Genomic DNA, 72,089 nt, shown 5'->3' on the forward strand with positions numbered 1-72,089 from the left:
TTTGTAGTAGCTGATAGGGGGCGCTAGCTGCAACCATATCCGTTCCTTCAAGAGACTCTAACTTTTTTTTACGGAACTGAAACGACCATATGCTCTCAAAACATGATTCTAAGATGTTTTCTATGTAAAAAAGGTATACTTGTTGTAAGTCTTAAAAGTTGACTGTTTTCGAGTTATTTAATGTTTTATTATTGCATGCATTGTCGTATGTTAATACGATATGTGCTGTATACCCTTAAGTTACACACATAACAGTTTCTGTATGTAAATTTGACCGTTTAAAAAATGTTTGTAAACTTTAAAATAAAGCTAGTTGTTATGAACGCCCTTTTTGTTTTTGTATCAAATCCTACTTAGAATTAAAAAAAAATAGTAATTAAAATCTGCTGTACATGTAAATGCATGCAATAATAAAAGATTAAATAAGTCGAAAACGGTCGACTTTTAAGACTTACAACAAGTATACCTTTTTTACGTAGAAAACATCTTAGAATCATATTTTGAAGTCATATGGCCGTTTCAGTTCCGTAAAAAAAAAAGTTTGAACCTCTTGAAGGGACGGAGATGGTTACCGCTAGCGCCCCCTATCAGCTACTACAAAACAAATGAAAGCATCGTATTTTACGCCTGCCAAAACCCCTTTATACCAACTTTCAATAATTTATATCAAAAGACCGTGAAGATATGACAAAAAAGCTAAAATAAAATAAATCTTAATATTAACTTTCGGTATAGGACAATTCAGCTAAATCGTATTATTTTGATGTCAGGAATATGCTGTAGCTCTATGTCCCATTACTTATGGTCCACCCTGTATAAGAGTAAAAGTTGACCCAAATATCTATAACTGTTGCTACAACTAGTTTTTTTACTAATTAAAATACGGAAGTTAAGGGGGTGTTTAAAATTCAATCAATCAAGGACTCTGCTGCGAAAACATTTGAATATCGATACAGACATTTTACAACAATTAGGCCTAGAATTTGACGTAGAATTAAAATATAGATTAAAAAGTTGGTCATTGTATTTAAAAAAAACATGTTTGGTTTGCTACTTAAATTTGGGACACCCTGTATAATAACTCTTTATCTAAGAGTAAAGTAGACCTAAATATCTACTAGTTTTGTATTTAACGTTTTTTGCTAAAATCAAAATTAAAGAAGTTAAGGGGGTGGTCAAAATTCAATCAATCAAGGACGCTGCTGCGGAAACAGTTGAATATCGATATAGATATTTTACATCAATTAAGCCTAGAATTTGACGTAGAATTCAAATATCGGATAAAAAGTTGGTCATTCTATTTAAAAAAACATAAGTTTGGTTTGTTACTCAAATTTGGGACACCCTGTATAATAACTGTTTATCTAAAAATAAAGTAGACCTAAATATCTTGTAGTTTTGTATTTAACGTTTTTTGCTAAAATCAAAATTATGGAAGTTAAGGGGGTGGTCAAAATTCAATCAATCACCCTGTACAACATTGTGTCGTCAGCAAATAATTCCAATTTACACCCTCTCACCGCCCCCACTATATCGTTAATATACAGAAGAAACAACAACGGTCCTAAGACGGTTCCTTGCGGTACGCCATGTCTAATACATTGCGACTGTGACATGTAATTTTTTAATTTAACCTTCTGGTATCTGTCACACAAATATGATTTGAACCATCTCAGAACCGTACCGCCGACACCCATGCACATCAGCTTTCTCAGTAGTATCTCCCTATTAACTGTTTCAAACGCTCTTCGAAAATCTAGAAACACTGCCAACACAAAATTACCCCTGTCCAGCTCACTCTTGAAAGTATCACATAAATTCACTACCACAATATTCCTGTAGGCGCTTTTTAACTGCAATTTCCAGTACTTTTTGGTAGCCAGAGTAGTATTTGGTACCTTAGGAACAGGAACAATAGTAGACTCTTTCCACTTACGTGGAAATTCTCCACTGGACAGGGACGTATTGACAACATTCAACAAACGATCACACGCCACAAAACAGACATCACACAGAACCTCTTTAGATATGCCACTTACACCTCCCCCAACATTTTTCATATCCTTCAAAATAGATTTAATATCTCCGATTGATAAGCTTTCGAATCTTGTAAGATTGTAGCAAGTCTTCGTCGTCTTCGATCGCCACCTCGCTCAATGCGGAACTCACAGGAATACCCATTAAAATGTCGTCTATGCTTTTTACAAAATATTTATTGAATTCCTGAGCAATTGTATGATCATCTGAAACCCTACGATCTTCAAATTGAATTTCAGTTGGTAATGAACTGCTTTTACCTGACAACAATGACTTAAGTTTTTTCCACATTTCACGAGGGTTGCTTCTGTTGTCATCAATAACTTCTTTGTAGTATCTTTCTTTTTCAATTTTGATCTGCGCCACCACGTAATTACGGATTCTTTTATACTCATTCCAAATGTCTTCATCTTTTTCCTGTACGGCACGAACGTACAAATTGTCCCTTATTTTCATGTTATCTTTTACATTATTTGTTATCCAGGCTTTGTTTAATTGCTGCTGTTTTTTTTTTACTCAACATACAATCGTGCAATTTATCAACATCATAATTTCTTAAAGACCTACCATGAACCACAACATCAGCATCTCCACCACTTCCGCCACCCAAACGGAAAGACAAAATGGCGTGATCACCAATTTTCGGCGTGAGATGCACATCGAATGCAAAACCGCTGTCGTTTGTTATTATATAATCTATAAGTGTTGCACTTTTATCAGTGACTCGCGTGGGCACATCAACTATCGGGGAGAATCCATTCTTATAAACACAGGACAATATTTTTTCACCATTGAATTTAGGTTTCGAAATGTCGAAGTTAAAGTCTCCCATGACTACATTAATTCCCCCAAACTCAGTAATTTCATCTAGGTAGCCCTCAAAGTATTTCACAAATTGAGCATCATTAGTTTGGGGTGGGTGATATAACACAGAACATAAATATCTAATCCTATTTATAGAGAATTCAACAGATAACAACCATACAAAATTATCAATACACTCGACCTTTTTTACTTTATACTTAATATCGTTTCTAATGAGCACTAAAACTCCACCAGTTCTCCTATTGTCTGTTAAGCACTGTTCTAGACAATAACCATCTACTTTTAACTCACTAAAATCAATATCGGCAGACACGTGAGTTTCCGACAAAAAATATTAACTTAGGCCGCCACTCTTCAATCAATACAATTATATCATCTTTATTATTCAAGCAACCCTGGCAATTAAAATATACGATACGGGAATTTAAATCTAAGTTAGCGTTTAATTGCTACCGTAAAAATTTGTTTTTTCGCAGTGTTTCGACACGCTTATAAGTGTCGCAATTTAATACATCCCAAACGACATGATCAGTATTCAGTTTCGTGCTATACTTTTCATTTGTTATGTATGATGATGTTATACAATTAATACACTTTGTATAGTTTTCTTTGCAATCTTTCACATTGTGATTACCTGAACTATTTATTGCATTTGTAACATCGTATAATTCCATAGTCACTGTATACAACACATCTACTCCAGCCCAAATTCATTTTTTGCCTATTTATCAGTAAGCTATAAGTGTTAGAGTCCGCTTCAAATATGATATTGAATCTACCGTTTATTACATTAGTTTTTCTCAATATTTTCAGTTTGAAGTTCTTGTTCTGTGCATCCAAATCATTTTGCTTGATCACTCTCCTGACGATGTCCTCCTCTGAAACTGAATACTCGCTCTCGTCTAGTCCTACCACTTTGATTCGATTATCACGGATCTTCGGTTGTTCAACTTCGTATTTTTCGCCGAGTTTACTCTGGATTTCGGATTGTATATCTGTGATTTGTTTTTCGTTTCCGCAAGCAAGTATGAGTCCTCCATCCTTTGTTGTTCGAGCCATATTTACTCCAATTCCGAGGTCTTCAGGATTCACTTTCTCTTGTAGATCTTTTTTAACTTGTTTAACATCCTTACGCTGGCCTTTCTGTTTCACAACGAGTACCTTACTGTTATTAGTCGGAGCTGCAGTTACGGATGCATAAGACGATCTTGTCCAAACATCATTAATGTGTGCCGATTGTGTCCCTTTCAAGTTAGCAATTTCCAACTTAAGTTGCTTATTTTCTTCCAATAGATGATCCATTTTCTCACTCATTTCAATAGTTTAAGCAGTTCAATGAAAAATCGATTTAACTCGAAGACCGTTTATTTTATCGAAATAAAAGTAGAGTACAATTTTTCGATAAAAATGTAAAGAGTATTCATTAATGGCGTTTGCAGCTGAAAATAATGACAGCTGTCAAAGTTTAAGCAAATTGTCTCATAGGTACCAGTTAGTTCCTGTCTTTCTGCTAAGACGAGATACCTGGTTTTGATGTCAAACAGAAGGTCTCTTTCGATAAAACATTAAACCCAAAAATCAATACAACAATATACAAAGTGGTTCAGAAGTTACGGTCAAAAACGTTAATTGGAAGGCAGCTCTTTGGGGCTCGATATCTCCCTTAGGAGTAACTTTAGGAAAAATGTTTATATGAGCAAATCGTATTATTTTGAATTCCCTTCCCTGTATGCTACCGAGAGATTGTCATAGTTATGGGACACCCTGTATAGAGGGTGTTACAAATTCGATGCATTAGCATTGCTATCTCAGAAACTATTGTTGATAGAGCTTTAGTTAAATGGAGACAACGTTGCGCATTTTTTTGCTAACTAATTTGGTTAAAAAAAATTGAAATTTTTTTATTACATCCGGAGTAAATTCCAATATAATCATTAATAAAGTGGTAAAAAACAAATAGAAATTTGACTTTTTCGGTTTTTCTCGGAAATCTCTGGATGTAATGAAAAGTTTTTGAATTTTTTTGGTATTCAGCTGAAATCGGTTAAAACACGTTGACGTTTTTTATGTTCTTGTAATATTATTTTCTTTGTTTCAGATTCTCCCGGTGAAGCGAGATGCATAAAAAGACGTACAGGGGAACGCTGGAATTCTTATTTATTTTTCTAATAAACTAGATTGGGGCGCGAGTTGTGTAGTTATTTGCTATTTCGATTTGCTGTTATACCACATGTAGCATTTTCCTATCTACAATATTTGGCCGCATATTTTTTATTTAATGTCCGACTAAAAGGGGATGTATTAAAAGAATTGTCATTCCTTTAAATGTCAATCTACGCATGGCGAACTGAGTAACTGTGCAGAAGTTGACATTGGGAGTGAACAAGGACCAGCAATCAGTCATTCATATCTATCTAACGTACAATTTATTTTCCAACTGATTAACATCCTACAGCAAAATGATTAACATAACTTTTTGTATCTGCCCAGTTCCGATTTATATCGAAGAATCAACCTTTTATCACGTGTGTTTTCTAAGAACGAGCCAGAATGTTTATTGTTAGAACTTTAAAAAAAACGCGTTTTTTAATGTGTATACAAACTTAGAACGTGTTTGAAACAATCTTTCAGAAACAAATATAAAATCAATCTTTTTCACATGACTTGAGTCATGATCAGATGATATTGGTTGGGACTTTGAAACTCAAATTTTTACGGAGTAAAGTAGTAGTCTATGTTACTCGCAGTGGAGGTGAAATCGTAAAAGTGGTGAAAAAACACGCAACCTTCTCCACAATGTATTTATTAGTAGACCCTCAAAACTGAAGTCAAAACGCCTGACATGTTTCGAGCATATACAGTGCGTTTTTTTTAACGCGCAACATAGGATTTTACGTGTTAAATTTTTAAGCAGATGTCAGACCATGTTATTTTGGAACTAGAAGTATAAAACTTGACGGGTGGTTGTTTCGTACCCTGAAGCTTAAGTAAGTTTACCACTTCGGCCTAAAAAGTGATTAAAAACTTGCAAAAACTCATCTTTTTTCGAAAAGATTTTATCTTTCCATACTCCTTGTATGTATGATAGGTGCTTGTTTTTCATACTGGCACGGCAGGTAGCAGGTAAAATTTGGCGTAGAAAGTAAAACAGGGTGATCATTAACTTTATATAAAGAAAGTTAAGAACAAAAGAAGTATTTTTTATAAGTAAATTGTTCATAGTGACCCCGGTTTGAAGCCAAACAGTATTCCAAACAATCACAAAATGCCCTTTTGACGTTCAAAAGATGTCGGGTCATGATGCAGTCAAAATATGTCATTCTACCTGCTACCTGCCCTGCCGATATCAAAAACAACAAAGAACAACAATGCATACAGGGAATATGAAACGATAAAATCTTTTCGAAAAAATTATTTTTTGCCAGTTTTTAATCACTTTTTAGACCAAATTGGTAAACTTACTTAAGCTTCAGGATACTAAAGACACACCAGTCAAGTTTTAGACCTGCCGTTCCAAAATAACATGGTGTGTGTAAAACTTACCTTAAGTTTGGTAAATATTTTATTTTGTACCTTCCTTGCGATTAATCTCTTGATTAAAACTTCTTTTGTTTGCAACTACGCCTTTTTCTAAAATTTCAGTTTGATGTTTATAAGATGTCATATATTTTACGACTGATTTTTTGAAATCTGTGATCGAGATGGTTTCTTGTTCATTTTGTTTGTACAACATATCCCTTAGAGGTACGAACAAAAATTGCTCTGTTTTACCCATGTTGCACGTAAAAAATAAAGTCATAATTTTCTTAATTAAACACGTTTATTGGACAAAATGCAACAAAATATAACTTTTTTTTTTTTTTGAACTTAATCTTACACTTAGTAAAATTGTGGGGGGGTGGTACAAATTTAATACCACTATACTTGAAAGTTATTCTCACTTTTAACGAAAAATATATATATTTATTTAATTATCTTACCTTCTGATGGTATTGTTGAAAACATGTTCTCGACTTTGACAAGCACAACGGTACTTTGCATACTGAACAGGTCCACTCTGTTCGTATTTGATTCGTCTTAGTACTACATAATGCACAGCGTCTTCTGGTGCTTCTTTCGGGCTGATGGCCAGAACTTTCCAATCTAATTTCCGAAGACACGGTTGGTTTATGCTTTTTAATACACAGTGGAGAACTAACCCTAGTAGTTTTAAGCTCTACTAGTTTCTCGGCAACTAGTCCACTGACTACGGCTCTTCTGAAATCTGTATGGATATCTGTTGCCCATTTTGTTTGAAAAGTATTGTCATGATTATTATCATCCTGAAGATGAGATTTACTCAAATCTCCCTCACCTCCTAGTTGCATGATAATATCATCATAACTGGCATCAGATTCACCCCATCGACCTCTTAACTTATGGACTGGCCTTGGCGCTTCACGAAAGCACGACGGAGCGTGCGGCCAACATTAGTAAGAGAGGTCCGAGAGAGAGAGAGAGTATATTCCGGGCAAAAAGTTACGCTGCTATATGGAAGGAGACCGAGGAAAACGACGACTTTTACTTGAAGTTGGCTTAATATGAGATTAATAAAAAACGGTAGCAATTGAAATTTTTATTAACGTAACAAAATGTACATACGAGCAAATTTTCAAAGCGTTTACTTAAAAAAAAACGCTTTTATTAAATCTGAAAAGCATCAATTATATAGTTCCCATTTTATTGTTTTAAAGCAATATGACATATTTTGAACAACATTTCAGCCATTTAAAGAAATGTATTGCAGCTTATTTAACACAAAAAAGCTTTGTCTAGAGTTTTACTAATCAAATTTGAGAGGATATAAATCCACATTTTATTGATTCCTATATCTGAGGAACTTTTATGGGTGGTTCTCAAATCAGTGATATGATCAGTCTTCATGGCTCAGACTTAGTGTTAACTGTTGTTGATTCAAAAAATCACTTCTATTTATTTGATACTGATCATTAACAATATACAAATGGGTACTGGGCATATAAATATGACAGATGTGGTGACGTCTGTACCATTAGTTGCAAATTTAGGTATTTCCTTAATTTAAGCTCCTGTTTTCAATAAAAGTAAAAAAGAAAAAGGCGAAAAATTAAATGAACATTAAAAACTAAAAATATTAAAATCATTACTGATGACAGAAAATGACAGTTTTGGTCAGTTTTTGTCTAATTCTATTTGGCACTTCATTTTTGCAAAAGTTAATGTGGTGAAGCCTAACAGTGAAGTAGTTTTTTAAAATTAATCTAATTAATTGTAAAATATGACCATCTAACGGATCTTGGTCAGTGCAATGTTTAGATAAAGATGAAAATATTTCCTGAATGTTCAATTTTCTAATTGCCAAAGAAACAAGTTTAACCATTATATTAGATGAAGAAAAATGTTGTAATGATTTGATGACACTTTCAGCAACAATGCAAACTTTAACAACATCTTTAGATGGTTTACAAAGGCCGCCTCTATTTTTTTTGTTTAAGAGCATCGACATAGAAGCATCACTAATCAAAGAAGCAGAGCAAACATTGAAATTAATACTTTTTATTAATTTTCGGCTGACAAAACCTGCTATATATTCAACAACGTCACATATATATGAGCAATTCTGAATGTTATTAAGATTTTTAATAAAATCTAAGTCAGATTCTTCTGAAAAATTTTCATCTTCATATAATAAATCTACACCAGCAATGTTATTATCTGTTTTAGTAGAGGTAACATTTAAAATTGACGTGTTGTCCTGCGCTAAGCAGTTAGCTGTATTTGGAGATACTATTTCGGAATGAACTAGAAGCCTTTTGTAGGCAGTTTCGAATTGCCATGCTGTCGGATTATTCGAAAAACCACCTCTTCTACGTATGGCCGAAAAAAACATTTCCAAGTGATCCTGACTTAACTTGTAGGTTAACAGAAACTGTAAAACATCTGTTTCGATTAAGTCAGTGAATAAGTTTTCAATACTCGATAAACAAATAATCAATCCAAGAAATCCCGTTTTCCGTCCAGTTACCATTATATTTTCACCTTTAATTCCCTTTAGCGAGCTTAAATATTCAATAGAACTCCTAATAAATGTTTTTAAGAATTCCTTATTTCCCTTAAAGAGGGGTCTTTTGAAAGGAGTATTTCCTAGAAAGTTTCTTATATTTAAAATGTCAAAAATATTATTAATATTTCGACAAAACTTTGCTGTCGCGTCACTGTTCCTAAAAGATAATATATTCAAGTCTTTGTCACAATATTCCAAAGCATCGGCCACACTAGCACTTAGTGTCTGTACCGCAAGTTTGACTTTCATTTTTTCTCTATTAAATCATTCAATTAAAAAACTAATTTTAGGGGCACACCTTAAAGCCTGCTAGCTCCGCTAGGTGGCACTTTTCGACCCTAGTTTATAAGGCATTTTGGCGTTTATTTTTCATGTACTTTCTACCCTTTAAGTATCCTACAATTAATTCGGACCACCCTGTATAATGGTAAACACTTGACATCCCTACAAAAATGTATTTTTCTATAAATTAAATAAATACATTTTCTTTATTTTCTTGAAAAAAAAAATACATTTACGACTTCGTCGATCTAATCCAAAGTTAGACTTAAGTTGATCCAATTTATCGGATCGTGGTAGTTAGATAATAAATGCTTCTTCTGTTTTTCCACTTAAAAATTGACAAACCAGTGTCACTCATTTTCTAGTCCGTGTCTCCCCGTTTTAGTTCTTTACCTGCTCTCATCTGTGAAATATTTTTTCTGTTGGAAAGAACTGTACCACATGTCCAGATGGCATTGTTTTTAAGATCCAGTAGTAACCTGTATAAACAGAAATAATTGTCTATAAATAGACAATGATTTTTATGTTCTAAGCCTTTTATTAAGTCTTTGATCACTCTTTCTCCTAGGTTTTTCTCTTTTATCTCCTACCTTTCCCGTGTAAATTGCAAACCGGTACAAATAGCCAGATTGATCCGATAAAAAGCAAGACACATTTTAATAATAATAATAATAATAAAGCCGTTTATTCCGACAGATGTATACATCCACTTACAGGAAAAAAACTTACTAAACTAAACTAAACTAAACTAAACTAAACTAATCTAAACTAAACTAAACTAATAGCAAAGAAAAAAAAATTATAGTGAAGAAGAAGAAGACAAGAACAATAAGGCAACAGAATGTCACCTACAATAAGAGGTTTACAAAAATGTGCATTTCACTAAAATTAATGTCACAAAGATTACTCATACTGTTAAAATTCTTACACATTACATAGATGGGGTTTTGATATAGGACGTTAGATGAGGGAGTATCAACATGAAATGTTACTTGATGTCTGGAGTTTAAACGTGGCACGTGAAAATTTACAGATGAAAGCAATAAGGGACAGTCGATCAGGTCGTGCATGAGTTTGTACAGAAATTTCACAGAATAAACAGTTCTTCGTTTGCAAAGGGAATGGATCGAAAATCTTGTTAGAACTTCGTTATAATCAATTCCGCGGTCGGGATAGACTTCGTCTTCTTTGAAAATTAAATATTTCAGAAATCTCTTTTGCACAGATTCAATTGAATATTCGTGACACTTATAGATAGGATGCCAGATGATACTGTTATATTCTAGTTTGGATCTTACAAGAGCAAAGTAGAGTAACTTAATTGTGGAACTGCAGGAAAATTTTCTACAATTTCTGATAATAAAAGCAAGGGTCTTCATGGAGCGGCCAACCATCTGATTGATGTGTGGTACAAATGTAAATTTTGTGTCAAATATGACTCCAAGGTCGGAAACTTCCCCCAATCGAGTGAGTTCCATACTGTCAATGGAGTACTGAAAAATAATAGGATTCTTAATGCGATAATAGCTTGTGACACTGCACTTGCCCACGTTGAGATGCAGTCTGTTACATAGCGACCATTCATGGACAGTTGAAATGTTTTCCTGCAGAGAAGAACAATCTTCAATGGTGTTTATAATATTATAAATTTTAAGATCGTCTGCGTAAGCAAGCTTGTTGCTGTCAAGCTTAGTCAGGAGATCGTTGATAAACAAGTTGAATAAAAGGGGTCCTAAGTTAGATCCCTGTGGCACGCCAGAGTTAGCAATAATAGCATTCGAAGTAAATCCTTCAATTTGAACGAATTGTCGCCTAGATGATAGGTATGATTTTACAAAGTCAATTAAAGAATCAGAAAACCCGAACAGTTTATCTAATTTGTCGAGCAGAACGAAATGGTCCACTCGATCAAATGCTTTCTGGAAGTCGGTGTAAATAACATCAACCTGTTTCCTATCATTTAGCGCTTGACAGACATGCTGTGAAAAGCAGGCTAAATTGGTGGCGCATGATCTATGAGAAAAGAAGCCATGTTGATAGGTAGACATACTGTTTTTAACTTGGCAGAAAATGTATTTATAAAGTATTATCTCAAATAATTTCGAAAAATTGCTTAGAATGGAAATGGGTCGATAATTTTCCACTATGTCGGAAGAACCCTTTTTGAGTACAGGGCAGACTTTGGCTTCTTTCCATTTGTTAGGAAAAGTACTTGTTTTTAAAATTAAATTAAATATATGTCTAAGCGGAAGCACCAACGCCGACACGCAATCTTTGACGACGAAGCTGGGGATAGCATCGGGACCAGATGTCAATTTATTGCTTAGCGATTTGGCAGCAAGCAGAATATCGTTTTCATCAATATCCAATACTTTTACTGACGCAGGAATACAGGCACTTGCATTGGAATGTTGACCTTTATCCAAGGGAATTGAGTCGGTATACGTCGAACGAAAATAGTCAGCAAAAGCCGATACAATATCTTCGGATCCACGATGAACCCTGTTCGAATATGTGACGGTATTTGGAATTTTTGAAAGTTTCTTTTTATCTTTGACAAAATCCCAGAATTGCTTGGGATCAGATGGTAGATTTTGCTCAATTTTTCGTAAATAAGTCGTGTAAGCTACATGGGTCTGGACTTTAATAATAGAGCGCAGTGTTCTGAAACGTTGAAGTAAGTGTTCAGTACCATACTTTTTGTAATTTCTATGGACTTTTTCTTTACTGAATATGTTGTTAATTATTTCTTTATTGAACCAGGGTGGAAAACGGCGACGACGGTTGATTTTATGAGGTACACATAATTGAAATATGTTGCACAAATTAATATAAAAATGATTCAATGTTTCATTGCCATCATTGTGGTTGGTGACCGGGCTCCAATCCGTCTTTAGGATCATGTCATACAAAACGGGAAAATTCGCTTTTCTGAAATTAAAAGTGACCTTATTGACTTTATTTATTTGAAAGTTGTCAGAACGAGGAATAGAGGCTGAAAAGTTAACCAGCAATGAAGGATGATGTGCGTCCTCGTTTACAAGGGAATATTCACTCCCTGACACCAGTAAATTAAAATTAGCAAAAACGAGATCAAGGCACCGACCACGTGCATTTGGAATATTATTATGTTGTGAAAGGTTAAGCATCATAGCGAAATTGGTCAAGAGTAGATGTTTGGAGTTTGGGTTGGGCGGATTTAATGTGAAATGTTGGGGAACAATTCAGCATCAAGTATGTCCGAGTGTAACCATGATTCGGTGATGGCGATTATATCATTGTTGGAGGTGAGAACGTTGAGCAAAAAGTTATCTGTTTTGCTTCGCAGTCCACGTGCATTCTGGTAGTAGCACGTAAGTTCTTTATTAGTAGACCTTGATGGGCGTGATGGGGTGCGAGTCTCATTTGACACGGGTAAAGTGATCGGGTGCATTTCCATCTGCGTCTTTATTAAAGAAAAATTAGAGTATTCATTGTTTATATTTTCTTGTGTGATACAACTTGTTAAGTCTGCGTCTGCAATGCCTGATGTGGAGCTAAAAAATTACGCCCCAAAGAGAAGTCGAACCGTTGATATATGATTCCCCTTGGCCAAAAAGCCTGGTCGTATACCAAGTCCTTCAGTTCAGGTTCGACACCTACCATAAAGTAGTTGGAAGTCGCATTTTCTTTTTTTACTTTGCATTGTTTAACCTCAATGTTGACGTCAGACTTTGTCTTATTGGCAATATAGGATTTTATGACGTCATCGGTAATAGTTGGTTTCACTCTGGAAAGGAAAAGCCAAATTTTCTTCTTAGCATTCGATTTGTTTGATACAAAATCTCCAGAATCCATGTTTGTTCTAGCTTGCCGTTGCTGTCTCTTCTTTCGAAGAAAGGTTTTCCAATCATTTGATGATGCTCGTTCCGGTTCATTTGCCCCGAGAGAACTATCACTGATTTTATTATTTTGATGAGCGTTGGCGACATTGTTATTGTTTATACTGCTTGAAAAGTTCGGTTCTGTTAATACCGCATTCGGATAGCCCAAATGCGGAACATTATTGAATGTTTGACCAGTGCTAGTATTTGAATTTTGCCGCTTCCGGACGACATTTATCGAGGTACCGTTTTGTTCAAATGTATTTGTATGTTTATTTACAGTAGCATTAGCTTCGGTCGAAATGCTTATCGGACAATCGGTATATCGATCTACGGAAATCTCGGAGGTTAGAACATTCAAGCGACGGTTAATTTTAATTAGTTCTTCATTCAAACTATCTTGAGATTCCATTAATTTAAGGATTACCTGATTGAGTGTATTGTTACGGTCTGGGCCTACTATGCTCGATACTTCTTAACAAGCGCTCGCTTCGGGATGAAACCGATGCGCCGTAATATCTGGCCGGGCGCGTATTAAAGTAGGCCACAGTTAGGAAGCGCCGCACCTGGAACAATCGTTAATATTCGACGCAAATCGCGAAGCGTTTCGCGGTCATTCTAGAACGTGGTTTGCGAATATAAAAGACGCGGTGTCAACCGCGGTAGTAGTGAATTTGGGAACGCGGTAAAGTTTAAATAGCGGAGTAATTGTGGAATTGTAGTAGTGTTTTTAGTAGCTGTGTTAATTATTGTACGGAGTGTTTTGAAGTGTAAATAAATTTATTAATTGTTGAGTTAAACTGACTTTGTGTGAACCCACGGGAAAATCGTAACAATTGGTGTCAGAAGTGCGATCAGACTTTAGTGCGACGTGAATTGGAACTAAACTTCGGGTTAGAGACTTGTGTTCAGAACCGGACTAGAGATTTTCGGAACAGTGGTGTGTTAAATTTATTTTATGCCAATAACAAGACGTCAAAGTGCAAACATGGAGGCCCAACTTGCAGCTATTATGGCAATGCTTGAAAAACAAGAAGAGATTCGGCAACGAGACAAAGAAGAACGACAACAAGACAAGGAAGAACAAGAAAGGATTCGACAACAAGACAAGGAAGAACGACAACAAGACAAGGAAGAACAAGAAAGGATTCGACAACAAGAGAAGGAAGAACAAGAAAGGATTCGACAACAAGAGAAGGAAGAACAAAAAAGGATTCGACAACAAGAGAAGGAAGAACAAGAAAGGATTCGACAACAAGAGAAGGAAGAACAAGAAAAGATTCGACAACAAGATATGGAAATGCGTCAAGAAGATAGAGAGCGTAACGTAGAAATATTGAACGCTCTAGCGGGGACCAAAACAGAAATCCAAGAGTATGTAACCCATAGTCTCAAAAAGATGGAGTGTGATGTCCAGGTAAAATTAGACGATGTTCGGGAGGACATTAATAAAATTCAGGTTGATGTTCGGGAGGACATTAATAAAATTCAGATTGATGTTCGGGACATTCATAAAAATCAGAATGATGTTGAGATAAAGCTACGCGACTTAGAGCAGAAAATTTACAGCAGAGGAGTCAGCTCTACAGTGTTCACCGGAAACGGGCTCAACAAGATCAAGCCTCCCACATACGATGGTCAAACTTCATGGGCAACGTACCAACTCCAATTTGAGGCCGCTGCAAATGCAAATCGATGGAGTAACGAGGAAATGGCTGTAGCACTGGTGGTGGCATTACGAGGACCTGCATTGGAGCTGTTACAGACCCTGCCTATCGCCCAACAAAGCAACTATGACGCATTAGTAGCTGCATTAGAACGACGCTATGCGGATCAGCATAGGAAAGGAGTGTACCAAACACAATTAAAGGCAAGACTGCAGAAAACTGGTGAAAATTTGCAAGAGTTTGAGGCCGAAATTCGTCGCCTTGTGCATCTGGCTTACCCAGCCGTCCCGGATGAAATCCAAGAAGAACTTGTGGCACAGTATTTTGTAGATGGGATTCGAGATCCGGAGGTAAAGAAAATGCTGAAGATGTTCAAAGGGACCAACAGCAGCGAATTACTGATTCGAGCGCTGGAAGTTGAAGCTGCGTGCAACGACTTAAAGCCAAAAATCAGGGCCGTGACTATTCAAGAGGAGAGGGAACTGCCAGCCGATCATGTTGCTACATCAATAGATAAAATTGAATCAATGGTCGGCCAAATAGTGCAACAAGTGGCAGCATTAGGAAATGGTCTTTCCACACAGTTAGAACGATCACGCCCGATCACGAGAGTGGAGTGTTATCGATGCGGACGTACGGGACACATCAAACGAGATTGTCGAGTAAGGATACCGTCCCGCTCTCCAACGAGGGACGTACAACCATCCAGAAGGGACCAGGAAAACTCCCACTAGTCAACATTACGGGGCGAATGTTGACTAGCGAAAACAAAGCCCCCAGAATTATCTCCATCAGAAGCCTGGGTAGATCAATGGGAAGCCTGAACGTAGATGGAAAGGTGGATGCGATGAACGTTACTTTTACTTTGGATACCGGTGCGGCAGTATCTTTGATCCGGTCAAACCTTGTGGATAAAAGTCAAGTTAAGCCTTTACGAAGAAGTATTCTCCTGCGCACTGTGACTGGAGAATCGGCTAAAGTTTTAGGAGAAATAACAGTCAAGATTTGCCTTGGAAGGATTACGTTTTACCACACTGTGTTAGTAGCGGATATTGAAGATGAATTTATTCTGGGAATGGACCTGATTCGTCAACATGGATTTTCTTTTGATCCCGAGCAAAATATCCTAAGGTTTGGAAGTGAAGAGTTCATCCTGTCAACCAGTCACCGCTGTCAGGCGTTCAGAAGGTTAAAAGCATCACTTTGCTCCAGTCCCATCCTCAGTTATCCACAACCAAAAGGAAAGTTTATTTTAGACACAGATGCCAGTAATTCTGGTATTGGAGCTGTATTGTCTCAAATCCAAAACGGAGAAGAACATGTCATAGAATACTTCAGTAGGAAACTTACCAAAGCAGAACGGAACTACTGTGTTACGAGAAAAGAGCTACTGGCAATAGTAAAATCAGTCGATCACTTTCACAAGTACTTGTACGGACAGGAATTTTTGATAAGGACTGACCATGCGGCACTCAAGTGGCTCCTCGGAATGAAACAACCAGAAGGATGATAAAGTTTGGTTGTTTAACCCTCAGAGGAAGAAAGGCAAATCACCGAAATTAACACCTGTTTGGGAGGGACCTTACAATGTGGTAAAAAGGTTAAACGATGTCGTGTACAGAGTCCAACGCAGCCCCAAAGACTCAAGAAATACCACGGATTAGATGAAGCGGATCGGGACGATCAGCTTTAAGAGGGGGGCAGTGTTACGGTCTGGGCCTACTATGCTCGATACTTCTTAACAAGCGCTCGCTTCGGGATGAAACCGATGCGCCGTAATATCTGGCCGCGCGCGTATTAAAGTAGGCCACAGTTAGGAAGCGCCGCACCTGGAACAATCGTTAATATTCGACGCAAATCGCGAAGCGTTTCGCGGTCATTCTAGAACGTGGTTTGCGAATATAAAAGACGCGGTGTCAACCGCGGGAGTAGTGAATTTGGGAACGCGGTAAAGTTTAAATAGCGGAGTAATTGTGGAATTGTAGTAGTGTTTTTAGTAGCTGTGTTAATTATTGTACGGGGTGTTTTGAAGTGTAAATAAATTTATTAATTGTTGAGTTAAACTGACTTTGTGTGAACCCACGGGAAAATCGTAACAGTATTATTAGTGTGTTCCAGTAATACGGGTGATTTCTTTAATTGCTCGTGCTCATTCAAAGTGTCAGCGACATTTGGTTCAACACATCCTGGGCAACGAAATATGTTGAATCCGACAATCTTCAAACCTTTCACCCTCACTGCACATGCCGGATGATATGATGTCTCACATAACTCACATTCTTGCACGATTTGCATACGCTTGCATCGCTCACCGAACACGACCGTTTCGGCGGCGCCATCTTGGCTATGAAAAACTACTGGCTAAATAACCGATTGTGGTATTTTTTAATATGAACACTTCTTTAAACCTCATATTGTTAATTTTGATGTACCATTTGTCATTTTTTACAAAAATATTTGAACAAATCAATCCTCTTGGTCGTAGGTATTTATCGTTCTCGATAAAGCAGTACTTCGTGAACTCGTGCGGAGATAAGGCACAGTTCAGTCGTACCGTTATCTCGCGACCAACCTCGACCATGTAGTCCGTTGCAAGTGTAACCTTCAAACTTCGCGCGGTTGACTCAATCTCAACGTTCTATCCGTTCTATCCATTTGTTCTATTTTCCCCATGTTGTTGACATTGTTGCCAAAATGTAAAATCAATGAGTCAAGTTCATGGTATAATGTCACAGTATTGGTATTATAGTCAGTCAAGTAATGATTTTTTACTAGCCAAGAAGTTATGTCCCAAAATTAAGGCTTTTGATAAATTTTGCACCACTAGTGCCTCAACGGAAATAATTGTGATATTAACTTTTATAATTACCTCAGAATTGCCGAGAGGTTGAACTGTATAACCTCCTGCGGTTATCAGTTGTATATTGTCTTGTAACCGTCTCATGTTACTGATATAATTTATGTCGACTACATTTTTACAAGCTCCTGTATCAAGTAAAACAGGGACGTTATCTTTATCGTTAACTGTGATATGTACTATTAATGTTTGTTTACTGGTGCCCGTAGATGACAATTGGACAATTTCGTTCGGGCTTCTTAGTTTTGAAATTGTCCTCTGCCGTTTGGGTTTCTTCGGCCGTGAGGTGCATTCCGTTGAAAAGGCCTGTTATTGAAGTTACAAGACACGTGACCGATCCTACGGCAATCAATGCAAATAACCCGGCCGTCGTGCGTTCTCGTACGAGGCAAATAATTATTATTATTATTATTTCTCCAGTTTTGATTAGAAAACTGATTTCTGTCCCTATTAAAAGTATCATGGTTCTGGGGTGTTGCGAATTGTTTCTTACAAATTGTCGCCCCCTATTGAATGAGTTGTTCCTCGGACCATTTTGATTTGGTTCAAAATTATTCACCCTTGGAACATAGGTATTTCGTGTCTGATTCTGAACCGTATTTGAAAAATTCCTATTAAAAAATGTTCGTGGCCTTGTGTCATTCCAGGTCCTTTGCCGGTTTGTTGAGTTATTATTACTGTTCAATGCCGCAGATACTGACAATAAAGCTGTACTTTGTGTCATTTGATTTACCAATGTTCTTTCTTTTATATCGCTCAGCTTAATCACCAATTGCTTTAAATCGTCAAAATTTCTGTTGCTAGAACTAAGCAAATAATACATCTCATAATAAGACGGATGCAAACCATTTTCAAAATGATCCCTAAACGCATCGAAAGTCATTTCTGGGTCAATCTCGTTTGCGATTGCCAACAGATCATAGTAGTACTTTTTTATATCCTCGACGTCTTGCTGTTTGCGAGAGTTTAATCGAAATTTTAACTTTCGGAGTGGTTGTTCTCCTGAAAACTCTTTCAAAAAATCTGATTTTATATTTAGCCATGTTTTCATCTGATTCTCTGGCTCACTAATATAATTACCAAACCATGTATGGGCTGGAAAATTAGCTAAATACGATATTTTGTGATTTTCTGACCAGCTATTCACAATCGCTGCTTTTTCGTATTTATTTATAAAAATACTGGGAGAGTCAATAGAAGGGTTAAATGTAGATGGGCATGTAAACTTTGGGGTGGCCGGAGTTTTTGGTTCAGCCAAAGCTGCTTGTAAAGTCATGTTAGCCATTACTATACTATACCTTACCTATTGTTAGGGCGTATGGCACGGTTTCTTTCCCGAATCACAGGGGGTGGGCAAGAATTATTAGAACTCTGTAATAATTCTGAGGGGCGGGATGGAGATAAGCTTTGGTGGCACTACCACTTCTAAGGGACTTTCTTGCCAAGGCTCCTCTGTTTCTCGTGGTTTAGGCGGAGTTCTACTTAACGAAGTTCTTGGTTTGAAATAAACTTCCGTGGATTGGGGCTTAGAAGTTGAAGCCGAGGCTTGGGAAGTTTGAGCTTGAACGTTCACGACAGTATTGTCAGGAGTATTTTCTTCGTCCTCACTGCTTGTCAAACAAACAACTGAACTGGGTTTGTCAAGCTTTTGCTTGAGAAATAATAATTTCCTCCTCTTTTGAAGATGTACCACCCATATTAAACCAAAATTTTATCAAATGAGCGCTTCAATAGCAAAGGTAATCCCCAAAAAATAAAAATAAAAAACTCAACTATTGTTTTTCATCCATCTCAAAACAGATACTCTTCGGTAGTATAGTAATATCTTTATTTACATTATTTACAAGTATACAATCAATTATGTAACTGAATAAACAGAGTAAGTACATTGAAGGTGAGTTGCCTGTCGAGTGAGTTCCCACCCGGACTCTTGCCCCCGTCTAAGTTTCTTCGTTAGATGGTTGCGCAAGTGTAGCACCCGAGTGTTTGGTGATTCGTCTTAGGAGGATGTCAGTAGTGGACACTGCCACGCTGTGGCATATTTTGTTGAGGAGAATCTGCCATTCTCTTGCCGTGACTCTTAGGCTTTTTTTCATCAAGTTGCGGAATTCCAGAAAGTCATCTGTGGCCAGGATTTCTCCGTAGCAGCCTATTACGCATGTAGCGAAAGTGACATGCGTAATAGGCCTCAGTTCGTCAACTAAGTTGAGGTCTCGAGTGATATTTTGGACCTCAAAGTTGTCAGTTTTCAGGACGGAATTGACAATGTAGCGCGTTTTTTTCAGTTTCTCTTGGCTTCTGATGTTTTGAAGATGTGACACCGCCACTTCGAGGACGTATATCTCGTCTGGATTTGTTAGATATACCACAACATCCGGCTTGTTGTGGTAGAGTGGCCTATCTGTTAGTAACTTTTTCCCGGCTTAAATGGTTACTTTTCTCTGGCCGCACTGAAACGTCTCCTGACAGTTGGCTCTGACAAACTGAAGTCGTCTGGAGCAGCCTCGATGTGCCCCGAAGCTTGTGAATAGTGTTTTAAGCAGCCAGTGCACCACGCAGTCATGTCGTGTGGTATAAGCGCCCTCGACGCAGGCCGCCGCAACGTGATAAGCAGTCTCATCGGCTCTGCATCCTCTTCTGCACTTCCATCTTTCCAACCCGACGCACAAGCCGTGCAGTTGCTCCTCTGCAGCGTTCAGGAGCATGGTTCTTCTCCACGTGTCCAGACTGGGTGATGTGTGGGCTGGGATAGTCATCTTCTTTGCCTCGCGTGTCACCACTCTACCATAGTGCATATTTTGGGACCATTGTTCTTGCCGCAGTTGTGTCATTTTGGTCTTTAGTGTTTCTGAAACGCGTTGGCAGCATTTCTTGATATCATCCTCCACCGGGATGTCTACGTCGTACTTTTTGAGGACCCACTCCATGTCAGTGAGCGGGTTCCTCCAGCCAGCTTTTTGGAGTACCTGGTAACGCTCCCTGCATTTCTCTAGGTTCTTGTGTTTCAGCAGATAGATTCCTTTTTTTGCGTAGCTGATTTCTGTTACGTCCTCTATGGAGGTGAGTCCTAGACCTCCCGTGTGGATTGGCAGATACACCGACGCGTTCGAAGACGATTTACCCCTGATCTTATGCTCGACTAGTTCCTTTCTGATGTTTTTGTCCAGGTTGCGGCATCTTTTTAGCGTCGTGCTTCTTTTTTCATCCGAGAAGATGTTAGCTGTCACATAAGTGACAGCCGGGATCACAGATGAGTTCAGCAGTGTTACTTTTTGACCCGTCGTGAGCTGAGACCCGAGGACTAGGTTTAGCTTTTCTTCTAGCTGGATTTCCATTTTGTTGAAGTTTTCCTCGGTATCTTTTTCTAGTTGGATTAAGCCCAGGTATTTATAGCCCTGCCTTACTTGTGGAAGGAACGGTTCGAGGTCTCCGTTCCCTACTTCTGCGGTTCTCGAGTAGTGTCCGAATTTGGCAGTGTTAAGTGACAGCCCAACATCTGCTGCAGCGCTTGCGAGCTTGTCCGTGATGGATTTCAGACTTTTTTTGGTAGGGGCGTGACATTTTATGTCGTCCACGTAGGCAAGGATCCGGTGTTTTCCCTTGCTTTGTTTGGCTATGTCTGGGTTGGTGTTCACGTGGTGGATAAGTGGTGCCGTGATCAGTAGAAAAAGGAGTGGGCTCATTGAGTCACCCTGGAGTATGCCCCTTCGCACTGGGAATGGCGTGGTGCGTTGCTTGTGCATCTGGATTCTAAGTGACCACAGCTTTATGGCAAGTTTTGTGGCCATTTTAATGTTAGAATGCAACGGCAAGACATTCACGAGTTTTTTGAGGCACGAGTGGTGTATTGAGTCGTACGCCTTGCGGAAATCGTACCACGCAGAGTAGTTTGTGGTATCCCGCTTTCTTGCTAGTGTGGTGATGCTCTTGTCCTCCAGTAGGCCGTGCGTAGTCCCCCACATATCTGCCTGGGCAAATTGCTCCGGGGGGATCGCCCACGTTGGGAGGGACTCCTTCAGGGTAGCCGTGATTACTGCGGTCACTGTTTTGTAATCTGTGTTCAAGATGGAAATTGGCCTGTAGTTTTCTGGATCGTGTTCGTCGCCCTTTTTATGGATTAGCACCAGTCTGGCTCGTACGTCGGTCTCAGTGAGCTTCTGTCTGCCTGTGAGGATCATTCGGACGCTGTTTATTAAGTAGCTCTTTGCTGCTGGCAATATTTTGTACGTGTAGTTTGGAATTCCATCGTCGCCCGGTGCCTTCCACGGAGCTGCTCTTGCCACCGCTTGCTCGCACTTTTCTTTGATGTAATCTGGCGCAGTTTGTTGGTTAAAGTTACGCGCGCTGGAAAACCGCTTCATTTTACGGAGCCACTCGTGGAACACTGGAGTGTTATTTTCACTTCTGTCTTTTGCGTACAATGGGCCTATCCCACATATCATAAATTTTTGTTTTAATGACTGGAATCGAAAGAATAGGATTAAAAAACTAATTTTTCATATTCTTGAAGAAAAAATTATGGTCGTAAATGTTCCTACATTAGTTTGAATTTGTCGATTAAATTTAAAAGATCTGTTTTGGCGCGCATGTGACGTACGTAATTCTGGGCGATTTTATTGGCTGTTGCACGCCAACTGTTTCACTTCTTGTAGCTGATTGGTTGATAGTGTAGTACGTCACCGGCGGCGGGCGTTTTAAACATGAGATTAATGTAGTTTTAATCATCATTTTTTTTCTATTTAGACTTAATATTTTTGAAAACAAAAAAATACGGGTATAATATTTTCAATCCGTCTTTGTAGTTATGAAATAAAAAAAAATTGTGGGACAGGCCCATTTCCGATAAAAACGTTCTGCATCTTCAGTGTTGAGCTTTCCTTCGGTGTTGGGTCTTTCTTGTAGCACATCGATGGTTGGCCGTTCGTGAAACTTCCTCCTTAGAGTGCTTGCTTCATCCCGGGTTTTTTGCCTGTCCAGTTTCTTTTCGAGTAATGCCAGTTTTTCTTGTGTGGATGTGATGTAGTCTTTTATGTTCATTTTTAGTCTTTTGATGATTGTGGCTTGTTTGAGTTGTTGTTTTGTGAGGTTTTGTCCGTGTGTGTTCCTGTACGGTAGTATATTCATTTATTTTCGTCCAAAATATTTACAAGATAAAATTATGTTAAAATATCTGAATAAATACAGGACTTGTTTTATACACAACTATATACATATTATACATGGGATTCCTACTATTTACAAATTATACAATTTACAGATCGTTTACACATCCCTCTAGGTGGCTTGTGGTTCATTGAGTCGTCTTATGAGCATATTGGAGGTGGACACTGCTACACTGCAGCTGATCTTGTTGGCTAGGATTTTTATGGCCTTTTGCGAGCATTTCAGCCGGTCCCTGAGCATGGTCTGGAAGTTTTTGTATTCCTCGTTTGCCAAAATCTCCCCATACGCGCCCACCACGTATACAGCGAATCTCACAGGGCATCTGTGCATTTCCGCCATCTCTGTTACGAGGTTACGGTCCCTTTTGAGATCGTTTAGCTGGTTGATGTCTGAAATATGATTTAAGGAATTTATTGTGTACCTGGCCTTTTTCAGCTTTTCCTGGCCCCTGATGTTTTGAAGGTGGGAAATGGCGACCTCGAAGACATAGATTTCGTCGGGATTGGTTAAGTGGACCACTATGTCTGGCTTGTTGTGGTACAACAGCTGTCCGGTTAAGATTTTCTTTCCAGCACTGATTTTGATGGTACGCTCGCCAGTCTGGAAAGTCTCGGAACACGTCGCCCTGCCAAACTGAAAATGTTTAAAGCACTTTTTAGGCGCTCGCATTGCTTGCATTATGGTTTTCACAATCCAATGAACGACGTAGTCGTGCCTGGTGGTGTATGAGTTGTCCACACAGGCACTGGAAACGTGGTATGCGGTTTCCACGGCGTCACACCCTCGTCGGCATCGTCTTCTGTTTTGTGCCATTGCTAGACCGTGGAGTTGCTCTTCTGCTGCACTATTCAGCATTCCCCTTCTCCAGGTGTCCAGATATGGAGAAGTGAAGGCCGGGATGGTGAGTTTGTTGCCTTCTTTCAATACTATTCGTCCATAGTGCATATTCCTGGACCACTCATTTCACAATTTTTCTTAGTAATTCTTGGTCGCTTCTCTGACGGTTTTTTGACACCTTTCAATGATATTTTGGCCATCCTGCACTTCGATGTCATATTTGTCTAGGACCCAGGCCATGTCACTTAAAGGGTTCCTCCACCCACCTTTTTGCAAATCTAGGTACCTGCGTTTGCATTCAACCATATGTTTGTGCTGGTCAAGGTAGATTCCCTTTCTTATGTAGCCCAGCTCGGTTTCGTGCTCTAATGATTTGAGGCCCAGACCCCCTCTTTTTAGAGGCCTGTATACTGCGGCATTTGACGATGTTTTGCCCTTTACTTTGTGGTCTACCAGCATGGTACGTATCATTGTGTCCAGGTCCCTGCATCTCTTTAGGGTGGTTGCACGTTTTTCATCTGGAGCTATATTTGCTGTGACGTAAACCACTGCTGGAATTACGGTAGTGTTTATTAAATGCATTTTTTGTCCGGTGGTCAGTCCTGACTCCAGAATTCGCCTCAGTCCAGCCTGTGCCTTTTCTTCCATTTTTTTAAAATTGACTAGGCTATCCTGTTCCAGTTGTTCCAGTCCCAGCTCCCCAGCGGCGTTTGTGAGCTGTATTGTGAGTGTTTCCAGTGCTGCTTACCTCGGTTTATTTTTGTTACCTGTAAGTCGGTTTTTAGGTGGTCAATGACGCCTGCTGTAACCAGTGTAAACAGAAATGGACTCATGGAGTCTCCCTGCAGCACGCCTCTTCGGACTGGAACTGGATTAGTCATGGGTTTTCCGACTTGGATTCTCATGGACCACTGTTTTAGAGCTGTTTTGATCGCTGTTCTGATGTTGTGGTGGAGGGGTAATACATCGATAAGTCCTTTTAGGTGTTTGTGGTGAACCGAGTCGTATGCTTTCCTGAAATCGTACCATGCTGAAAAATTTGGTACTCGCCTGTATCTGGCTAAACTGCTGATGCTTTTATCCATCAAAAGTCCATGCGCCGTTCCCCACAATCCACTTTGCGCGAGCTGTTCGGGTGGTAGAGCCCATTTTGGTATTACCTGTTTTATTTTGCTGGCTATGACCGACGTCACTATTTTATAATCGGTATTGAGTAGTGAGATCGGTCTGTAGTTGGCTGGGTCGGTCTTGGTTCCTTTTTTGTATATCAGCGTCACTCTCTTGGCTCTAACGTCGGTCTCTGTAAACTTGATTTTGTTATTTACAATGTCAGTTACGTACCTTGTTAGGTAGGTTTTTGCGGCCTTTAGGATCTTGTATATGTATGTGGGGATGCCGTCTTCTCCAGGTGCTTTCCAGGGCGCTGCTTTTTGTAACGCTTGCTCTATTTCTTGCTCAATGTTGTCTTGGTAGAGTGGTCGGGGTGTTGCTGTTTTTCTCGTGTGTTTCCGCAGTTTTTTCAGCCATTTGTTAAAGGTGGGTATTGGTATGTTGTCCTGTTGCTTCTTGTACAGGTTTCTATAATAGTTTTCTGCCTCCTGGTTGCAGTTCGACAGGTTCTCTATGTGTATTCAGGATATCTATTGATGGTCTGTCGTAGAATTTTTTCCTTAGCTGGTTCCTTTCTTCAGCTCTTTTCTGTTCCTCCAGTCTAGCTTCCAGAATGGTTTTTCTCTCCTGTGTCGACTCAATGTACTGTGGCAGGGTCATTTTAAGCTTTCTGATGGTTTGGATTTCCTGCATCAGTTTTTTGGTTGGTTTTTTGCTTCCCAGCTCCCTGATATTATTAGCGTTCTTTAGGTGTATGTCCAGTTTTTTTATTTTGTTCTGAGTGAAAACATATTTCGGTTTTGTTCCAATTTTTGGCATCAATATTTCCCGGATCGTTTTTCCTGCTGCGTATATGGCTGCTTTTATAGCTTTTCGTTTTTCTGCTTCTTTTTTGTTGGATTTTTGTATGTTTGTTATTTCCTCCTCAAGAATTGTATTGATTTTACTTAATTATGTTTTGTTGCTTGGCCTAACTAGGAATTTTTGAATTTTTTTCCTTTTGTCGCCAACTTGTATGAGCAACTTTTGGAAATGTGTTTTTATTTGTAAAAATTCTGCGTCTTGTTCGGTTGGTCGGTCAGATTGATATATTGGTGGTTGTACATTTCCTTCCTCAACCCTTCTTTCCGTTCCGCTCGAACCCGCTTCCGAGTCAGGGCCGGCTTCGCCCTGTTTGATTTCATCTGGTTGGTGCTTTAGATCTTGATTGGGCGTGTCTTCCTTATCCGTCATGTCTTCTTTATCTTGTGATGTTTCCTCTTGTGTGCTTTCTGAGCTGCTTTCGCTGGTACTGTAATTTTTGCGCATATAATATATATCGGGAAAGTTTTCTCTAAGTTTGGTGGCCATGGCTTTTATGGATCTGTTTGGGAAGTCTTGTTGGATGGATGCTAATCTGAGGGTTGATTTTGGCTCTGTTCTGCGGCTGTAGCTTCTTACTAGTCGTTTTGTTTCTTCATCTGCCCAGTTTCCTGTAGGTTTTGCTTTTTCTGCTGGTATTTCTTTTTGATCGCAGCTGCTGACCTTCCAGGTAGTAGTTGTTGAATTTCTAGAATTGCTTCACGGTCCAGTACGCCCCTGTGTTGTTCTATATGGTTAGTTAAGATATTTATTTCATTTGCCTTCCATGTTGCCATTGTGTTAGTATTTTGTTGATAAAGTGGGTTTTTTCTTTATTTACAGAATTCGGTGGAATCCGATAAGGCGATGTATCGATGTGCAAAATTGTTCAAATTTGCGGGTTTAAGTTTTATTATTTTAATTTCTTGGATTTTCCCATGCACTTTGGGGCTGAGACGTCGGTCTTCTAGTTGGTGTTTTAGCCTTGTTGCGTGGTTTGCCGGTGATTTTCCTCAATTTTTCCGACGAAATTCACCAGGCGTCCACGTACCAACGGGTACTATATAACTTAAACCCTTAGACGTACACTTAACTTAAATTAGTGGGTTTCTAGGGCTTATTAATCAACAGCCAATCTATCGATATTACTCCTTCCTTATATCCTCACGACTAATGATGCAGGTCGTCAGAGGGATTAGCTAACGGCTGCCTTAGTACGGGTGCTGGATTTTGTCAATCCGGCGTACCTCTTAGTAATGGCGATCGATATCAGGTCCTCTCAAGTATTTAGCTTTAACACCGGCTGGCTAAAATACCCACATCATTTCCCTACATACTTAAAATTAATTAATAAAGTAAATTCAACCTGAAACAGCGACAATGTCCTTTTGTTCAGCCTTCTAATATTCTGCGTAGAAATCACACTTTAAATTATTTGTCATTTTATTGTCGTTCAAACTTCTAGCTTAAAAGATCGAATTCACACGTTTTCCGACAAGGCATTTCGGGTTTAGATTATTTTTTGCTTAACTCGTACCGCATACGAAAACATTAGGAAAAAAAATAAAAAAGATTGGTTGGCACCGAGAATCGAACCAGGGCATCATCGATCTGTTCATCAACTTCGGCGTATCCGCCCTGGTTGCTTGAACCTATCGACCACCAACACCTCTTGATAGAGTGTGCACTAAACTGTATCAAACGGCAATTATAGCCGTTGCAACGTTTTGGTTGACATTCGATTTTTGGATACCAGTTTCTCAAAAAAGCTGAACATTGGATGTGTTATTTACACAAACCTTTTTGATAAAATGCCTTGATTAGCTTTATATTTCCAAAAATTTATTTCAATCGGATAAAAACCACACAACAACAAACCGAAAGCTTCCAATGAAGTTCAAATGGAAGAAGGACCTGCTCAATTAGCTCAATTTAGTAACTCACCAGCTTCCTCATCCTTATAAATATTACCAGTTGAAGACTGCTTTAAGGCGGAATGATAATCAAAATTAATATTTGGCGGTCGTTTTAAGCAGTAATCATTGTCATCATCAGAACTATCTGAGCAACACTGTTTTCTTTTTTGTATCCTTCGTGCATCAGTTAATTCACTATCTGATGCCAAATCTGACGAAATTTCCGCTACTTTTAGTTTTCGTTTGGCAATCGCATTAGTCATCTGAAAAGTATATTGTATCACTATGTTTCAAGACTACCCTGCTTCAAGACTGATACACTGTTAAAACGTATTCAACTTTTTATTATCTGAGCTTATTTAGTATTTTGCAAGCGAGAATTATGTTATTGTGTAAAAATAATGCAAAAAAATTGGGTAATTTCCAGAACTTAATTGTAATTAGGTACTAGGGGAATTGTTTATATTTTACTCAATAGCTTTAGCTCCGTTATTTTTGATCTGACAGCATAATTTAAATTAGCAAAGTTGCAGCATTTTTTTCTGAATCATATTGCATTGTCACACACTCTTGTTAAATTTTTGACATGTATTTTGATTATTTTAAATTAAACACCTTGTATTTTATTTGCTCAATCAGAAGATCTCTTTTACTGCAAAATGTTTTGCCAAAAGACACTTTAGTCACGAGGTTTATAAACTATTTTATGCACTTTAGAATGTGAGAAACTAAAAATAAAAAATCACAAAGCTCAGAGTAGATCACTTATCACTTAACGGTACCCTAGTTTCAAGATTGACAGCTCGTATCATTGGTAGTTGTCATTGAATGTTGTTGGCAGGGTGGATTCACTCAAAATTTATTGTGCCCTGTAAGTGTTGCTATGGCACAAATATCTTACTCTCCTAAAGTGCATAAAATAAATTTTGTACGTACGGTTTTATCGAAAAACTAAATTTCGGGACAAATACTTCCACTTAAAATAAAAATAATATTCAAAAATAAGTTTTTTTTTTAAATAGCTATTTCAAAAATTAAAACAAATACCATATTTTTGAAAACGCCACGCCCGCGATTTAGAACCATATAGGAAATCTTTCCTAATTTATACGGTTTCGGAAATTCCTTTGCAGTGCAGCATTATATTGGATAAAAATTTGGAATTAAAAATGTACCTGTTTCATATAAGCATCTACGAACAGAATAAGTTTTCCAGTTCTTTGTATCTGGACTCCTATTGTCAAGTAAAAGTTCGTCAAAGACACTCTGCTGTTTTACCGGCGGCCAATAAACTTCCTTTTTTCGAGGGGTTAACCATCTACCTCTAACTATAGCCAACTCTCCAATACCTTCACCGTCAAATTCTACTAAAACGTACATCTAGATGAAAAAGGGAGTAGTATCAAAAATTTTGGTTCAATTTCAATATTTGCAATTCATATCAATTTACCTCACCTACCACATATTACAAAATAAACATATTCACATTTTAAACTCAAACCAGGTATTAACAGATGTAATTGAATAAACTTGAAGCAGAAAAGAACTGAAAAATAGGCACACCAGCACACCCAACATTAAACTATGAGGAAACCATGAAAAAACAACGCCCTAACCAATGATTTCAAAATGGCGTAGTGCAGCGTTTGGCGTCTTTTTAAGATTCATTTCTAGTTTTGTCATGTCAAAACTCCGGGCAAATAAACAGAATTATTTGAATTCATTAAACAGATAAGCATATTTTGTTGGTACTTACCTACCTTGAAGAAAAACCTCGAGGAAAAACAAATCACCTAGCATACACCGAGACCGAACACCGTACAAACTACAAAGGGAAACGTACGAACAACGAAACAAATTAACAATTCGAAACTCGAATCGCGTGTCACGTAGCACTTTCAGTCTCGCACCGACGCACCGTCGCAGTGACCCAGGTTTGCCAGATTTGTCGACTCGATTTCCCCAGTCGAAATTATAAAAATCCCCTAAATACTGGGCATTTTGAAAAAACATCCCCAGAAACTATTTTTCCGTATTTTCATAAATGATAATTTGTCATTCCTGGATTTTAATACATATCCGTTACAAAAACATTTCCCGCATATATCTCAAATACTTCAAAACGAGATGCGTTACAAGTAAATCTCCAAAAACTACTAAATATTTAATGCAAATAAAATTTATTTATTTTAGTTTAGGTTAAAATTTATCCCCACGAAAAATTTCCAACTAAATACCCCAAACAATGCAAAAAATTCTTTATTTTAAACAAATTAAATTAACCTTGTAGTCGTTGCATTACTGCCAAATATATTTTCAATTCAGATAAAGTGATCAAAATATTGATACATTTATTTATCAGTTTGTTTGAAGGTGAAACCCTTTATATCTGTATATTGCTTAAACATTGTGATGCGCTTGTAATTTCATAAAATAATCACAAGATCCATACAAAGGCAGAATTTTCGTTAAAACTCTTCGTATCGAAGAAATTTCTCTAACACTGGCAACGTATACCAGCGCCAGTTCTCTTTGCGCTTTAAAATTCAACATGCTTTGAACCACTAAAGACGTCCCAAAGACGCCGTTTCAAAAATGACGTCTCAAGAACATCTGCACTAGTCCAGAGACGTCGCTGACGAAAAATGACCAAAAAGAGACGTCCATTGGACGTCTGCTGTTACTTGGGAGATGATGAACTTCGCATGAATTGAGAATACTTGTATATGGCGACTTATTATGTGGTTTACTTTGAAATTGCAATTGGTAACCTCGAATCAATGACCGAAGAGTAGAATTGGAGGTTATATAGCGCCAATTATCGTAAAAAAGTGACAAGCGACCAGCAAAAGAAGCATTGCAACTTACAGAGATAGGTTTTAAGGTCGTCTCCTTTTGAACCTTTGCCTCGATTGTTCTTGATCCAGCGGAGGGTGAACTCTCTGTCGAGGTTGAGAATGTTGAGGCATAAGCCGGTGATCTCGCTCTCCCCTCGACTTGTAGCGGGAGGGGGGTAATGGCGCTTGGAGTTTTTTGGCAATTGAGTACGCTGGGAGGAACCTCGGCGAAATGTACTGGGTCCGGGTCCTTTATTTGTCTACGGCTGTAACTCGATGGCTAGCCTTCCTTACCGACCAGCCTTCCTAGTATGAGCATTTAATTTTAGAAGGAGTAAATACCTTCGATAGAGGGACAATGAATAGTGGACATTCAATAGAACCATAGCAGAGTCAACTAAGGGTTCCAACAATATATTGGACTCTGTTGTTGGGTTAGAAAACATGGAGTTCAATGGAATGGCCATTGCACCTAGTCCCACTACCACTTGCTCTTGTAGTTTACTAAGAAAGTTATCACTTTTAATACAGGCTTCATCCAGAAGAACCCGTACTTCTGGGACTATGTCAGGGACAACAAGTAGCTCAAAATTAGATGGTCTTGGGTATTTAGCTGTTAAATCCTCCTTATCACCCCTGGGAATCCCCTGGCCCAAAAAGACTTGCCACCTTTTTAATATTTATTCCTCGATTTCTGGTCCGGTTTTGTCAGTAGTCAGGGGGTCTGCCACCCAACAAAATAAGTTCCGTGGGAATTGGGGCAGGTGTACCCTCGGACGTTACGTTAACGGCGCTACCGTTTCTCTCTTCAGAGGATGATTTCTCTGACTCAGAATAATAGGACTCTAAAATCCAAATTTCCTTTAAAACCAGTTTCTCTTTGAGGTTAGGTTAAGTCGAATGTAAACAATGGCCTTCGAATGGGGATATAGGGATTTCAAGTCAAAGTAGGCAAGCCACATGGCTGCCAGGGCCTATTGTACTATTGAAAAAACCAAAAATGTACTGAGATGAGGTTAGTAGTGCAGAACAGCCACTCGTATTTCGGTAACAACTATCACATGATAGTAGAATGGCAAGACACATGTCTGCCGGCCCTCTTTTTACACAAACTAAAAGCTTAACTAGCCTCGAACCAGGACTTGATCGAGATAAGTCCGTCTCGTGTTCGACAAATAGGTTATGTTATGCGTACCAACTTGATGAACTTCCAGAGCTTGATGAAGACTCCCTTCGTGATTCCCGAAGTTGTCTGAGCACTTCTCGAATCAATTCTTTGTCTTTACGACTGTGCTTCGCTTTTTTACGCCGTTTACGGCATCTCTCTTGGTTCGGCCCATTGTTTTATAGACTTGTGTGGAGCTGCAAGAAAAATAAAAACACGTGTGTACCAAACCGTACAAAATAGTGCACTGACGATAGGGCCCTAGAGGAGCTGCTTCTTGTTTAAACTTTTGTACCAATCCGTGTCGAGTAGATGCCTACTACGTGTACTATGTAATCGTAGGATGAGGCTGCTGTATAATAGTTACCATTTATTTAAATTAAAATATTTCTGACAGATTAGCAGGCAATTTATTTAAGCTTTTATATTGATTCATTTGTTAAGAAAAGTACTTATTTATGATAATTATGAACCTAAAACTCAGCTAAGCAATAAAACGAGTATTTTTAAATTATCTCAATATAAATAGTTATTTATGTATTTTATGCTCAAACATGACTTATGCTCTGAGAATGTGGAAATGGAGTACAATATTTTTTCTACAAACATCGCTAAATATCTAACACAACTAAACTTACTGCGTAGGTACTCAAAAACAGGATCGAAACTATACACAATTGAATACTGACATCAAACTGGTGACACTGACATTTCCAATAATGGCATGCATTGTGGCCGTTGCTCTGGAGGCAAGCGAAAAAATTTTTTTTGACGACTGACTTTGAAAGTACCTCATGTACGTTTCTATTTCAAAGCAGAAAGTGGTTATTCGCGCGCTGAAAGTGAATCATTTTCTGTCCTAGAGCGTTTTTGCTTTCTAGTAACAATCTACTCACCAACTTTTTCGGCATTTCCATAACAACGCTTGACAGACCTGTTTGAATTAAAGCCATTCCGTCAAAGTGATTTATCGGTGACAATGAGTTCGAGCTACGAAAATGATGTGAATTGTCCTTCTACTCCACCCCACAGCAGTCGTCGAAAAAATATCGTCTATATATCGAGCCGAAAGTACTTTTGCCGCTTTTACATGATTTTTCATGTGCAAGCGGCAAATATCTACTTTCGGCTCTTAATATAGAATATACTATTATCGCTCGCTACCCTTGGCAACACGCGATAAAGTAAACTCCTCAGTAAAGGGTAACTTTTCGTTGAGATTTGGAAGCAAAAAATGTATCATTATTCAATGTTTGTAGAAATTTTTTTTATTATTTTGTGATTACATTGCAACCTCGGTAATCCGAACACCTAAATGTCAGGCCTTATTCGGATTATCGATTGTTCGGATTAACGAATATACAATAAAACACATTTTTAGAACTTTGTACGTACATATTACGTATATTAATTTTTATACATACAATTCAATCATTACATATTTAAATACATATATGTATGTTATGTAACCGTAACTTACGTGCTATCAAAATAATATGTACATATGTATTATTTTAACAATTAAAAAAACTAAAATTTAACTAAAAAAAGCATTAGTTTTTTTCTAAAACCGTGAAAAAAATTGTAATTTGTGTCTGTTTCTTATTTTTAAACGCTGCATCTTGGGTTTGAACTCTTAACTCCTGCAAGAAGACGATTTGATGTTCAGGAAGCTTTTTTTGTGTTGCCCAAGCAATACACGTAATAAAAGCTGACACTGCATCAGCATCTTTCACTAAAGAGGAAATTTCGGAAATACAATGGTCGGAACTGTCATCGGAATCTTCATCAATTTCTTCAATTATATCGGCTTCAGCTAATTCGTCGCTAACTGCCTTATCAGTCACCACCCAAGTTTCAATCTCTTCATTCGTTAAACTCTGGTCAAGTTTCTTACTCAAATTTCTTCCATGTTATTTTGAATTTCTGTGGGTTCTGTCGCTCTAATTTGTCTGATTAACCGAGCTAGCGGGATGTCGTCTTCTTCATCACTATCACCAATATCTTCTTCTGATATCCCAGTCGGTAGCAATACTTTACTCCAAGATTTTGTTATTAAGCCAATGCCCACATTTTGCCAGCCCTCATTTAAAGAAAAAACAACGTCCTTCAGAGTTATCTCCTTCAGTGCTTGCGAAATATCACGTTCAGACTCAACAATTTTTTGGAGCAATTTCTTACGATACAATAATTTTATGGCCTGTATAACATGCTGATCCATTGGTTGTATCAATGGCGTACAATTTGGGGGAAGGAAAAGCACATAAATTTTATTATCGTCGCTAAACAATTGAGTAGGGTGTTGCCACGGAATTTCTTTCGTAAAAGAAAATTGCTGGAGTTTAAAGCTAAGTGAAAGTTAAGCACTGATGTCCTGGCGTATTGAACGTAAAGTTTGCGGCAAATTAAGCTCGACTAATATGCTCAGTTGGTTAAGAGCGTTGGGGTGGTTCTCTGCGCCACTGATTTTAACCAATAAATCAGAAAATGCCAAAGTTGGTATTTGGAGTTCAATAAACCAGTAATCAGGACAACAAATAGGATTACAAAAAAACAAAATGAAACCTGCCAAGTAATATCAATTAATTTACAAAAAAATAATTGTAGTAAGCCTTCAACACAGAACGATAGCTGAGAGAGAGGTTTGAGGTTGCAGCAACAATAAAACAGTCAAAATTCAGTTACCCCCAGATGGTTTTTTATATTATGGGTTTCTAGTCGCTTCGTCAAACAAGCATCACACTTCAGTGCTTGATAAGATTCTTAAACTAATCTTACTTTCTGTACAGAGCAAGTGTACTGCTATCCGCTATCGATCTAAGCGCTACAGCCCAGTGTCCAAGAGATGTAGTCGGACAACCCTGGTAAGCTAGCGAAACGAATAAGGCTATTCGTGGTGCCGTAGCCCAGTGTAAAGATGAGCCTGCAGGAAGATACCCCGGCGGAAGGGCCCTTAGAATATACAGTACAAAATACAATGTGTTCGTTACAATCACTTAATATTAAGACTGATTATATTCATTAGTAATACTTTATCGAATTTACTACAAACAAATTAATTAAAAACGCAAAAGGTTGAGCACAATATTCAATAATTAGAAATCAAATCAATCAGTAAGCAACTGGATGGTTTTATAACCAATTTACTACCAAAATTAATCAAATAAAGCACGAAATTTACCTTTTGTGATTGAGCAAAAGGGTCTTAGTTGATTCTCTCGAATACTCGGTCACCAGCTACCAAACTGTGTGTAGTCACAGATTGAAGACTCCGCTAACTGCTATTGAAATGAAGAAGACACGTGTTTTAGCCGGAGGCTAAATTGGAAATGGCCAAAATCAAACTTACTTGGGCGACACTGCCACCAAACAGATCGAATTAAAGGTACTACAAGACTGCCTCAGGTCTCTCAGGTCAATCTAATGGTCAAATTAATTTCCTAAGTGAAATAACCACATGGTAAAACTTAACCTCAAACTCACCAACTCACCACTCCACAAGAAAATCACACCACTTTTAAGGCTTATAAATCCGCATACAGCGAGAAAACGGAGTTCCCAACAAAACTCGATATACTCCTCCAAATAACACCCGTTTTTATTAAAAAGAGGTCGCACTAAAATCCCGTAATCGGTACTACAAAATGGCGATTCCTCTTAAAGCCCACTTGATACGTCTAAGTTTCTCTGAAGGTCCAACAGGAAAGAAATTAAAAAGAAACCGATGAAGAGAAACCCTTCCAACAATAGTAAACTAAAAAGTGACATAGGGCTCGGATTTGATGAAAGGATTTCATCTGGAATACCAGTTTTCTCATTGAACACTGCAGTACTATCAAAACGTACATGTTTTCCCCAATCTGGAGAAAATTCTTGAGTATCGCATTCAGCAGTATTACCTTTTAGCCTTTGTTGTAAAATAGATAAGGGTTCGTTTTCTGAATCACTTTCACTTTCACCGTCGGACATAAAAATGCTAATGTCTTGTTCACCATCTGGAATTTGTTCTCCATCAAGTTGGCCTTCAAGGTCAGCATCCTGCAGCCAGCAAATAACTGTCCCTTTCCTTTTCTGGTACGTTAAAACCCGAGCTTCGCTTATTTTGAAAGGTAGCTTTTTCTTCACAATGCTCTGCGATACCGACTTATAATCAAACGTATTCCAGTCTTGTCCCCAAACATTGACCGTTCCATGGTTTTTCAAAATCTCGTGATATTCCCTCGGTACCAAAATTTCTTCTCGTTTTCGATATTCTTTCTCCACTCTTCCAAAAACCCTGTCTGGGGGCATGAAACTATGACCTCTTATGGGAAAAAATGTTTTATTTCCTTAAAAACTCTAGACTTTTCCAACAAATAGATAAGGACTGTCATCATGGTGCTGTTCTTGTTTTGAGAGGAACAGGAGTCTGAAAATAACTCCAAGATCAACTCATTCTTGCCTTCATCAAACAATGTGTTTTCAAGCTTGCTTAGATAATGGAACAGACCAGAAGCTATTTCGTTGCAGCCTCTACCTGACTGCGTCTCTAACCAAACATAGAAGTTTGTATCTTCTCTGGATTGCTTTTTTGTTGGTGATGTACAATGCCTAGGTTATAAAGCGAAACTTGCCTTGAGTAAAAAACTTCACCAATAGACATTTTTGGTAATGGCTGATTTTGTTGGCAATCGAAACAAACTTTAAATGTATTTTCTTTGTGAGTATTCATCTATTTGAAAAAGGCCTTTGCTCTCATCTTATGAAGTCTGTACTTGGTGAGCAGTTCATTACGTTTTTCCAACAACTTGTTTTTTCTTATATTTACCAGTAACTCCTTACAAATGAAACATGTATCTGAGTGTGGATTTCCAAACCCAAGGTTAAAATTTTCATAAAAAATCTTCTTGTATTTAGCCAAAGAACATTTAAAGTTTGTTGTATCACAAAATATTTTGTACATTTTTTGTATGTTTAACTCAGGAGGTAAGTAGTTTCTTCTGCATTTTTTACGCGAATAGTGATTTTCTCTGCATTTGTAGCTGCTTATGTGTGTCTTTATTGCTTCAGAAATATCCTTATCAATCTGACTCGGTACACGACCTCCCCGATTTTCCACTAATAGTTGTCCGGCGATAAATTTTTTTGAAATACCAGACAGTCTATCTTTACTTGCACCTAAAACATGAGACAAGTTCAGAGGAGCAACAAATTAAGATAATTTTTGAATTACCAGTTATCTTTTGAAATGTGGCAGCACAAACAGCAATATTGCCTCTAGAAGTTCTAATAAAATATTTGACAGAAACTTTTCTATTTCGCCTCAAAACTGTTTCATCTGTAGTTTTTCGCTTAGGTACATCAACTTGCATGAATTTAAGCAGTATTTTATCTTGATCAATTTTTTTTGCGTCATTTGCATATACCATTTCCCTAAAACCTATACAGTCTGTGAAAGTATCCATTCTACTTCGAATCGAAAAATAGTTAACTTACCTAGTATCTCATTTCTTGTTAGTTCTCCTGCATTACAAACAACACCTTTTCTCTTGCCTTCGAAATGATTACATGCGATGTCCGCTTCACTCAACCTCTCTTTTCTAAAACGCGTAATCTTTGGTCTTACTTGAATGCTACTTTCCTTAGAGATACGAAATTTCCTTCCCTTTTTCATGAGTTTTACGTCCTTACTATATTCTCCCGTTATTTGATGCATATTTCAAAATAAAAACACAAAACACGTGGTGATAAGCGTGGTGATTATGTGCACTGGAGCAGAGCTGAAACTGTACTAACGAAGAAAATAAAAGGATTCATTTAAGTAATGCAGGTTCGCTACTTATCGAGTTTTAAAAAAGCGCGCGTAGTTATCGAGTTTTGAAGAACCGCAGAAATTTGTCTATGCTGTACCTCTGGTAGTTACCGTGTTTTCATGAATCTGACGCTACCAGCTGGTCGGGTATTGAATTTTTGTATAGAATCCATGTATAACTCAATTTCGGTAAAAATGTACTTATCGAGTTTCAGAAAAACGGTCCTCAATTGTTGTCAATCATTTCTTCGCATTTCTCCTCCAAGTAAACGTATCTCCGGTCGTTGAGGGCTAAATACGGTTTATGTGGAATATTGACAATGAATTGTTGACCATTAGGCACAGGAACAGCATGCACGCTGAAGTATTGGTATACATCCAGTTCAACAAGTGGAAGCTCAATTATAAAATTCAAATTGGTATTCTTTTGATAGCCTTTCATCTTTACTAATTTCTCGATTAATAGAATATTTTCTATATTTGCAGAAATTGGTATTTTTTTGTCAGTTACAAGATTTTCGATTGACTGAACCTCTTTTAAGAACGCTTTAGGATCCACCATCGAATTATGCATTATATTAAAGTTTAGCAAAGGTTATCGCAATTTCTACTTTATCAAGAACATCATAAATTGATGATATTTGATTGATTAAAATAAAAGTTGTGAAATAGTATCTCAGATTGTCACCGAGAAGTTTTGCTTCTTTAATGCTTTGCTCTATTTCTATTATTCGTGATCTTAAAATTATTTCATTATGCGTAATATTCGATATTAAGCCTTGAAATTTATCAATGGTCGATTCCATTAACGTGATTTGATTAACTGCATCTGATTTTAGTCGGTTTTAATTGAATATCGGAAATAATATTAACTCTTGGTCGAACTTTATTTTCGATATTTTCAATTGTCTCAGATACTAATTCATTTGGTATTAAATTTGGATCAAAAGTGCTGTTTAGAAAATCATTGATATCATTATCAATATTTCCTGGGCTATTTATTAGCTATTCGGTCTCAATGGCATTATTTGGAATCGTAATTCTGGAAAGTGCGTCTGCATTACTATTTAGACTTCCTTTTTTATGAATTATCTCGTAATCGTATTCCTCTAATCGAAGTCGCCATCTTAATAATTTTGAATTAGGTTTTTTTAAGTTGAATAGCCATACGAGTGGTCTATGATCCGTATATATCTTGAATTTTTGTCCGTAAAGGTAAGGGCGAAAATACTTACACGCCCAAACAATTCCCAAAAGTTCCTTTTCTATGGTTGAATATTTTTGTTCAGTTTCGTTAAGAGTTCATCATTCAATCATTAGGTGGGTTTCCTTGAGATAGAACTGCGCCCAATGCAACATTACAAGCGTCCGTAGTGAGAACGAAGGGATGTGAAAAATCTGGATATTTTAATATTGGAGCATTTATAAGTAAATTCTTGAGATGTTCGAATGATTTAATGAAAGAATCAGAGTGAATTAAATTGAAAAACACGTTTTATTAAAGATTGCAAAATCTTTAATAAAACGTCTATAATAGCCAGCCAAACCTAGAAAATATTTTATTTATTTTTGTGTCTTAGGTATTGGAAAGTTTTTTCCAGCGTCGACTTTGTCTGGATTAGGTTTAACTCCGTCATTAGTAATTTTATGTCCTAGATATGCAACCTCTTTATGTAAAAAATCGGACTTATCCAGTTGAACTTTAAAATTAGGTTGACGTAATCGTGTGAAAACTTCACGTAATCGTTCTATATGTTCCTGTAAAGAAACGCTAAAGATGATTATATCATCAAGATAAACCAAGCAAGTTTCATTTTGTAGGCCTCTAAGTACATTATTCATGACTCTTTGGAATGTAGAAGGGGCATTTTTCAAGCCAAAGGGCATACGTTTAAATTCGTAGTGTCCCGTGTCTGTTGAAAAGGCTGTCTTAGGAATGTCAGTGTGTGTAGTTCGATTTGGTGAAAACCATTGGCTAGATCGAGTATCGAAAAGTAATGAGCTTTTCCTAACTTGTCAAGTATATCAGAGATATTTGGCAATGGAAATTTATCATCAATAGTTTTCTCGTTTAATTTCCTATATATGTATATACAGGGTAATTCAAATTCGACCCTCACCATTGGGATCTCGGAAACTATAAGAGATACGAAAAAGTTTAAATTGGGGCAAAGTTGCGTAATGTAAAGCTCAACCAAATGCAGTTTTAAAAATTTCGATTTTCCGAGTACTTCCGAAGATATCCGAAAAAAACTGAAAATTTGATTTTTTGTTTTTATTTATTTCTAATCTTATTTGAAGAGATATTCCAAAACTAAAAGCACCTTTTCATTGCCACTTTTGCTCAGCTATTCGATGATGGATTCAAATTTGCCACACGACGTTTCGTTTTTTGGCAGCCATCATCAACTTTCTTTTTTCTTATGGGCGCCATATTGGATTTTTAGCCCACCAAATAGTACGTTTTATTCTGATTTTCGTGATGTATAATAGTTTATGATTTGCTTCATAAATAACAAAATAATTCAATAAAAACTATTTTTACTTTAGTTATTGGCTTTGAGTTAATGGGCCGTTTTATAAAATGTCATTATTTGACAGTACTTGTCAAACACGATAATTCGGACGATCATTAGAGCTTTTAGAGATTTTACCTTAGTTAGCGTTGTTAATGAGACGTTTTATGAAGATTACTTGGTAGTACTTGTCACACGCAATTGGCCTGAACATACTTAGTCACAAAGGTGTACACGTGACTTAACTTAAACCGGTTTATTCACTCGAAGAGCTTAGGCCACTCGCTACGCTTGTGGACCTAGTTGTTCTTTTCGTGAATAAAAAATGGTTTAAGTCACTTGCTGTATAAATAACTATTAAATCACTCTGAATGACATTCGCCTATTTACAGATGTAAACAAACAAACATCAATGTTACATCTACGGGGCGCGGTGCAAATTTAATAGAACTGTAATTTTAGTTTTTTTTTTTTTAATATAAGAAGTCGAAATTTAATAAAATACTGTATAAGACACGTGACTTAAACCGGTTTATTCACTCGAATAAATATGAATGAATAAAAAATGGTTTGTCACTTACTGTATAAATAACTATAAACTTGCACTTAACATTATACAAAATTGAAATTTAGCAAAAAATGAAGTTCTTAAAATGATGATCTTTCTCTTGGAAACATAAATAAGCCTTTTAAGTTAGAGATAATGCTAACAAATCTCTTTTCTTCTTCAAACCTAAATAGTTCAGCAATGCTTGTATAATAATAACATTTTCTGCGGGGGTTTCTTTTCTAGATACATTTTTAACTATGATTGACGCTCTAATGATCGTCCGAATTATCGTGTTTGACAAGTACTGTCAAATAATGACATTTTTTAAAACGGCCCATTAACTCAAGAAAGTTGATGATGACTGACAGAAAACGAAACGTCGTGTGGCAAATTTGTATCCATCATCGAATAGCTAGGAAAAAGTGGCAATGAAAAGATGCTTTTAGTTTTGGGATATCTCTTCAAATAAGGTTAGAAATAAATAAAAACAAAAAATCAAATTTTCAGTTTTTTTTCGGATATCTCCGGAAGTACTCGGAAAATCAATAATTTTAAAACAGCATTTGGTTGAGCTTTAAATTGTGCAATTTTGCCCCAATTTAAACTTTCTCGTATCTCTTATGGTTTCTGAGATCCCAATGGTGAGGGTCGAATTTGAATTACCCTGTATATAATATTTATCTCACAGTACAAGGCTATCGGCCGCGTGGCCTTTCTGCCCATGGTACATGCGAGAGAAAAAAATAAATAAATTCTGGTACTTAACTAACTTAACAATAATGTCTATATACACTAATATTTACATACATACTAATGTATAATAAACCGCTTACGCAGTTTCTTGATTAGTTCTTCTCTGTTATTGTTCTCTGTCTTGTTTAGTTGGTGTTTGTATTTGAAGGGTGCACGGGAAAAACAAGCTAAGTCAATTTTTGGCCAAATTGAGAAAACATCTTCACCTGATAGACAATAGCGATGCTATACAGGGTCCAAACTTAGTCAGAAGAAAATCGAGCTACGTCGTCTAATAGAACATATTTTAGGATAGACGTACACGGGAATGACCTACTTACCTTTCAATCTTTCTAGTAACTAATTAGTTTAATAATTTTTTATCAATTAAAAACAAACAAGTTTTCAACTAATTATTTTTTGACATACATTTTAATTTATGAATTACCTTGTTTGCTACTTAAGCTTGATGAATTTAATATTTATAATATAAATCTGGTGAAAAACAGGCTAAGTCAAGACCTATTTTTGTATCTTCTTCAACAAAAACCTTGTAATTATTATACTAAATAAAAAAGCATGCTGCTTTATATATAAAAAAATATTTATGTTTCTAATGCCTATAGGTGACCAGTTAACAACGATTTTAGAGATAAAACTGCTGTACTCAAAAACTTCAAAATTTGACTTAGCTTGTTTTTCCCGTGCACCCTTCATTTGTTTATTATGTGGTCGTGCGTTGTAATAGGTGTATGAACTCGGCTGTGTGCCGTAACTCGTTGTATGAGTGCGTGCACTTGCATCTGTTGCACTTCAAAGGCTTTCTACAGCAGGAATAGGTGGTGGCGGTTTGCTTTTTATTATACTGAAGATGCGCCCCAGAAAGTGCACAAACCTGTTTACCATCAGACGCTCGTATGTTGAATGGTCTCCAGTTATCAGTCGTATCATAAGCGTGGGCGCCCCTCTTTGTCTCGATATGATTCTTTTACATAATCTTATTTGAGGGTAAATACTCTTCAGGTGGTCAGAAAACATCTTGTCGGTAATGTCAAGATCGACACCCGATGTTCCGGTTGGTGGTTGTTGTTGGTGATGACGTATTGTTGCTTTTTTGGACTTTGAACGATGTTATCATGCCACGTTGTTTGAGAAGCTCAAGAGATTTGGTTGTTGTTTCCTCATCGTTGGTTTTAATAAGGAAATTCGACTCTTGTTTTATGATAATGTCCTTGTTAGATTGGTTGATTTCTTCCCATTTGACGGCAAGTTGCACTCTCGTTAAAGTTGGTGGTGAGGTGACGTAAAACGTCAATTTAAATGTTGGGTTCCTAAATTGGTGGTTGGTCGTAACCATTGATGAAGGAGAGGGTGAAGTTTGAGTGGAGGTTTTTTCCCTGTTGGTTGTAGCTCGTGTTGCAGGTTTTTCTAAAGCCGGTCTTTTAAGGTGCTGAGTAGGGGTTGTAGGGTTTGACGATGAGGGGGTAGAGTTTGGTTTCCTCCCCCTTTTTTTAGTTTTCGGCTTTGTAAAGCCATCGTCCTGGGAGACCAAGTCCGACTCGGACTGCGAACTCCCAGGGTACATGCTATTTTTGCACGAACCCTGTATATCCCATCAGTGCCGTGTTCAGATAGTTAGAATTCCTTTCTATAGCTAAGCCGATATCAGTAAAAAAAATGTTTTGATTCGCTTGCACTAGCACGTCCGTTCCCTATCAAGGCAGCAACTTCCTATAATCGATAACTATGCGCCATTTTCTTTTACCAGATGCGTCCATTTTCTTTGGTACTACCCAAATGGGGCTAGTCCATGGTGAATTTGAATGTTGTATTATTCCATCATTTAACATTTTAGTTATATGAGAATGGACTTCCTGCTGATGTACGGCGGGATAACGAAAAGTTTTTGTAGAAAGTGGAGTTTTGTCAGTCAAATTAATTTTGTGTTTGATTTGATTTGTAAATGTTAATGGAATTTTTTAACAATAGAAAATGTCTCTAAATTCATAACAAAGATCTCTAATAGCTTTGTATTCTTCTTTGTTACAGTGTGAGAGTCTCAATTTTTTTAAATTTTGTTTTTGTGCATTTTCAAAGTGTCTGTTAATTTCTGTGTCTGTTTCCATTTTTTCGAAAAAATTTATTTCAGTTTCATTAATGGTTTATACATCGAAAGGTTGAAAAATTTGAATTTTTATCAGATTGTCACAAGGATTAACAATAGTTGTTAATGCGTGAAAATTGTTAATTGACACTAATGCATTTGGCAGTTCTCCATTTCCAAAATTTTGATAATTTAGAATACTAATGCCATTACTTTGTTTTACAGGTATTTCAACTTTTTGACAAGTTCTTTTGGTGTCTCTAATAGAAGATTTTTCAAGTCTACGTTTGCTTCAGTGTTTTTTAAAAAATCAATTCCTAAAAGGCCATCGTATTCCGGCGAAAAATCAAAGAGATAAAACTTATGATTTCCTGGGGAATTGAAAGATGGAAAAATTGGAATTTCAGCAACTTTATTGTGAATTGACTTAGCGTGAGCTGATCGAACAGCAAAAGGTTCATTTGATATTGAATGTGGATACATTCCATAAGCTAATTCGGGTTTTATAAAACTTTTTCCACTTCCAGTGTCGATAAGAAAGTAAGAATTAATTTCGTGTAAAAATATTGTTATTAAATCAGGATTAACATAGTTGTTCACGTTAACTACTATATTGGGGGATTGTTGATAGCAATTGAATCAACTCTACCTGGTTTATATTGGATTTCGTAACTATATTCCTCAAGTTTGAGTCGCCATTGAAGAAGTCTACTGCTTGGATTTTTGCAATTGAAAGCCATGTAAGTGGACGATGGTCGGTGAGAATTAAGAATTTCCTACCATATAAATAAAGACGGAAATGTTGTACAGCCCAGACAATAGCTGTAAGTTTTTTTTCAATTGTTGAATAATTAAATTCAGCTTTATTTAAAGTTCTTGAAGGATATGCTATTGGAAGATCCTTGCCAATTTCACCTTGAGAAAGAATTACGCCAATCGCATAATTGGAGGCGTCGGTTGTTAAGATGAAATCTCTATTGAAGTCGGGGTATTGAAGTATCGGAGTAGTTGAGAGAACATTTTTAAAGTACTCGAATGAACTTTCTTGTTCAGAAGACCAAACAAAAGCGGTATCTTTCTTTAACAGATTAGTTAAGGTTTTCGCATGTTGTTAGACCGGCACCGGAAGCGCGAGCAGAATGCAAAGCGTACCAGGGCTGTGAAAATCCTGGTCCGGGAGGCCAAGTTACTCACGGCCGCCTACCAGCGGGTACCGACCCGACCAGTACCGGCCAGAAAACAAGCCCCCAAGAGGCCCTCTCCGGAAGGGTCTCCTATCCGGTGGCCATCCCCTATACCGCGGATGCTGTCGCCAATTCCGGACACCCCACCACGCCAACCGGTCCCGGACGAGGTCCCGGAAAGGGGCGATACTGCAACCGCCCCGACAGCCGTGGGGGATTATATCCAAGGCCATCCAAACCCTGATAGTTGGGAGCCATGGGTGGTCGGGGCCCTACGGGCATTGAGGCCACAGGGCGTGCAGGGCCGAGTGCGCCGAAAGCTCCCCGTGTCCGGCGGCGGTTGGGTCCGAGTAACCCTACCGAAACCCTAATTCCCCTTCCCCTTGTCCTTTTGGTTGTTTTTTTTTAGTATATACCGTTTAGTTGTTATTTTACGTCCGTTGAATAAAGTTTGTTTTAGTACCGTTTCGCCTCGCTTTTGTGAAAACAAGCTGAATGGGGTATTCCGGGTATTATAGTATATTGTTCGCAGGTAACCGTCATGACCAACACCACCGAACAATTAGCCCAGGAGTTGGCCGAGGTCCTGGCTGTCGCCCTGCCCAGAGGTCTGAAACCGGCTGTCGAGGGGGAAGATCCCTTGAAAACAATACCGGACCAACCAGTCGGCCCGGTACCGTTTACCTTACTCCGGCATGAGTGGACGAGGCTGAGTCGGGCTGCCCTCTTCATCCCGGTGGGACCGGACACCTGCTGGCGTTGCGGGGAACATGGGCACAGCCGGCAGGGATGCCCAGCGCAGAACGCCGCCATCCTGTTTTGTTCAGGGTGTGGGAGGCTGGGAATCCTCTCTCGTACCTGCACGTGCTCTCCGCCTCCGCCTCCGACCCGACTACTGACCCCAGCTCAATACAGGACGGCTGAGCCGTACCTAATCCGGATACGGAACGCCGACGCTGGCGGGAATTCAGCGTTGGCGTGCCGCTGTACCTTCTGTAGATAAGTTGTTACCGTTATCTAGAGCTTAGGCCACCGCATTATTTTAGTTTTCCGCATTGTTGTGGTGTTCCACGTTATTTTAGTTGACCGCCTTATTTTAGTGTGCCACGTTAAGTTAGTTTTCCGCATTGCTGCGGTGTTCCACGTTATTTTAGTTGACCGCCTTATTTTAGTGTGCCACGTTAAGTTAGTTTTCCGCATTGTTGTGGTGCTCCACGTTGCTTTAGTTTTCCGCCTTACTATGGTATTTCACGTCATTTTAGTTTTCCGCATCATGTTGGGTTTTTTTTTACGTTATACTTTCATAATTGAATAAAGGTGGTTTTAAGGGAAGCCGGGGTACTTTTATTCTTTAGCATTAGGAAAAAAAAACAGCGATCAAGTAACTGTTTTTTTCCGAAAGAAGGAGGGGTGTGTAACGAAGCGTTTAAATTCGTTACTAATTTCCACTGAACGGGTGGAACTGTGCACCGTGGATTATTGTAAATACGCTTCTGTGTGCGGTTTGACGAAATTGTGGAGGGGGTAAGCCTCGAGCAACGTACCGATCGGAACTGTGGCGCTCCTGTGTTGTGCGGCGGCGGCCCCCACCACCGACGCGTCATTGTAGTGGGGGCCCGGCGATTAGTATAAATGTAGCTCCGTAGCACTAAGCCGGCAGTCTTGCACCGCCTTCGCAAGACTCTCTCTCCGATATACCGAACCGAACCGTTCCGTCCGTCCGTAACCGTAAGTACCGTGGCTTGGTGGCGTAGGGTCGCCGGGCTTGCTCGTCATGTAGGCGCATGTCGCATGATGCCCCCTTTTCCCTGTGTTCTGGCGTATGATCGGAGCACGTCCTTCACCCTTCTTTACCCCCCTGTTGGCGTAGGGTCGCAGGGATACCTGGTCGTACAGGCGCATGTCGCACGACGCTCCTTTACCCTGTGTTCTGGCGCATGGTCGAACACATCCGTTCCCCTCCTGTTCCCCCTGTTGGCGTAGGGTCGCAGGGTTACCTGGTCATGTTGGCGTAGTTCGCATGACATATTTTCCCCCACCGTAACACGTTTTGGCGTATGGTCGAACGTGGTCCTGTCCCGAACCGAGTATGGCGTAGTGTCGTGCAGACGTTCGTCCTGTTCTTTCTTAAGGTAGTTCTCACCAAAGCGAGACGGCCGCCGAACATTGCCGCGTTAGTTTTAGGCACCGTAGGTTAAGCATGCGCTCGCTAGGATAAGACCGGGAGTTTAAGGTTAAGGGGTACTTTTTAAGTTTCTTGCACCGTGCGGAGTTTTAGATTTGTTTTAAGTTTCACCGTATGGTAACTTTCCCGAATAAAGAGAGTTGTTTTGTTACCGGTTTGTTTTACTCATCCTTGCGGAGCTCACAAACCCAGTAACTTCGTTCTCCACTGTTTAAAAGCCGCCCGAAGGCAATCGTGTTCCTACTGGCACGTAACGACTCAGTAGGTGGCGCCCGAGTTTAGAGCCGGTAATTAGAAGGATTTTAAAAACGCGTCACAACATCAAACTAATAACTTTAGTGAGATAAGCGTTAGGTTATTCAAGGATATAGTACTCTCAAGGAATAAGGCATATAATGCCGTTGCATTAGTTGATTTCTGTTGCACCGCAATGGAAGAGTATTATTTGCGAAGATCTAAAAAGGTATTTGGAAAAAATAAAATATTTACCAAAACAAGACATTCGACAATTGTCTAACGATTTATTTTCTGTTCCGAGCGAAAAAGCAGAACAAACGTATGATGTAGACATTTCAAACGGGTTTTGCAGCTGTTCAGTAGGAAGACTAGGCTCTTTTTGTAAGCACCAGGCAGGGGTTCTACATTACTTTCAGAGAGCATCTTTAAATGCTCCAAGCTGTAGTACAGAATCAAGATACTTAATGACTCAACTAGCTTTTGGAGAAAATGTACAGCCGAAGGAGTTTTATATGCCATTTACAAATGAAAAGCTAAATGAAACTATTACTGAAGTTCCTGAGTGTTCAGATATTAATCTGCTACCCAAGAATGATACGACGAATTGTCAAGATTTCACTGAAAACCAAGAGATTAATCGCAAGGAAGGTACAAAATAATTTTATCAGGTACATCATCCCCGTCTAGAAAGAAGTTACAATATAAAATATTTACCAAACTTAAGGTACGTTTTCCACTTATGCGGTAGTAGATTAAGATTTTTACAGCCTCTGAAGATGAGCATCTATATGCTCGAAACATGTCAGGCGTTTTAACTTTCACCTCAGTTTGAGGGTCTAATAAATATATTGTAGAGAAGGTTGCGTATTTTTTTACCCCTTCCGCACCTCCACTGCGAGTAACATACTACTATTAGGACTACTACTTCACTCCGTAAAAATATGAGTTTTAATGTCCCAACCAATATCATTGGATCATGCCTCATGTCACGTGAAAAAGATTGATATTATATTTCTTTCTCAAAGAGTGTTTCAAACACGTTCTAAGTTAACATATACATTAAAAAACATTAAAAAAAAATTAATTATTAGAACTTTAAAAAAGTTCATTATAAGAACTTTTTTAAAGTTCTAATAATAAACATTCTGGCTCGTTCTTCGAACACACTATAACTAACGTAAATGGTCTGGCATACAAGGACGAAACTTTGGCCTAAGTATGCCATGGATGGGAATTAAACTGCGTAGCTTTATTATACTAAAAACTAAAATACAAATATTGAGATATATATTTTATCTTAGAAACTTGATAACACGAAAAAACTAACAAAAAAAAAAACGTCTTACCCTACTGAGATCTTTACAATCACAGAACATTTGCCTAGCCATATGAAGACTAGATCCAACTTACAAACTATTTGAGAAATAGCCGAATAATATTAAACCTAATAGGAACTAAATTAATACATCGATGTACCAAATAGGTTACCCCGCTTCTGTACCACGTTGGTCACGCTTCCAGAACAATCTAAGAGCTTTCAAGACTGTCTAAAAATTTCTAGAAGCCTTTAGTAATTTCCACAAGATTCTGGACCAATCTAAAAACGTTCAAACGTTTCCAAAACAACCCAAAAGCTATCCAAACTCTCTAGAAGCTTCCAAAATCGTCTAAAAACTCTCTAAGAAGCTTCCAGACATTTGTAGAAGCTTCCAAAAGCTTCTAGATTATTTTTTACACGCTTTTTAACTAAACGTAATAGAAAAAGACTGACTACGCCATTGGATTCTACGTCAAAACTTCTACCGGAAACCGTTTTTCCTTTTTTGATAACTTTAATAGCAAATGAAATACAAAGGAGGTTCCAAAATGACCATTTTTCAAAAACCCCCCGTATCTGAACATAACGACAAGAACATAAAAAAAGTCAACGTGTTTTAACCGATTTCAGCTGAATACCTAACAAAAAATTCAAAAACGTTTCATTACATCCGGAGATTTCCGACAAAAACCGAAAAAGTCAAATTTCTATTTGTTTTTTACCACTTTATTAATGATTATTTTGGAATTTACTCCGGATGTAATAAAAAATTTTGAATTTTTTTTTGCCAAATTATTTAGCAATAAAATGAGCAACGTTGCCTCAATGAATTTGTAACACCCTGTATACCAGGTGTCCAAGAGCACCCTGGACATAGGAGATTGGGAATATTGAGATGTGGGAAACGGAATTGATTTTTTTGCGCCTGTACAGGGTGCATTTTCGATAGTTTTACGGGGTACAGAGAAAACGGTAATAGATAGAAAAAAAGTAGCATACGTGTTCTGATCTCTTTATCTGAGCTGAGATGACTGGCGAAAAGTAGGCTGTGCAAACTTCTTTTGTTTCAAAGATACGGGGGGTTTTTGAAAAATGGTCATTTTGGAACCTCCTTTGTATTTCATTTGCTATTAAAGTTATCAAAAAAGGAAAAACGGTTTCCGGTAGAAGTTTTGACGTAGAATCCAATGGCGTAGTCAGTCTTTTTCTATTACGTTTAGTTAAAAAGCGTGTAAAAAATAATCTAGAAGCTTTTGGAAGCTTCTACAAATGTCTGGAAGCTTCTTAGAGAGTTTTTAGACGATTTTGGAAGCTTCTAGAGAGTTTGGATAGCTTTTGGGTTGTTTTGGAAACGTTTGAACGTTTTTAGATTGGTCCAGAATCTTGTGGAAATTACTAAAAGCTTCTAGAAATTTTTAAACAGTCTTGAAAGCTCTTAGATTGTTCTGGAAGCGTGGCCAACGTGGTACAGAAGCGGGGTAGCCTATTTGGTACATCGATGTATTAATTTAGTTCCTATTAGGTTTAATATTATTCGGCTATTTCTCAAATAGTTTGTAAGTTGGATCTAGTCTTCATATGGCTAGGCAAATGTTCTGTGATTGTAAAGATCTCAGTAGGGTAAGACGTTTTTTTTTTGTTAGTTTTTTCGTGTTATCAAGTTTCTAAGATAAAATATATATCTCAATATTTGTATTTTAGTTTTTAGTATAATAAAGCTACGCAGTTTAATTCCCATCCATGGCATACTTAGGCCAAAGTTTCGTCCTTGTATGCCAGACCATTTACGTTAGTTATAGTGTGTTCCACACTCAACTGTGTTTTAAGTGTTTTGTATCTGTTACATTTGTTTCAATACATTTCCTTCAAAGAACGTAAATGTGTTTTGATTTCAAATTGTAGGACCTCGCTGCGCTCGCCCTACAAACATTTATTCGTTACACAAAATCGATCTTTTTGTAACTGGTTACATAAATAGCTATTATTCTCAACGTTTGTTAAACGAATTTCATTTATTTACCTAGTATTTTGTCTAATAAATGAATCATACCAGTTAAAAGTTGTCGATTAATAGCATCCGAAACGAAAGAAGTGAATCAAGAACCAGCAGCAATAGCAAGTGTGTTGGAACAATTAGCTTTCCACACAAATAAGCAGAAATCAAAACATTTTGGTCCTTCGACAGCCAAATATTAGTCAAGTTAAACGTGAGTCTGTTCCATTTTCCTATTTAACCGCTACTTAGTGGCTGTTTTTATGTGTAGGAGTATAAACAAATCGTATTTTAGCCATCTATACCTAAACGTGTAATCTAAGCTTTAAAACAATCAGAAAACAGTAGGTGTGGTGGAATCTAGTGTCTCCTATAAACATAAAATGGCGGCAATTGAAACATTATTTAGGAAAAGGGCTTCAGTAAAAGCAAAGTTGACCATTTTCAGCAATTTTCTAGTTCAACTAGAAACAAAGTATGCAGATCGAAAGATAACCGATGAGTTTGAGGTTGAACAACTAGAGTCACGCGTTGAACGCTTTGTAAGCATCTTAGATGAGTTTGAAGACATTCAATCTCAGATAGAGGAGTTGTGTGATGAAAATGGCTTAGATACACAGCTCAGTGAACGTGAATCATTTGACTCCAAATATCATAACTTGTATAGCCGAGCTAAAACCTTGCATAAACAGAATTTAACTAAGAATGTGGATGGTGCTGTTTCAATTTGTTCAGGTTCTCTAAACAATATTAATCTAAGCTCAAATTTAAACCATCTAAAGTTACCTCCTATTCATATTTCCACCTTTAATGGTGAATATGATAAATGGATTGAGTTTATAGATACTTTTAACTCATTAATACACTTGAATGATTCTTTGCCTCCCATTCACAAGTTTCACTATCTAAGGGCATTCATAGGGCAACGTGTAGCAGAAATTATAGCTAGTTTAGAGTTTTCAACAGATAACTATGATGTTGCTTGGGATTTAATATGCAGCAGATTTAATAATGACAAGTCTTTTTTCAAAGTTGGATGATGTGACCTTGAGATATTGGGAAACTGAAAAGGCATTATTGCCAAATGCTGACTTAGAAGCAATTTTTTCTTTTTCTCAAAAAGCGCAGTGATTTGTTGGAAACTTTAGAATCAAGTAAACATGTTTCAGCTAGTAGTGATTCATTTAAGAAAACTTATGCAAATCGTATGCAGTTAAACAAAGACCGACATAAGCAGCAAAATGAAAGTCGAAGCTTTTTAAATACTAACACTGTATGTTCATTTTGTAAAGAAAATCATTACATTCAAGATTGCAGTAAATTTGTGCAGCTAACAGTTAAGGAACGAAATGATCAAGCTATTAAGATACGTCTTTGCTTTAACTGCCTACGAAGTAACCACATTATCAAGCAATGTGTCGCCAGTTCATGTAGAATTTGTAAGGGGCGTCATCATACACTTTTACACATTGAAAAAGAGCCAATCCCAACTTCTAGTAACTTGAATCCAGCCAGTATGGGCGTCGAGCTTGTTTGTGAAAATAATAGAATAGATTGTACAGAAAACAATGTAAATTTAACAACTAATCTGCTGGCACAATGTAATCAAGTTTTTCTTTCCACTGTTTTGGTTCAAGTCTTTGATCGAAATAACCATCCAGTAACACTTCGAGCACTTCTTGATGCAGTGTAAAGGTAGTAAATGATACTCCGGCAAGTTCCCTGTATTCAATATATATTTGCTGAATAAATCGCTTATATTTATCGTACTCTATTATGCCTACTCATACAATATAATATAGGTTGCTGTGTATACATAAAATACTTATAATAGCGAACCGATTGATGCAATACGATTAATAAGAATACTTAGCTATGCATGTCAATGAACTATTACAACTTCAACTAACTATGTTACAGCAGGCTCACAAAGCAGTTTTGTAACATTGAATGTTTTAAACAAATTAGGGATTTCTTGTGAACCAGTAAATATACGTGTTGGTGGTTTGAATGGAAGCGAGTCAAAAGTATCAGGTAAAGCAAGTTTTCTTGTACAATCACAAATAAGCAACTTTTCTACGAAAATTTCATGTTTGGTAGTGCCCCACATAACAGGATGCCTACCAAACTTTCGAATAGACCCAAGCATATTACAAATACCTAATAACATTAAATTAGCAGATCCACAGTTTAGTGTATCCAGATCCATAGACATGCTTTTAGGTGCAGATTGTTTTTGGGACTTAATTTGTGTTGGACAGATCAAATTAGGAAATTCAGGGCCGTATTTACAAAAGACAAAACTCGGGTGGATAGTAGCTGGACAAATAGCTTCAATTAGCACTAACTTAGTTCAATGCAATTTAAGCAGGAGCATCGATATTGACAAAGGGTTAACTCGTTTTTGGGAACTAGAGGAAGTAGAAACTTCAAAGCCGCTTTCCCAGAATGAGAAACTTTGTGAAGTACATTTTCAAAATACCTTTAAACGAGACAAAGACGGACATTTTTTAGCTACTATACCTCTCAAAGATGACCCTGGTAGATTAGGAGACTCGTTTGAAACCGCTAAAAAGCGTTTCATAAACTTAGAGCGTAGATCTCAGGGACGATCACTTTAAACAAGAATATCATACGTTTATCACCGAATATCAAACGTTAGGTCATATGAGTAAGGTTGATAGTCCCCATCTAGGCAATTACAATTATTATATGCCTCATCATGGAGTGGTTAAGGAAAGGAGTTCAACAACTAAGCTTCGAGTGGTCTTCGACGCTTCATGTCCTAGTAGTAGCGGAATCAGTCACAATGATTTACAGCTGGTTGGTCCTACTATACAATCTGATTTATTTTCCGTTCTAATCAGTTTTCGTCAGCATACTATAGTAGTATGCTGACGAAAAAATGTATAGAATGTGTCGAGTAGTAAAGGAGCAGAGACCATTACAGCACATACTTTGGAGAGACAACTCGGACGAGCCTATTGGAGTTTACGAGTTGAATACTGTAACATAGGGTACCGCGTCCGCTGCCTTCTTGGCAATCAGGTGTTTGTTTCAACTAGGAATAGAAACTGAAGTAAGTCATCCTAAGGCTTCAAAAATCATTAAGCGGAACTTTTATGTAGACGACTTACTCATGGGCGCCGACACAGAAGAAGAACCCATTCTTCTGGCTAACGAGATATCTGTCATTCTTTCAAAGGCAGGCTTTCATTTAAGAAAGTGGGCTAGCAATTCTATTCGCGTTTCTCAGGGATTTCAGACTGGAGATCAAAGAGAGATCATTGATTTTGGCAACAATGAAAATACTAAAACCCTGGGTATGTTTTGGAACGGCCATGATGATTACTTTTTTTATAATATCACTAACAAGTTTAGCAAGAATGTCACCAAGCGTCATGTTCTTTCCGAAATATCACAAATATTTGACCCTTTGGGACTCTTGAGCCCTTGTATTATTAGAGCAAAATTGTTGTTACGGGACATTTGGTTAGAAAAGTTGGACTGGGATCATTCTTTAACGCAGCCTCTACATACAAGATGGCTAAACTTTCGTGACAACCTTCATACTTATAAAATAATTAACTAACATAATTAAATAACTTGAAAATACCCAGACAAATTACTTGTAGAAACGTAATTCGTAATGAAATACACGGGTTTTGTGACGCCTCTTCTCAAGCATATGGAGCGTGTGTGTACTTAAAGTCATGGAATAACCCCCCCTTAAAACTCAAAGCATTCCTAGACTTGAATTAAATGGTGCTCTTCTTTTGGCAAATCTAGTCACTAAAATACTTAATTCACTCGACATATCCATCGACAGAATCGTGTTGTGGACTGATTCCACCATCGTCTTAGGTTGGCTTCGCATGGAGCCAAATCAACTGCAAGTTTTTGTGGCAAATCGAATCTCTATGATTTTAGAACTTACCCAGGTTAGCAGCTGGCGTCATGTACCAACAGCAGATAATCCAGCCGATTGTGTTTCACGTGGCATTAGTTGTCAAGAGCTTTTATTTTTCAATACTTATTGGGAGGGACCCAACTGGCTTTTACTGTCAGAAGAACATTGGCCTCAAACTCTTCCTACTGCTCGTGATTTACCTGAGTTGCGTAAGGTTGCAATCTTACTCAACATAAACTTAGTAACTGATAGCATAGATTTTACGCGATATTCATCTTTGACCAAATTAGAACGTGTAATTGCCTGCTGTATTAGGTTCATAAGGAACTGTTCAAAACAAAAGATAGATAGAACCTTCGGATGTTTGCGGGCAACTGAAATTAAAGAAGCTTCACTGGTTTTGGCAGGTCTTTCTCAAAAGCAAACTTTCGGTGAAGAAATAGTTGCACTAGCCTCCGGCAATGACATCAATCCTAAAAGCAAGTTAATGCCACTTAGTCCGTTTTTAGATCATCAGGGTATACTAAGAGTAGGTGGTAGATTGGCCAATGCGAATCTTAAATATGCTAAAAAACATCCTATTATTCTTAGTTCGAAGCATCGGATTACAAAAATGCTTTTTGAACGTGAACATATCCGACTACTTCATAGTGGGCCACAACTTACACTTTCATCAGTACGTCAGAGTTACTGGCCGTTATTAGGTCGAAGTTTAACCCGATAAACCATTCACAAGTGTATAAGATGTTATCGAGCGCGGCCAAAAAACTTGACACCTGTCATGGGTAATTTACCTTCAGAGCGCATTGAACCAGCACCACTATTTTATAATACAGCCGGAGACTACGCCGGTCCGTTTCTCATAAAAGACCGAAATGGTCGAGGATGTAAGGTTAGTAAGGCTTACATTAGTGTTTTTGTCTGTTTTGCCACTAAGGCAATACATCTCAAACTTGTTTCGGACTTTACAACCGAAGCCTTCTACTCTCCAAAGGCTCTGAGGCGTTTTGTTTGGAGACGTGGAAAACCATGTAAAATGCACTCGGACAATGGCACTAATTTTGTTGGTGCAAGCGCAGAATTGAAGCGTTTAGCAGCCTTTTTTAATAAAAACGGCTCTGCTCTTACTGAAATTCTGGAAAACGAAAGAATTTCTTGGTGTTTTATTCCACCTCGCGGGCCTCATTTTGGCGGATTGTGGGAGGCGGGAGTAAAGTCCGCTAAATCACACCTACTGCGCGTAGCAGGAAACGCGATACTCACTTATGAGCAATTTTATACTCTGCTCGTACAGATAGAAGCAGTCTTAAACTCACGTCCTTTGTTCCCCCTCTCTAACGACCCCAACGACCTGACTCCCATAACTCCGGCTCACTTTTTAATTGGCCGACCATTAATGGCTGCACCAGATGTCAATTTACACGATGTTCGTGAAAGCCGTCTGAATCATTATCAACGTATACAGCAACTTCAACAACACTTTTGGAGGCGATGGTCCACCGAATACCTAACCGAATTGCAATGTCGCAACAAATGGACCAAAAGGGTTTGCCCTATTGCTATCAATGACCTGGTTGTGATTATCGAAGACAAACCACCTTTAAAATGGGCATTGGGACGGATAGTTTCTCTTCATCCCGGCACTGATGGAATCACAAGAGTAGTCACCGTAAGGACTGCGGGAGGAGTCCTCAAGAGGCCTGTAGCCAAATTATGCAAACTTCCAGTCGAGTTTGAAAGAGGAGCCTTTCAAGGCGGGGGCGATGTTAACGCCGAAAATATTCATAAGAAGTGAAGTGTCAGTGTTTGGATCTAACCCTAAAAAACAAACTTGTGGAGCGACGGTGTGAACTTAACCGTACTCTGTAGCGACAACAACAAAAAAAAGCGTGTAAAAAATAATCTTTATTCTCAACGTTTGTTAATCGTATTTCATTTATTTACCTAGTATTTTGTCTAATAAATGAATCATACCAGTTAAAAGTTGTCGATTAATAGCATCCGAACGAAATCCGAAACGAAAGAAGTGAATCAAGAACCAGCAGCAATAGCAAGTGGAACAATTAGCTTTCCACACAAATAAGCAGAAATTAAAACAATAAATAATCTTAAGGGGTAAAAATAAAGACTTTGATGTGCAACAAATATTAAATAATTAGTAACATTAATTTAAACCATTAATTTGTAGTTAATGTTTAAATAATTTTTAATTTGTCAAAAAACAAAGACACAAGATATCTAATAAAATAGAACAAAGCTTAACTTAAAAAGGTACCTAGTTCTTTAAAAAAAAAAACATGAAACACTTTTTTAAATAAAATAACAGTCTAAACATTTAAACACGTAATATTTTCATAATGTGTAGAAATAGGAAACAAAATCCAACATTAAGGGGGTAATACATACTACATAGTATCACATATTTGAAATAAATTATACAAATCACATAGACAGAAACTTATTTTACATCAAAAAGTAACACATGACTAGATACTATAAAATAAAAACGTTTTTTCGTTAATAAGTAACAGCCAAGGTACAATTGCAGTTAGTTATATCACATAATATTATTAAAATATATGAATCATAAATGTTTGAATTTACTCATTTTCTTTGCTTCTAATTTTTTTTTGATCTATCTTTTTGGAATTTTCTATATATGTCATCGTAGTATTTGCGAATTATAAGTTTGGTCGAAACAGATAAGAATTTACTTGTTATTAAATTTAAAAATGTTCGTCACAAGTATACCAGCTGAAAGTGATATGTTCTTTTAAAGGTAAGTTAACTTTTTTGGACAAATGCGATATATCCATATTTAGGCAATACAAAAGTAATTATGTGTCCCAAGGTAAGTAAAATAAATGTTCTGAACCCAACAGGTCTGTCGTTAAATTTGCTGCACACACTTCACATGTATTACAAGATTTCAGTTTTTTTACTAAATACCCAGCAACATAGGAAACAGTGTGTTGTTCTGCAATGCTGAATCTGCAGGGAAATCAGGAATATTTATAGACAGTAACTCATTTGGTTCGAGATCTATTAACGGAACTATGGTGGCATCTGATTCCAAAAAGTTTTGCAAGTTATCTAAAATAGCGTTTTCATCACTTTCATAATTGCGGTTGCATTGGGGGGTAATTAAATTGTTCAGCATTGTAGTTTTAAATGAGGAAATGAACTGGTAAGCATTAGGATTTGTGTTTTGTGCTCCAAAATGTCTAATACCTGCAAAACTATTTTCTAGTAAGACTTGATTTAACGCCCTTGTCCTTAAAAAATAAAATCCCAATTCTTGACAAACTCTCCATAGCCTTTTTATCGCATTTAGTGTTGTCAGCCACCCGTTTTTAAATGGCATTTTATTTTTCTTGGTTTCGCCATTTATAAAAATCCAACTATTAATTTTTGGTAACAATTCGTCCCATAACCTGAGATGCGGAGAATTTTTAGACAGACATCTTCGATAAGTTTTTCCCATTTCACCTCTAGAACTGTTTCCATTAAGGGAATCAAACAAGTTATCCATGTCGTGTAAAAATTGAGCAGTGTGCATGGCCTCCGGGAGGCAAAAAGCCGCCTGAGCAACCAGAACTACCAGAAGCTATCATGGACTCAATGGCACTGGCAACAGTTTAATTTTGAGTCGATTGTGATCATTTAAATATAAATAGGCTTGGCGAATTTTTCGAAACTTTCTTTGTTGGTCAAGTTTGTACCACTGGCGAATGTGTGAAAACTTTGCTACTTGATCGTTAAATTTTATATCGTATTTCATAAAAGCGTTTCGGGTTCCGAAGCGAGCGCTCGCTTCGGGATGAAACCGGTGCGCCGCAATATCTGGTCGGGCGCGTATTAAAGTAGGCCACAGTTAGGAAGCGCTACCTGGAAGATTCTTGAATGGTCAAGGCAACCCGCCAAGCGTTTCGCGGTCATTCTAGAACGTGGTTTGTGAATATAAAAGAAGCGGCGTCGACGAGAGAGAGGGTAGTGTAGTAGTGAATTTGGGAACGCGGTAAAGTTTAAATAGTGGAATACTTGTGGAATTGTAGTAGTGTTTTTTTAGTAGCTGTGTTAATTATTGTACGGAGTGTTTTGGTGTAAATAAAGTTATTAATTGTTGAGTTAAACTGACTTTGTGTGAACCCACGGGAAAATCGTAACAATTGGTGTCAGAAGTGCGATCAGACTTTAGTGCGACGTGAATTTGAGCTAAACTTCGGGTTAAAGACTTGTGTTCAGAACCGGACTAGAGATTTTCGGAACAGTGGTGTGTTAAATTTATTTTATGCCAATAACAAGACGTCAAAGTGCAAACATGGAGGCCCAACTTGCAGCTATTATGGAAAAGATTCGAAAACAAAACAAGGAAGAACAAGAAAGGATTCGACAACAAGAAGAAAGAATTCGACAACAAGACAAAGAAGAACAAGAAAAGATTCGAAAACGAAACAAGGAAGAACAAGAAAGGATTCGACAACAAGAAGAAAGAATTCGACAACAAGACAAAGAAGACAGAGAGCGGCATGAAAAGCGTAACGTAGAAATATTGAACGTTCTAGCGGGGATCAAGACAGAAATCCAAGAGTATGTAACCCATAGTCTCAATAAAATTCAGAATGATGTTCGGGAGGACATTAATAAAATTCAGAACGATGTTCGGGAGGACATAAATAAAATTCAGAATGATGTAGAGATAAAGCTACGCGACTTAGAGCGGAAAATTGACAGCAGAGGAGCCAGCTCTACAGTGATCACCCGAAACGGGCTCAACAAGATCAAGCCTCCCACATACTATGGTCAAACTTCATGGGCAATGTACCAACTCCAATTTGAGGCCGCTGCAAATGCAAATCGATGGAGTAACGAGGAAATGGCTGTAGCACTGGTGGTGGCATTACGAGGACCTGCATTGGAGCTGTTACAGACTCTGCCTATCGCCCAACGAAGCAACTATGAAGCATTAGTAGCTGCATTAGAACGTCGTTATGGGGATCAACATAAGAAAGGACTGTATCGAACGCAATTAATGGCAAGACAGCAGAAAACTGGTGAAAATCTAGAAGAGTTTGAAACCGAAATTCGTCGCCTTGTGCATCTGGCTTACCCAGCCGTCCCGGATGAAATCCAAGAAGAACTTGTGGCACAGTATTTTGTAGATGGGATTCGAGATCCGGAGGTAAAGAAATGGCTGAAGATGTTCAAAGGGAGCAACAACAGCGAATTACTGATTCGAGCGCTGGAAATTGAAGCTGCGTGCAATGATTTAAAGCCAGAGCCTATTCGAGAGGAAAGAGTACCGCCAGCCGATCATGCTGCTACATTAATAGATGAAATTAAAGCAATGGTAGGCCAATTAGTGCAACAAATGGCAGCATTAGGAAATGGTCAGTCCAGACAGTTAGAACGGTCACGTCCGATCACTAGAGTGGAATGTTATCGATGTGGACGCAAAGGACACTATAGAAGGAATTGCAGACAGCGGTCTTGTTCTCCAAACTCACAGTGCCGACGAAATCAGGACATTAGAACAAATCACCGGAATTCCTCTGTTAAAAGAAACATTACATGTTATATTTGTGGACGTAAAGGACATTACCAATGGAATTGCAGACAGCTGTCTCGTTTACCGACCCCGCAGAACTGGCGTAACCAGAAGCAGGAAATGAGGAACCCGGAAGGACATTTACCGCGATACGTAGAGGATCGTCAAGCTTTGGATAGTGACTTAAGGTACCGGAAAGGACAAATTAATAATGGTTGGAGGATTGGTCAAATCGCGATGGTGACAGATAAAGAGGCTACAACAAGAATGAAGAGCAGCGTTTCTAAGGAAGACATAATAAAAGGGCAGCGCTCAGACTCTGATTTGGAAGTAATCAGAAGATGGTTGGAGAAGGATTTGAAACCGGATTGGCAACAGATTTCCAGATATGGACCAACAGTAAGGGGTTACTGGTTGCAGTGGAATTCGCTTCGACTGCGAGATGACTTAATTACTCGCAAATGGGAAAGTCCAGACGGAAAACGCTTTGTTTACCAAACAATAGTGCCCAATTCCTGCAAAGAGAATGTGCTGCGAGAACTACATGACAGTCGCGGAGGAGGACACTTTGGAGTAAACCAGACTTTGGCTAGAATAAGAGATCGATTTTACTGGATTAACTTCAGAAAGGACGTTGAGGAATGGTGTAAACGGTGTGACCAGTGTTCGTTACAGAAGGGATCCATCACAATTCGGGAAATTGAGAGAGAGAAGATGAAACCAAACAACAACCGTATGAAGATGACACTGGACCACAGACCAACTGGTGGCAATTATAAGGAAGGTGATGCTGTGTGGATGTTTCAACCCAGGAGGAGCAAAGGATTAAGTCAAAGATGGCAACGACACTGGGAGGGACCTTACCATGTGGTAAAAAGGTTAAATGACGTCGCGTACAGAGTCCAACGCAGCCCCAAAGGCAAGATGAAAATTGTCCATCTGGACAGACTCAAGAAATACCAGGGACTAGATGAAGCGGATCGGGACGATCAGCTTTAAGAGGGGGGCAGTGTTACGGTCTGGGCCTACTATGCTCGATACTTCTTAACGAGCGCTCGCTTCGGGATGAAACCGATGCGCCGCAATATCTGGCCGGGCGCGTATTAAAGTAGGCCACAGTTAGGAAGCGCTACCTGGAAGATTCTTGAATGGTCAAGGCAACCCGCGAAGCGTTTCGCGGTCATTCTGGAACGTGGTTTGTGAATATAAAAGAAGCGGCGTCGACGAGAGAGAGGGTAGTGTAGTAGTGAATTTGGGAACGCGGTAAACTTTAAATAGTGGAATACTTGTGGAATTGTAGTAGTGTTTTTTTAGTAGCTGTGTTAATTATTGTACGGAGTGTTTTGGTGTAAATAAAGTTATTAATTGTTGAGTTAAACTGACTTTGTGTGAACCCACGGGAAAATCGTAACATTATAATATGCCAGTCATTGAAGATGTATACAATACCTAATTAGACCCTACATACGATCAATGTCCATCTAATTACCAAAGTGAAAATCAAAGTACATATTATCTTGACGGAACCGTCAATGAACAAACCAAAAATGAAGTTTTTCAAGAAACTATGCCTGAGGAATCTGTTCCAACAGTCCCTTCAGCAAGAAGGAAATTTTCACCAACTTTTCGAAAGCGACAACGACACTGAATAACACCACCAACTAAACCCCAAATTATATCCTTTAACCTAGATTCTAACAGCGAGTTATCATATATAATATTCCCTGAACATAACTTAAAGATACTCATTGACTCAGGATCAACCAGATCTTTCATGAATCCTGACGTAGTAAAGGCAATTTATCCTGATCGAATATCTAACGACCCATTTGTAGTAAGTACAGTTTTCCAAAAATCAAACCACGAGTTTAGTGCACTGTTGCCAACTTCAAAAATATTTAATTTACCAAATTACCAAGATTTAAAGTTCTACTACTAGTCCTTTTTAAAGTTCATCATGCGTCCGACGGTTTGTTAGGATTAGATAACTTAAAATATTTGCAAGCCAACATTAACTATAATACAAAACGTTTAAAAACCCCTTTTGCAAGTATCCAAATTCAATTTCATCAAACAAATTCTGTAAATTGTTTTATTACTGTAAGTCCCCGCATGGAGCAAGTAATTAAGATAAAAACTACGGTTGCAAATGGTAATGTGATAGTTCCTTACCAAAAAATTAACAGCTGTGAAATTCCAGAATCGTTGACAGTTGCAAAAGATGGTTATGCGTTAACCACAGTTTTAAACAGCGGCATTTCACCAGCGACAATTGATTTCTCTGAACCTATTAAAGTAGAAAGTTTCGATATTTCAAAAACTGAAAATATAGATTTAAGCAATTTCGACGATAATATGGCATCAGAACCTAAATTGGACACATCAAAACTCCGACTCGATCATCTAAATTCGGAAGAAAAATATCACATTTTAAAATTATGCAAAGCCCATTGCCTAACCTAACCTAACCTAACCTAACCTATAAGATTAAACACTCTATTAAAACAACGACCGAGTTAAAGAAGGGTGCTTCCATCGAGCACAATAATGGTTTCTTCACTTGTTTTGAAACTTCAAAAAATCTATTAATTAATGAATCCATCTTGCAATATCCGGAATGGTGTCATCATTGACAAATAAGTCTTTGGATGTTCAAATGTCCTTTAATATCAAGTTTTTCCCATTTCACCTCTAGAACTGTTTCCATTAAGGGAATCAAACAAGTTATCCATGTCGTGTAAAAATTGAGCAGTGTGCATGGCCTCCGGAGGCAAAAAGCCGCCTGAGCAACCAGAACTACCAGAAGCTATCATGGACTCAATGGCACTGGCAACAGTTTAATTTTGAGTCGATTGTGATCATTTAAATATAAATAGGCTTGGCGAATTTTTCGAAACTTTCTTTGTTGGTCAAGTTTGTACCACTGGCGAATGTGTGAAAACTTTGCTACTTGATCGTTAAATTTTATATCGTATTTCATAAAAGCGTTTCGGGTTCCGAAGCGAGCGCTCGCTTCGGGATGAAACCGGTGCGCCGCAATATCTGGTCGGGCGCGTATTAAAGTAGGCCACAGTTAGGAAGCGCTACCTGGAAGATTCTTGAATGGTCAAGGCAACCCGCCAAGCGTTTCGCGGTCATTCTAGAACGTGGTTTGTGAATATAAAAGAAGCGGCGTCGACGAGAGAGAGGGTAGTGTAGTAGTGAATTTGGGAACGCGGTAAAGTTTAAATAGTGGAATACTTGTGGAATTGTAGTAGTGTTTTTTTAGTAGCTGTGTTAATTATTGTACGGAGTGTTTTGGTGTAAATAAAGTTATTAATTGTTGAGTTAAACTGACTTTGTGTGAACCCACGGGAAAATCGTAACAATTGGTGTCAGAAGTGCGATCAGACTTTAGTGCGACGTGAATTTGAGCTAAACTTCGGGTTAAAGACTTGTGTTCAGAACCGGACTAGAGATTTTCGGAACAGTGGTGTGTTAAATTTATTTTATGCCAATAACAAGACGTCAAAGTGCAAACATGGAGGCCCAACTTGCAGCTATTATGGAAAAGATTCGAAAACAAAACAAGGAAGAACAAGAAAGGATTCGACAACAAGAAGAAAGAATTCGACAACAAGAAGAAAGGATTCGACAACAAGAAGAAAGATTTCGACAACAAGACAAAGAAGAACAAGAAAAGATTCGAAAACGAAACAAGGAAGAACAAGAAAGGATTCGACAACAAGAAGAAAGAATTCGACAACAAGACAAAGAAGACAGAGAGCGGCATGAAAAGCGTAACGTAGAAATATTGAACGTTCTAGCGGGGATCAAGACAGAAATCCAAGAGTATGTAACCCATAGTCTCAATAAAATTCAGAATGATGTTCGGGAGGACATTAATAAAATTCAGAACGATGTTCGGGAGGACATAAATAAAATTCAGAATGATGTAGAGATAAAGCTACGCGACTTAGAGCGGAAAATTGACAGCAGAGGAGCCAGCTCTACAGTGATCACCCGAAACGGGCTCAACAAGATCAAGCCTCCCACATACTATGGTCAAACTTCATGGGCAATGTACCAACTCCAATTTGAGGCCGCTGCAAATGCAAATCGATGGAGTAACGAGGAAATGGCTGTAGCACTGGTGGTGGCATTACGAGGACCTGCATTGGAGCTGTTACAGACTCTGCCTATCGCCCAACGAAGCAACTATGAAGCATTAGTAGCTGCATTAGAACGTCGTTATGGGGATCAACATAAGAAAGGACTGTATCGAACGCAATTAATGGCAAGACAGCAGAAAACTGGTGAAAATCTAGAAGAGTTTGAAACCGAAATTCGTCGCCTTGTGCATCTGGCTTACCCAGCCGTCCCGGATGAAATCCAAGAAGAACTTGTGGCACAGTATTTTGTAGATGGGATTCGAGATCCGGAGGTAAAGAAATGGCTGAAGATGTTCAAAGGGAGCAACAACAGCGAATTACTGATTCGAGCGCTGGAAATTGAAGCTGCGTGCAATGATTTAAAGCCAGAGCCTATTCGAGAGGAAAGAGTACCGCCAGCCGATCATGCTGCTACATTAATAGATGAAATTAAAGCAATGGTAGGCCAATTAGTGCAACAAATGGCAGCATTAGGAAATGGTCAGTCCAGACAGTTAGAACGGTCACGTCCGATCACTAGAGTGGAATGTTATCGATGTGGACGCAAAGGACACTATAGAAGGAATTGCAGACAGCGGTCTTGTTCTCCAAACTCACAGTGCCGACGAAATCAGGACATTAGAACAAATCACCGGAATTCCTCTGTTAAAAGAAACATTACATGTTATATTTGTGGACGTAAAGGACATTACCAATGGAATTGCAGACAGCTGTCTCGTTTACCGACCCCGCAGAACTGGCGTAACCAGAAGCAGGAAATGAGGAACCCGGAAGGACATTTACCGCGATACGTAGAGGATCGTCAAGCTTTGGATAGTGACTTAAGGTACCGGAAAGGACAAATTAATAATGGTTGGAGGATTGGTCAAATCGCGATGGTGACAGATAAAGAGGCTACAACAAGAATGAAGAGCAGCGTTTCTAAGGAAGACATAATAAAAGGGCAGCGCTCAGACTCTGATTTGGAAGTAATCAGAAGATGGTTGGAGAAGGATTTGAAACCGGATTGGCAACAGATTTCCAGATATGGACCAACAGTAAGGGGTTACTGGTTGCAGTGGAATTCGCTTCGACTGCGAGATGACTTAATTACTCGCAAATGGGAAAGTCCAGACGGAAAACGCTTTGTTTACCAAACAATAGTGCCCAATTCCTGCAAAGAGAATGTGCTGCGAGAACTACATGACAGTCGCGGAGGAGGACACTTTGGAGTAAACCAGACTTTGGCTAGAATAAGAGATCGATTTTACTGGATTAACTTCAGAAAGGACGTTGAGGAATGGTGTAAACGGTGTGACCAGTGTTCGTTACAGAAGGGATCCATCACAATTCGGGAAATTGAGAGAGAGAAGATGAAACCAAACAACAACCGTATGAAGATGACACTGGACCACAGACCAACTGGTGGCAATTATAAGGAAGGTGATGCTGTGTGGATGTTTCAACCCAGGAGGAGCAAAGGATTAAGTCAAAGATGGCAACGACACTGGGAGGGACCTTACCATGTGGTAAAAAGGTTAAATGACGTCGCGTACAGAGTCCAACGCAGCCCCAAAGGCAAGATGAAAATTGTCCATCTGGACAGACTCAAGAAATACCAGGGACTAGATGAAGCGGATCGGGACGATCAGCTTTAAGAGGGGGGCAGTGTTACGGTCTGGGCCTACTATGCTCGATACTTCTTAACGAGCGCTCGCTTCGGGATGAAACCGATGCGCCGCAATATCTGGCCGGGCGCGTATTAAAGTAGGCCACAGTTAGGAAGCGCTACCTGGAAGATTCTTGAATGGTCAAGGCAACCCGCGAAGCGTTTCGCGGTCATTCTAGAACGTGGTTTGTGAATATAAAAGAAGCGGCGTCGACGAGAGAGAGGGTAGTGTAGTAGTGAATTTGGGAACGCGGTAAACTTTAAATAGTGGAATACTTGTGGAATTGTAGTAGTGTTTTTTTAGTAGCTGTGTTAATTATTGTACGGAGTGTTTTGGTGTAAATAAAGTTATTAATTGTTGAGTTAAACTGACTTTGTGTGAACCCACGGGAAAATCGTAACATTATAATATGCCAGTCATTGAAGATGTATACAATACCTAATTAGACCCTACATACGATCAATGTCCATCTAATTACCAAAGTGAAAATCAAAGTACATATTATCTTGACGGAACCGTCAATGAACAAACCAAAAATGAAGTTTTTCAAGAAACTATGCCTGAGGAATCTGTTCCAACAGTCCCTTCAGCAAGAAGGAAATTTTCACCAACTTTTCGAAAGCGACAACGACACTGAATAACACCACCAACTAAACCCCAAATTATATCCTTTAACCTAGATTCTAACAGCGAGTTATCATATATAATATTCCCTGAACATAACTTAAAGATACTCATTGACTCAGGATCAACCAGATCTTTCATGAATCCTGACGTAGTAAAGGCAATTTATCCTGATCGAATATCTAACGACCCATTTGTAGTAAGTACAGTTTTCCAAAAATCAAACCACGAGTTTAGTGCACTGTTGCCAACTTCAAAAATATTTAATTTACCAAATTACCAAGATTTAAAGTTCTACTACTAGTCCTTTTTAAAGTTCATCATGCGTCCGACGGTTTGTTAGGATTAGATAACTTAAAATATTTGCAAGCCAACATTAACTATAATACAAAACGTTTAAAAACCCCTTTTGCAAGTATCCAAATTCAATTTCATCAAACAAATTCTGTAAATTGTTTTATTACTGTAAGTCCCCGCATGGAGCAAGTAATTAAGATAAAAACTACGGTTGCAAATGGTAATGTGATAGTTCCTTACCAAAAAATTAACAGCTGTGAAATTCCAGAATCGTTGACAGTTGCAAAAGATGGTTATGCGTTAACCACAGTTTTAAACAGCGGCATTTCACCAGCGACAATTGATTTCTCTGAACCTATTAAAGTAGAAAGTTTCGATATTTCAAAAACTGAAAATATAGATTTAAGCAATTTCGACGATAATATGGCATCAGAACCTAAATTGGACACATCAAAACTCCGACTCGATCATCTAAATTCGGAAGAAAAATATCACATTTTAAAATTATGCAAAGCCCATTGCCTAACCTAACCTAACCTAACCTAACCTATAAGATTAAACACTCTATTAAAACAACGACCGAGTTAAAGAAGGGTGCTTCCATCGAGCACAATAATGGTTTCTTCACTTGTTTTGAAACTTCAAAAAATCTATTAATTAATGAATCCATCTTGCAATATCCGGAATGGTGTCATCATTGACAAATAAGTCTTTGGATGTTCAAATGTCCTTTAATATCATGGGGCTCACTTTTGGTCCTTCTCTTAGTCTTGGTCATCTACAACAATGATATTAAAAAAAAGTTTAATTTGTTCTTCTTCTTGCAGTGCCTATCCGGTTCGGATGCTGGCGACTAGCATGGCTATTCTGACTTTATTGGCTGCTGCACGGAACAGTTCAGTAGTGGTTAAGGCAAACCATTGTCTGAGGTTTTGAAGCCAAGAGTTTCTTCTCCGTGCTGAGTCTTTATGGCCAAATATTTTGCCCTGAAGAATGAGCTGCAGCAACCCATACCAATGTTCGTTTCGTTTTGTTTAATTTTTTATAAGTTATAAACCCAAGCAAGTAAATAAAAATAAATATAAAGTACCTATAATATATAAATTACTTGATAAATTTTAAAGTGAAGTGAATAGCGTGAAGTATAAATAAATAATTTAGTAATTTTGAATTAGGAACACAACTGACTGAAAACTTAACCCTTAAATGCATCTAGTTGCCATTTGGCAACATACCTCTAATTAAATACATACAACATACTGGACAAGAAATTTTGGTTTATTGCATGCTGTATCCAATTGGCTACGTTCCATATAAGTATGTAAATCCATTCGTTTGTGATGCCGTGGAACTACCGGTGGACAAGGTTGGCTCCAGGTGGTCAGGGAAAGGCATAGCGACCGCCACAATGCAAACCGTTTATTGCCAGTTGCGTATAAACTTTTTCAACCAGTTTATCGTTGGCATAGTATTTATGCTATAATTTTCTTGTAGCGACACTTGGAAAAATTGTAATCTAGGTTTGTATTTCACGGTATGATAATAAGTAATTAGTTTGGTGCTTACGTTTTAGAACAAAAAAAATATTTTGTTTTGATGCCAATTGGCGACATTATGCATTAGGTGGTGAACATTACAAGTGTTGTTTTATTTATTTTAGGATGAGCAAAAATAATAAACTCTTGTCAGAAAGAGACCTGATTGAATACTGGGATAACTTCACAGGTTTAGAAAGCGATGATGAATTGGATGATAGCGAAGATGATGAAATTGATGCAGGGGAGGGTCCTTCTGGTATTTCGGACTTTGCCCTTCCAATGAATGATGAAGAACATTCTAGCAAAGAGAAGCGCCGCACAGAAATGGAATCTGAAGAAGAGCAAGTTAGCGACGAAGAAGACAATTTACCTTTATCTGTTTTACAAGGTAAACAATTCACAAATAAAATACCTACAAATAAGAATATTTTGTGGAAACAAAAATCTCTGCAACTAAATGATGATGACCCGTTGCGCTTCAATGGAGACACAAGACTTGCTGCCGATATAGGGGAATTGGAAGCACCATTTGATTTTTTTGCTTATATTTTTTCAAATGATCTTCTAGAGAAAATTGTACAGGAAACAAACTTATATACGGTACAGAAGAAACCTGAGGGGCCCCCTTTTTTTACAGAACTGGACATAATATCTTGGAATCATAATATATAGTCACTAGTTCATATGCCTAACACTAGGTCTTTTTGGAGTAAAAATCTAAGATTTTCTAACATAGCAGACTGTATGCCTGTGAACAAATTTGAAAAAATCAGGCAGTTTTTACATTTGAACAATAATCAAACTTTCATACCTCGGGATCAACCAGGACATTATAGTCTTTTCAAGATAAGGCCTCTCATTGATCATCTCAATAAAAAATTCTCAACGGTTGCTATGGAAGAGCATCTGAGTATCGACGAGCAGATGTGCTCCACCAAAGTTCGACACTATACCAGGTGTCCAAGAGCACCCTGGACATAGGAGATTAACATGGGAAAACGGTTTTGATTTTTTTTGCCCCTGTACGGTTCATTTGATTGCACTGTATAGGCGGTTGTCGAGCAACGGGTAAACAGGTCATTGTTGTTGGTACGGTTGCTCGACAACCGCTTATACAGTGCAGGTAAAAAGTTTAAATTTTCGCATTTTTGTTCGTGTTTTACGACAAAAAGGCTCAAGTTACAGATCTGAAAAAAATGCAGAAAACTAGTCCGTGATAGGTACTACAACTTTCATTAATACGATTTTTCAATCAAATGAACCGTACAGGCGCAAAAAAATCAAAACCGTTTTCCCATGTTAATCTCCTATGTCCAAGGTGCTCTTGGACACCTGGTATAAAACAGTACATGCCGATGAAACCTCACAAGTGGGGTTTCAAACTATTTGTTTTATCTGGAGTGTCCGGATTTGCGTATAAGTTTGAGATTTATACTGACCAAGAAAAATTTGAGCAACTAAATGAAGGTGAACCAAATTTTGGTGCAACCTCAAATATAGTGTTGCGACTAGCTCGAATAATACCAAGACAAAAAAATTATAAATTATATCTTATCTTATGACTTACCTTGCAAGGCAAGGCATATACAGGGTGTCCCACGACGAAAGACATCGATTGATATTGGAAAAAGTATAAATAGGAGAGTTTTGAAAATTTGGCAGGATACTGATGTGGGCATGCCCAATCTAACTAAAATATTTTCAAGATGGTTGCACTTCCGTTTATACCGGAAGTCGATCACAACTTTCTTATTTTAAATAGAACACCCTATATATTATTACATATTTGGATTCCTCACAAAATTCTGACCAACTTTTGTGTACAATGCCCTATGCCTATCTCCAGCCGTTTTCGAAATATTTGATGTTTTTCCAAAAAAGTGACAGTTGCAACGCTCAACATATTTTTGTACTCTGTCAAAATCATAATTTATTTTGCAATGAAACTTTGGGTTATTGTAAATAAAGGATCGTTTTATTAAACTGAGGGTGCGTAATGACTCATTTGTATACAGGGTCATCATAAAAAAATCATAAACTTGCCACTAAAAAAAATGAAAAATCTCAAGTTTTTTAAATAGAAACCCACATTTTTTATGACGGAATCATTTTGAGCATTAAAAATTAATATACGTTTCAATTTACTTGCCTATACCTAAATCCAACCCATTTCGTTTTATTTGAGAATAAACATTTTTTATTCATAAAACTCCAGATTTCTTGAAAATTTCTCTCTCTAATTACGTGTGGATTTATCACACCAGTAGTGTGAATTATGTCTATTGAACATTCCATTTTTAGTGAATTTGGCCTCGTCGCTCTAAATAATATTATTCAAAAACAATTCTTCTCCATAGTGACTAGTCAGCAAAAACTCACTAAAAACCACTCTCTTCGGAAATTCAACCTCTTTTTAAGTGTTGCACTAATTCAAATGAAAAAGGGTGAAATTTACGTTTCTTCAGGATCCTTTGAATTGAGCTTTAGGATATGCCTGATTCTACGGAAACTTGTCTTATTGACGAAGTTCGATTTGCAACAAAATAGCCCAAAATTGCAATTTCTACATTTGTATTATTAAGGATTGGTTTTATTTTAATAGCTTTTATCTTCACAGATCCCGTATTCTTAAAATATTAAATTATTTGCTTGACAGCTTTTGATGATGGCTTTGGTTTTTTTTGGATAACGAGCGGAAAACACCTCACTCGTTCTACTCACAACTTTATCACATTCTCCGTAAATAATTAACAGATTTAAGGAATCTTGGTTTGAATAACGTAACCGCTACGGTATATTTGCTGTTGTCAAAACACTCAAAACTAATGTTATTAACATGCTCTGCAGGTCTCCAATATCATGTGTGTCAAAAGCATGACCAACTAGAACACCAGATAATCCCAACCGTGCAGCATAATAAAAAAAAATGTTTATTCTCAAATAAAACGAAATGGGTTGGATTTAGGTATAGGCAAGTAAATTGAAACGTATAGTAATTTTTAATGCTCAAAATGATTCCGTCATAAAAAATGTGGGTTTCTATTTAAAAAACATGAGATTTTTCATTTTTTTTAGTGGCAAGTTTATCATTTTTTTTTGACGACCCTGTATACAAATGATACATTACGCACCCTCAGTTTAATAAAACGATCCTTTATTTACAATAACCCAAAGTTTCATTGCAAAATAAAATACGCATTTGACAGGGTACAAAAAGATGTTGAGCGTTGCAACTGTCACTTTTTTGGAAAAACATCAAATATTTCGAAAACGGCTAGAGATAGGCATAGGGCATTGTACACAAAAGTTGGTCAGAATTTTGTGAGGAATCCAAATATGTAATAATATATAAGGTGTTCTATTTAAAATAAGAAAGTTGTGATCGACTTCCGGTATAAACGGAAGTGCAACCATCTTGAAAATATTTTAGTTAGATTGGGCATGCCCACATCAGTATCCTGCCAAATTTTCAAAACTCTCCTATTTATATTTTTTCCAATATCAATCGATGTCTTTCGTCGTGGAACACCCTGTATTCATTGGGTACTATACGCAGAAATAGGTTGCCAAACTGTAAGCTGCCATCAGAATGCTCACTCAAGAAAGCTCCTCGTGGCACCAGTCATGAATATGTAACCACAGTTGATGGAGTAGATATATCGTCTCTAATATGGAAAGATAATAAGTATGTCACTCTCCTTTCATCATTTGCTGGGAAAAATCCTGTTTCGTCCATCAAAAGGTTTGATCGCAAGCAAAAGAAATAGAAGAATATAACAGGCACATGGAAGGCGTAGATTTGTTAGACAGTTTGATGGGTAGATACAAAATAAGTCTAAAAAGTAGAAAATGGTATATGAGACTTTTTTACCACCTAACTGACATGAGCATGGTAAATGCGTGGCTGCTTTATAAACGAGTTCATTGTGAAAAAGGACGATCTGATAAACTCCTCAATCAAGCTGAGTTCCGAGCCGAAATCGCTTATCAGTTATGCCACCTGAAGTATTCGTCATGCAAACGTGGCAGACCAAGCAACCTAAAACTAGAGATTTCAGCAAAACGAAAAAGTGGCCCAACCAAACATATTCCTCCCAAAGAAGTGAGAACAGATCAAACCGGTCATTGGCCTGTTCTTCAGGATTCAAAAATGAAATGCAAGAATCCCATTTGTAAAGGCTTTACAAGAACGAAGTGTGAGAAATGCGGCGTTGAGCTGTGCCTGAATAACAAAAATAACTGTTTTAAGAGTTTTCACTGTTTTTCTTCTTTATTTATTAA

At 38.0% G+C, this 72,089-nt stretch overlaps 1 protein-coding gene and 3 long non-coding RNA genes across 4 annotated transcripts in view; 2 read left to right on the forward strand and 2 right to left on the reverse strand.

Moving 5' to 3' along the window:
• LOC145734378 (uncharacterized) overlaps window positions 1-6,480 on the forward strand; it is a 13,259-nt gene extending 6,779 nt beyond the window's left edge. Inside the window, exon 3 of the long non-coding RNA XR_014179420.1 lies at window positions 4,961-6,480. This is a non-coding gene — a long non-coding RNA (uncharacterized LOC145734378). The remainder of the gene's footprint in view (window positions 1-4,960) is intronic.
• A 27,677-nt stretch (window positions 6,481-34,157) lies between these two features.
• On the reverse strand, window positions 34,158-35,225 carry LOC145734661 (uncharacterized). Its single transcript, XR_014179475.1, has 4 exons — window positions 34,965-35,225; window positions 34,831-34,901; window positions 34,663-34,762; window positions 34,158-34,433 (listed from the first exon to the last, which is right to left on the reverse strand). It is a non-coding gene; the product is annotated as an uncharacterized LOC145734661 (long non-coding RNA).
• Window positions 35,226-36,059: 834 nt separating this feature from the next.
• On the reverse strand, window positions 36,060-37,489 carry LOC145734840 (uncharacterized). The gene is made up of 3 exons (XR_014179520.1): window positions 36,957-37,489; window positions 36,694-36,900; window positions 36,060-36,638 (listed from the first exon to the last, which is right to left on the reverse strand). It is a non-coding gene; the product is annotated as an uncharacterized LOC145734840 (long non-coding RNA).
• A 17,548-nt stretch (window positions 37,490-55,037) lies between these two features.
• Window positions 55,038-55,796, forward strand: LOC145734982 (uncharacterized). Its single transcript, XM_081988669.1, has one exon. The coding sequence runs from the start codon at window positions 55,038-55,040 to the stop codon at window positions 55,794-55,796; it is 759 nt and encodes a 252-aa protein (XP_081844795.1).
• Window positions 55,797-72,089: the final 16,293 nt, after the last annotated feature.

This window comes from Ips typographus, linkage group LG10, assembly GCF_016097725.1.
Source record: "Ips typographus isolate SLU linkage group LG10, UJ_Ityp_2.0, whole genome shotgun sequence".
Classification (NCBI taxonomy): domain Eukaryota; kingdom Metazoa; phylum Arthropoda; class Insecta; order Coleoptera; family Curculionidae; genus Ips; species Ips typographus.

Coding starts and splice junctions, on each gene's coding strand:
- LOC145734982 (XM_081988669.1), top strand. CDS start 55,038: ATGCACTCGGACAATGGCACTAATTTTGTTGGTGCAAGCGCAGAATTG.